At 51.5% G+C, this 72089-nt stretch overlaps 1 protein-coding gene across 2 annotated transcripts; it reads left to right on the top strand.

Annotated features, from left to right (window-relative positions):
- Positions 1-15354: 15354 nt before the first annotated feature.
- Positions 15355-67618, top strand: LOC106582590 (SWI/SNF related, matrix associated, actin dependent regulator of chromatin, subfamily a-like 1). 2 transcript variants are annotated; one of them, XM_045704940.2, is made up of 16 exons: positions 15355-15979; positions 16098-16695; positions 16900-16950; positions 17141-17395; positions 22632-22682; positions 23458-23641; positions 26027-26177; positions 57631-57858; positions 58102-58242; positions 62687-62914; positions 63088-63149; positions 63245-63347; positions 63812-63994; positions 65075-65175; positions 65324-65420; positions 67220-67618. In XM_045704940.2, exons 1-16 carry the CDS (start codon positions 15641-15643, stop codon positions 67403-67405), a joined length of 2958 nt encoding a protein of 985 aa, XP_045560896.2. In that variant the 5' UTR covers positions 15355-15640; the 3' UTR covers positions 67406-67618. The 2 variants fall into 2 exon arrangements, with proteins under 2 accessions (XP_045560896.2, XP_082823396.1); XM_082967270.1 differs by having other exon boundaries at positions 63085-63149.
- The last annotated feature ends 4471 nt before the right edge of the window (positions 67619-72089 follow it).

Genomic DNA, 72089 nt, shown 5'->3' with positions numbered 1-72089 from the left:
GTCACTACCTTTACTATAACCAGTCACTACCACTAATACTGTAGACACTACCACTACTATAACCAGTCACTACCACTACTATAACCAGTCACTACCACTACTATAAGCAGTCACTACCACTACTATAACCAGTCACTACCACTACTATAACCAGTCACTACAACTACTATAACCAGTCACTACCACTACTATAACCAGTCACTACCACTACTATAACCATTCACTACCACTACTATAACCAGTCACTACCACTACTATAACCAGTCACTACCACTTCTATAACCAGTCACTACCACTACTATAACCAGACACTACCACTACTATAACTATAACCAGTCACTACCACTACTATAACCAGTCACTACCATTACTATAACCAGTCACTACCACTACTATAAGCAGTCACTACCACTACTATAACCAGTCACTACCACTATTATAACCAGTCACTACCACTACTATAACCAGACACTACCACTACTATAACCAGACACTACCACTACTATAACCAGTCACTACCACTACTATAACCAGTCACTACCATTACTATAACCAGTCACTACCACTACTATAACCAGTCACCACCACTACTATAACCAGTCACTACCACTACTATAACTATAACCAGTCACTACCACTACTATAACCAGTCACTACCATTACTATAACCAGTCACTACCATTACTATAACCAGTCACTACCATTACTATAACCAGTCACTACCACTACTATAACCAGTCACTACCACTACTATAACCAGTCACTACCACTACTATAACCAGACACTACCACTACTATAACTATAACCAGTCACTACCACTACTATAACCAGTCACTACCACTACTATAACCAGTCACTACCACTACTATAACCAGTCACTACCACTACTATAACTATAACCAGTCACTACCACTACTATAACCAGTCACTACCACTACTATAACCAGTCACTACCACTACTATAACCAGTCACTACCACTACTATAACCAGTCACTACCACTACTATAACCAGACACTACCATTACTATAACCAGTCACTACCACTACTATAACCAGTCACTACCACTACTATAACCAGTCACTACCACTACTATAACCAGACACAACCACTACTATAACCAGTCACTACCACTACTATAACCAGTCACTACCACTACTATAACCAGACACTACCACTACTATAACCAGTCACTACCACTACTATAACTATAACCAGTCACTACCACTACTATAACCAGACACCACCATTACTACTGTAGACACTACCTCTACTATAACCAGTCACTACCACTACCACTACTATAACCAGTCACTACCATTACTATAACCAGTCACTACCACTACTATAACCAGTCACTACCATTACTATAACCAGTCACTACCACTACTATAACCAGTCACTACCACTACTATAACCAGTCACTACCTTTACTATAACCAGTCACTACCACTACTACTGTAGACACTACCACTACTATAACCAGTCACTACCACTACTATAACCAGTCACTACCACTACTATAACCAGTCACTAATACTACTATTGTAGACACTACCACTACTATAACCAGTCACTACCACTACTATAACCAGTCACTACCTTTACTATAACCAGTCACTACCACTAATACTGTAGACACTACCACTACTATAACCAGTCACTACCACTACTATAACCAGTCACTACCAATACTATAAGCAGTCACTACCACTACTATAACCAGTCACTACCACTACTATAACCAGTCACTACAACTACTATAACCAGTCACTACCACTACTATAACCAGTCACTACCACTACTATAACCAGTCACTACCACTTCTATAACCAGTCACTACCACTACTATAACCAGACACTACCACTACTATAACTATAACCAGTCACTACCACTACTATAACCAGTCACTACCATTACTATAACCAGTCACTACCACTACTATAAGCAGTCACTACCACTACTATAACCAGACACTACCACTACTATAACCAGTCACTACCACTACTATAACAGTCACTACCACTACTATAACCAGTCACTACCACTACCATAACCAGACACTACCACTACTATAACCAGACACTACCACTACTATAACCAGACACTACCACTACAATAACCAGACACTACCACTACTATAACCAGTCACTACCACTACTATAACCAGTCACTACCACTACTATAACCAGACACTACCACTACTATAACCAGTCACTACCACTACTATAACCAGTCACTACCACTACTATAACCAGACACTACCACTTCTATAACCAGTCACTACCACTACTATAACCAGTCACTACCACTACTATAACCAGACACTACCACTACTATAACCAGTCACTACCACTACTATAACCAGTCACTACCACTACTATAACCAGTCACTACCACTACTATAACCAGTCACTACCACTACTATGACCAGTCACTACCACTACTATAACTATAACCAGTCACTACCACTACTATAACCAGACACTACCATTACTACTGTAGACACTACCACTACCACTACTATAACCAGTCACTACCATTACTATAACCAGTCACTACCACTACTATAACCAGTCACTACCATTACTATAACCAGTCACTACCACTACTATAACCAGTCACTACCACTACTATAACCAGTCACTACCTTTACTATAACCAGTCACTACCACTACTACTGTAGACACTACCACTACTATAACCAGTCACTACCACTACCATTACTATAACCAGTCACTACCACTACTATAACTATAACCAGTCACTACCACTACTATAACCAGTCACTACCACTACCATTACTATAACCAGTCACTACCACTACTATAACTATAACCAGTCACTACCACTACTATAACCAGTCACTACCATTACTATAACCAGACACTACCACTACTATAACCAGTCACTACCACTACTATAACCAGTCACTACCACTACTATGACCAGTCACTACCACTACTATAACTATAACCAGTCACTACCACTACTATAACAAGACACTACCATTACTACTGTAGACACTACCTCTACCACTACTATAACCAGTCACTACCATTACTATAACCAGTCACTACCACTACTATAACCAGTCACTACCATTACTATAACCAGTCACTACCACTACTATAACCAGACACTACCACTACTATAACCAGTCACTACCACTACTATAACCAGTCACTACCATTACTATAACCAGACACTACCATTACTATAACCAGTCACTACCACTACTATAACCAGTCACTACCACTACTATAACCAGTCACTACCACTACTATAACCAGTCACTACCACTACTATAACCAGTCACTACCACTACTATAACCAGTCACTACCACTACTATAACCAGTCACTACCACTACTATAACTATAACCAGTCACTACCACTACTATAACCAGTCACTACCACTACTATAACCAGTCACTACCACTACTATAACCAGTCACTACCATTACTATAACCAGTCACTACCATTACTATAACCAGTCACTACCACTACTATAACCAGTCACTACCACTACTATAACCAGTCACTACCACTACTATAACCAGACACTACCATTACTATAACCAGTCACTACCACTACTATAACCAGTCACTACCACTACTATAACCAGTCACTACCACTACTATAACCAGTCACTACCACTACTATAACCAGTCACTACCACTACTATAACTATAACCAGTCACTACCACTACTATAACCAGACACTACCATTACTACTGTAGACACTACCACTACCACTACTATAACCAGTCACTACCATTACTATAACCAGTCACTACCACTACTATAACCAGTCACTACCACTACTATAACCAGTCACTACCACTACTATAACCAGTCACTACCATTACTATAACCAGACACTACCACTTCTATAAGCAGTCACTACCACTACTATAACTATTACCAGTCACTACCACTACTATAACCAGTCACTACCACTACCATTACTATAACCAGTCACTACCACTACTATAACTATAACCAGTCACTACCACTACTATAACCAGTCACTACCACTACCATTACTATAACCAGTCACTACCACTACTATAACTATAACCAGTCACTACCACTACTATAACCAGTCACTACCATTACTATAACCAGACACTACCACTACTATAACCAGTCACTACCACTACTATAACCAGTCACTACCACTACTATGACCAGTCACTACCACTACTATAACTATAACCAGTCACTACCACTACTATAACAAGACACTACCATTACTACTGTAGACACTACCTCTACCACTACTATAACCAGTCACTACCATTACTATAACCAGTCACTACCACTACTATAACCAGTCACTACCATTACTATAACCAGTCACTACCACTACTATAACCAGACACTACCACTACTATAACCAGTCACTACCACTACTATAACCAGTCACTACCATTACTATAACCAGACACTACCATTACTATAACCAGTCACTACCACTACTATAACCAGTCACTACCACTACTATAACCAGTCACTACCACTACTATAACCAGTCACTACCACTACTATAACCAGTCACTACCACTACTATAACCAGTCACTACCACTACTATAACCAGTCACTACCACTACTATAACTATAACCAGTCACTACCACTACTATAACCAGTCACTACCACTACTATAACCAGTCACTACCACTACTATAACCAGTCACTACCATTACTATAACCAGTCACTACCATTACTATAACCAGTCACTACCACTACTATAACCAGTCACTACCACTACTATAACCAGTCACTACCACTACTATAACCAGACACTACCATTACTATAACCAGTCACTACCACTACTATAACCAGTCACTACCACTACTATAACCAGTCACTACCACTACTATAACCAGTCACTACCACTACTATAACCAGACACTACCACTACTATAACCAGTCACTACCACTACTATAACCAGTCACTACCACTACTATAACCAGACACTACCACTACTATAACCAGTCACTACCACTACTATAACTATAACCAGTCACTACCACTACTATAACCAGACACTACCATTACTACTGTAGACACTACCTCTACTATAACCAGTCACTACCACTACCACTACTATAACCAGTCACTACCATTACTATAACCAGTCACTACCACTACTATACCCAGTCACTACCATTACTATAACGAGTCACTACCACTACTATAACCAGTCACTACCTTTACTATAACCAGTCACTACCACTACTACTGTAGACACTACCACTACTATAACCAGTCACTACCACTACCACTACTATAACCAGTCACTAATACTACTACTGTAGACACTACCACTACTATAACCAGTCACTACCACTACTATAACCAGTCACTACCTTTACTATAACCAGTCACTACCACTAATACTGTAGACACTACCACTACTATAACCAGTCACTACCACTACTATAACCAGTCACTACCACTACTATAACCAGTCACTACAACTACTATAACCAGTCACTACCACTACTATAACCAGTCACTACCACTACTATAACCAGTCACTACCACTACTATAACCAGTCACTACCACTACTATAACCAGTCACTACCACTTCTATAACCAGTCACTACCACTACTATAACCAGACACTACCACTACTATAACTATAACCAGTCACTACCACTACTATAACCAGTCACTACCATTACTATAACCAGTCACTACCACTACTATAAGCAGTCACTACCACTACTATAACCAGTCACTACCACTATTATAACCAGTCACTACCACTACTATAACCAGACACTACCACTACTATAACCAGACACTACCACTACTATAACCAGTCACTACCACTACTATAACCAGTCACTACCATTACTATAACCAGTCACTACCACTACTATAACCAGTCACCACCACTACTATAACCAGTCACTACCACTACTATAACTATAACCAGTCACTACCACTACTATAACCAGTCACTACCATTACTATAACCAGTCACTACCATTACTATAACCAGTCACTACCACTACTATAACCAGTCACTACCACTACTATAACCAGTCACTACCACTACTATAACCAGACACTACCACTACTATAACCAGACACTACCACTACTATAACTATAACCAGTCACTACCACTACTATAACCAGTCACTACCACTACTATAACCAGACACTACCACTACTATAACCAGTCACTACCACTACTATAACCAGTCACTACCACTACTATAACCAGTCACTACCACTACTATAACCAGACACTACCACTACTATAACCAGACACTACCACTACTATAACTATAACCAGTCACTACCACTACTATAACCAGTCACTACCACTACTATAACCAGACACTACCACTACTATAACCAGTCACTACCACTACTATAACTAGACACTACCACTACTATAACCAGTCACTACCACTACTATAACCAGTCACTACCACTACTATAACCAGTCACTACCACTACTATGACCAGTCACTACCACTACTATAACCAGACACTACCACTACTATAACCAGTCACTACCACTACTATAACCAGACACTACCACTACTATAACCAGTCACTACCACTACTATAACCAGTCACTACCACTACTATAACCAGACACTACCACTACTATAACCAGTCACTACCACTACTATACCCAGTCACTACCATTACTATAACCAGTCACTACCACTACTATAACCAGTCACTACCTTTACTATAACCAGTCACTACCACTACTACTGTAGACACTACCACTACTATAACCAGTCACTACCACTACCACTACTATAACCAGTCACTAATACTACTACTGTAGACACTACCACTACTATAACCAGTCACTACCACTACTATAACCAGTCACTACCTTTACTATAACCAGTCACTACCACTAATACTGTAGACACTACCACTACTATAACCAGTCACTACCACTACTATAACCAGTCACTACCACTACTATAACCAGTCACTACAACTACTATAACCAGTCACTACCACTACTATAACCAGTCACTACCACTACTATAACCAGTCACTACCACTACTATAACCAGTCACTACCACTTCTATAACCAGTCACTACCACTACTATAACCAGACACTACCACTACTATAACTATAACCAGTCACTACCACTACTATAACCAGTCACTACCATTACTATAACCAGTCACTACCACTACTATAAGCAGTCACTACCACTACTATAACCAGTCACTACCACTATTATAACCAGTCACTACCACTACTATAACCAGACACTACCACTACTATAACCAGACACTACCACTACTATAACCAGTCACTACCACTACTATAACCAGTCACTACCATTACTATAACCAGTCACTACCACTACTATAACCAGTCACCACCACTACTATAACCAGTCACTACCACTACTATAACTATAACCAGTCACTACCACTACTATAACCAGTCACTACCATTACTATAACCAGTCACTACCATTACTATAACCAGTCACTACCACTACTATAACCAGTCACTACCACTACTATAACCAGTCACTACCACTACTATAACCAGACACTACCACTACTATAACCAGACACTACCACTACTATAACTATAACCAGTCACTACCACTACTATAACCAGTCACTACCACTACTATAACCAGACACTACCACTACTATAACCAGTCACTACCACTACTATAACCAGTCACTACCACTACTATAACCAGTCACTACCACTACTATAACCAGACACTACCACTACTATAACCAGACACTACCACTACTATAACTATAACCAGTCACTACCACTACTATAACCAGTCACTACCACTACTATAACCAGACACTACCACTACTATAACCAGTCACTACCACTACTATAACTAGACACTACCACTACTATAACCAGTCACTACCACTACTATAACCAGTCACTACCACTACTATAACCAGTCACTACCACTACTATAACCAGTCACTACCACTACTATAACCAGTCACTACCACTACTATAACCAGACACTACCATTACTATAACCAGTCACTACCACTACTATAACCAGTCACTACCACTACTATAACCAGTCACTACCACTACTATAACCAGTCACTACCACTACTATAACCAGTCACTACCACTACTATAACTATAACCAGTCACTACCACTACTATAACCAGACACTACCATTACTACTGTAGACACTACCACTACCACTACTATAACCAGTCACTACCATTACTATAACCAGTCACTACCACTACTATAACCAGTCACTACCACTACTATAACCAGTCACTACCACTACTATAACCAGTCACTACCATTACTATAACCAGACACTACCACTTCTATAAGCAGTCACTACCACTACTATAACTATTACCAGTCACTACCACTACTATAACCAGTCACTACCACTACCATTACTATAACCAGTCACTACCACTACTATAACTATAACCAGTCACTACCACTACTATAACCAGTCACTACCACTACCATTACTATAACCAGTCACTACCACTACTATAACTATAACCAGTCACTACCACTACTATAACCAGTCACTACCATTACTATAACCAGACACTACCACTACTATAACCAGTCACTACCACTACTATAACCAGTCACTACCACTACTATGACCAGTCACTACCACTACTATAACTATAACCAGTCACTACCACTACTATAACAAGACACTACCATTACTACTGTAGACACTACCTCTACCACTACTATAACCAGTCACTACCATTACTATAACCAGTCACTACCACTACTATAACCAGTCACTACCATTACTATAACCAGTCACTACCACTACTATAACCAGACACTACCACTACTATAACCAGTCACTACCACTACTATAACCAGTCACTACCATTACTATAACCAGACACTACCATTACTATAACCAGTCACTACCACTACTATAACCAGTCACTACCACTACTATAACCAGTCACTACCACTACTATAACCAGTCACTACCACTACTATAACCAGTCACTACCACTACTATAACCAGTCACTACCACTACTATAACCAGTCACTACCACTACTATAACTATAACCAGTCACTACCACTACTATAACCAGTCACTACCACTACTATAACCAGTCACTACCACTACTATAACCAGTCACTACCATTACTATAACCAGTCACTACCATTACTATAACCAGTCACTACCACTACTATAACCAGTCACTACCACTACTATAACCAGTCACTACCACTACTATAACCAGACACTACCATTACTATAACCAGTCACTACCACTACTATAACCAGTCACTACCACTACTATAACCAGTCACTACCACTACTATAACCAGTCACTACCACTACTATAACCAGACACTACCACTACTATAACCAGTCACTACCACTACTATAACCAGTCACTACCACTACTATAACCAGACACTACCACTACTATAACCAGTCACTACCACTACTATAACTATAACCAGTCACTACCACTACTATAACCAGACACTACCATTACTACTGTAGACACTACCTCTACTATAACCAGTCACTACCACTACCACTACTATAACCAGTCACTACCATTACTATAACCAGTCACTACCACTACTATACCCAGTCACTACCATTACTATAACGAGTCACTACCACTACTATAACCAGTCACTACCTTTACTATAACCAGTCACTACCACTACTACTGTAGACACTACCACTACTATAACCAGTCACTACCACTACCACTACTATAACCAGTCACTAATACTACTACTGTAGACACTACCACTACTATAACCAGTCACTACCACTACTATAACCAGTCACTACCTTTACTATAACCAGTCACTACCACTAATACTGTAGACACTACCACTACTATAACCAGTCACTACCACTACTATAACCAGTCACTACCACTACTATAACCAGTCACTACAACTACTATAACCAGTCACTACCACTACTATAACCAGTCACTACCACTACTATAACCAGTCACTACCACTACTATAACCAGTCACTACCACTACTATAACCAGTCACTACCACTTCTATAACCAGTCACTACCACTACTATAACCAGACACTACCACTACTATAACTATAACCAGTCACTACCACTACTATAACCAGTCACTACCATTACTATAACCAGTCACTACCACTACTATAAGCAGTCACTACCACTACTATAACCAGTCACTACCACTATTATAACCAGTCACTACCACTACTATAACCAGACACTACCACTACTATAACCAGACACTACCACTACTATAACCAGTCACTACCACTACTATAACCAGTCACTACCATTACTATAACCAGTCACTACCACTACTATAACCAGTCACCACCACTACTATAACCAGTCACTACCACTACTATAACTATAACCAGTCACTACCACTACTATAACCAGTCACTACCATTACTATAACCAGTCACTACCATTACTATAACCAGTCACTACCACTACTATAACCAGTCACTACCACTACTATAACCAGTCACTACCACTACTATAACCAGACACTACCACTACTATAACCAGACACTACCACTACTATAACTATAACCAGTCACTACCACTACTATAACCAGTCACTACCACTACTATAACCAGACACTACCACTACTATAACCAGTCACTACCACTACTATAACCAGTCACTACCACTACTATAACCAGTCACTACCACTACTATAACCAGACACTACCACTACTATAACCAGACACTACCACTACTATAACTATAACCAGTCACTACCACTACTATAACCAGTCACTACCACTACTATAACCAGACACTACCACTACTATAACCAGTCACTACCACTACTATAACTAGACACTACCACTACTATAACCAGTCACTACCACTACTATAACCAGTCACTACCACTACTATAACCAGTCACTACCACTACTATGACCAGTCACTACCACTACTATAACCAGACACTACCACTACTATAACCAGTCACTACCACTACTATAACCAGACACTACCACTACTATAACCAGTCACTACCACTACTATAACCAGTCACTACCACTACTATAACCAGACACTACCACTACTATAACCAGTCACTACCACTACTATACCCAGTCACTACCATTACTATAACCAGTCACTACCACTACTATAACCAGTCACTACCTTTACTATAACCAGTCACTACCACTACTACTGTAGACACTACCACTACTATAACCAGTCACTACCACTACCACTACTATAACCAGTCACTAATACTACTACTGTAGACACTACCACTACTATAACCAGTCACTACCACTACTATAACCAGTCACTACCTTTACTATAACCAGTCACTACCACTAATACTGTAGACACTACCACTACTATAACCAGTCACTACCACTACTATAACCAGTCACTACCACTACTATAACCAGTCACTACAACTACTATAACCAGTCACTACCACTACTATAACCAGTCACTACCACTACTATAACCAGTCACTACCACTACTATAACCAGTCACTACCACTTCTATAACCAGTCACTACCACTACTATAACCAGACACTACCACTACTATAACTATAACCAGTCACTACCACTACTATAACCAGTCACTACCATTACTATAACCAGTCACTACCACTACTATAAGCAGTCACTACCACTACTATAACCAGTCACTACCACTATTATAACCAGTCACTACCACTACTATAACCAGACACTACCACTACTATAACCAGACACTACCACTACTATAACCAGTCACTACCACTACTATAACCAGTCACTACCATTACTATAACCAGTCACTACCACTACTATAACCAGTCACCACCACTACTATAACCAGTCACTACCACTACTATAACTATAACCAGTCACTACCACTACTATAACCAGTCACTACCATTACTATAACCAGTCACTACCATTACTATAACCAGTCACTACCACTACTATAACCAGTCACTACCACTACTATAACCAGTCACTACCACTACTATAACCAGACACTACCACTACTATAACCAGACACTACCACTACTATAACTATAACCAGTCACTACCACTACTATAACCAGTCACTACCACTACTATAACCAGACACTACCACTACTATAACCAGTCACTACCACTACTATAACCAGTCACTACCACTACTATAACCAGTCACTACCACTACTATAACCAGACACTACCACTACTATAACCAGACACTACCACTACTATAACTATAACCAGTCACTACCACTACTATAACCAGTCACTACCACTACTATAACCAGACACTACCACTACTATAACCAGTCACTACCACTACTATAACTAGACACTACCACTACTATAACCAGTCACTACCACTACTATAACCAGTCACTACCACTACTATAACCAGTCACTACCACTACTATGACCAGTCACTACCACTACTATAACCAGACACTACCACTACTATAACCAGTCACTACCACTACTATAACCAGACACTACCACTACTATAACCAGTCACTACCACTACTATAACCAGTCACTACCACTACTATAACCAGACACTACCACTACTATAACCAGTCACTACCACTACTATACCCAGTCACTACCATTACTATAACCAGTCACTACCACTACTATAACCAGTCACTACCTTTACTATAACCAGTCACTACCACTACTACTGTAGACACTACCACTACTATAACCAGTCACTACCACTACCACTACTATAACCAGTCACTAATACTACTACTGTAGACACTACCACTACTATAACCAGTCACTACCACTACTATAACCAGTCACTACCTTTACTATAACCAGTCACTACCACTAATACTGTAGACACTACCACTACTATAACCAGTCACTACCACTACTATAACCAGTCACTACCACTACTATAACCAGTCACTACAACTACTATAACCAGTCACTACCACTACTATAACCAGTCACTACCACTACTATAACCAGTCACTACCACTACTATAACCAGTCACTACCACTTCTATAACCAGTCACTAGCACTACTATAACCAGACACTACCACTACTATAACTATAACCAGTCACTACCACTACTATAACCAGTCACTACCATTACTATAACCAGTCACTACCACTACTATAAGCAGTCACTACCACTACTATAACCAGTCACTACCACTATTATAACCAGTCACTACCACTACTATAACCAGACACTACCACTACTATAACCAGACACTACCACTACTATAACCAGTCACTACCACTACTATAACCAGTCACTACCATTACTATAACCAGTCACTACCACTACTATAACCAGTCACCACCACTACTATAACCAGTCACTACCACTACTATAACTATAACCAGTCACTACCACTACTATAACCAGTCACTACCATTACTATAACCAGTCACTACCATTACTATAACCAGTCACTACCACTACTATAACCAGTCACTACCACTACTATAACCAGTCACTACCACTACTATAACCAGACACTACCACTACTATAACCAGACACTACCACTACTATAACTATAACCAGTCACTACCACTACTATAACCAGTCACTACCACTACTATAACCAGACACTACCACTACTATAACCAGTCACTACCACTACTATAACCAGTCACTACCACTACTATAACCAGTCACTACCACTACTATAACCAGACACTACCACTACTATAACCAGACACTACCACTACTATAACTATAACCAGTCACTACCACTACTATAACCAGTCACTACCACTACTATAACCAGACACTACCACTACTATAACCAGTCACTACCACTACTATAACTAGACACTACCACTACTATAACCAGTCACTACCACTACTATAACCAGTCACTACCACTACTATAACCAGTCACTACCACTACTATGACCAGTCACTACCACTACTATAACCAGACACTACCACTACTATAACCAGTCACTACCACTACTATAACCAGACACTACCACTACTATAACCAGTCACTACCACTACTATAACCAGTCACTACCACTACTATAACCAGACACTACCACTACTATAACCAGTCACTACCACTACTATAACCAGTCACTACCACTACTACTGTAGACACTACCACTACTATAACCAGTCACTACCACTACTATAACCAGTCACTACCACTACTATAACTATAACCAGTCACTACCACTACTATAACCAGTCACTACCATTACTATAACCAGACACTACCACTACTATAACCAGTCACTACCACTACTATAACCAGTCACTACCGCTACTATAACCAGACACTACCACTACTATAACCAGTCACTACCACTACTATAACCAGTCACTACCACTACTATAACCAGTCACTACCATTACTATAACCTTGACACTACCATTACTATAACCAGTCACTACCACTACTATAACTATAACCAGTCACTACCACTACTATAACCAGTCACTACCACTACTATAACCAGTCACTACCACTACTACTGTAGACACTACCACTACTACAACCAGTCACTACCATTACTATAACCAGTCACTACCACTACTATAACCAGTCACTACCCTTACTATAACTATAACCAGTCACTACCACTACTATAACCAGTCACCACCATTACTACTGTAGACACTACCACTACTATAACTATAACCAGTCACTACCACTACTACTGTAGACACTACCACTACTATAACCAGCCACTACCACCACTATAACCAGTCACTACCACTACTATAACCAGTCACTACCACTACTATAACCAGTCACTACCACTACTATAACTATAACCAGTCACTACCACTACTATAACCAGTCACTACCATTACTATAACCAGTCACTACCACTACTATAACCAGTCACTACCCTTACTATAACTATAACCAGTCACTACCACTACTATAACCAGTCACCACCATTACTACTGTAGACACTACCACTACTATAACTATAACCAGTCACTACCACTACTACTGTAGACACTACCACTACTATAACTATAACCAGTCACTACCACTACTACTGTAGACACTACCACTACTATAACCAGCCACTACCACCACTATAACCAGTCACTACCACTACTATAACTTATTTCACATCAATAAATCCATTTAAAACAAGCCAGCAAGCACATCACATCACATTTTCTTTAGGAAATATACATCACTTTTCTAGTCAGATCTCGCTTTGTGAGAATGACTCCCTATATTGCAAAAAGGGACAGATATTTATATATAGTATCACTGCACACAACGTTTTACTGTATTGAAAGAATTAACAAAAAAATAAAATAAATAAATAAATAATAAAAAAAGCTCAGAACATTTACACCACGTGACTTGCTATTGTTAAACGTCACTTCCTTCGCCGGAAGTCACAAACAAGAAACCAGAAAGTTAATGTACTTACGAATAACTTCTGTTTTTGTTGATTTAGCGTAGGTCGTTAGCTAAAATATGTCCTATTTAGACATAGCTAGTTAACTCTGCTACTTGTTTATTCATATTTCTCTTACCGATATGGGCTGTGAACTTTTCCGACTTGTTAGCAAGCTAACGATAGCTAACTAGCTAGCTACAACCTAACTTGCCAGCAAATAAGCAGGCTATATAGCTAGAGCTAATAATTAACCATGTCTAGCTCTTTGACGGCAGAGCAGCAGCAGAAGATAGAGGAGAATAGACGGAAAGCTTTAGCGATTAGAGCACAGAGACAGGCTGCTCAGTCAAACAACCAGACGCCCCTATCATTACTTAACAACCCAGCCAGTGCTCCTCAGCAACGCGTTAGCACTCAGTCTGATCCACTTTCTAACTCAACTCCCCGACCAGGACTAACTCATCATCCACCTAATACTGTGCATCAGAATGATGTTCCACGGGTTCAAGACAGGAGACCTAACCAGTTGTTTTCTAGCCCAAGGGACAAGTCTGGACAGAATTCACTATTCTCCAATACTGCCACTAAACAGGTGAGGAGTGATACCTTGACGTTTTGTACAGTTATATTTGTTTTTGGTTTGTCTGTTGGCAATGACTTTTGTTTCTAATGTACTCTGTTTTTAGTTTTTCTTGTCTTTGTCTCCTCAGATTAAAGTAATTGACCCACTACCTCTCCCAAAGGGACAACATTCCTTGAAAGGGTTAGATGTGTCTACAGGAGGAAGCCCCACTGGGTTCAAACCTCTTCAGCCAAAGACAACGGGTGGCCCGTCATTTTCCATTTCTGGAAGTTCCACTGGTACTGGTAGTTCATATGGAGCGAAGTCATCATCATCATCATCATCAGGCCAGAATGTCTCCTCTGTGTTCAAACCTCCACAGCCGAATAAAGCAGTGTTACCTGGTCTGTATCCTACTTCTACAACGGACAGTTTCTCTGTTTCTAAACCTCATCCAAATACCTCTTCTTCTGGCCCGTCTTCCGGTTCTGGAAGTGCCGTTGGTAGTTTCTATAAACAAGGAACCAAACATGGAGCCACGTCACCATCTGTCCAGAGTGCTGTGAGAAAGCAGCAGCTACCTTCCTCCAGCAGTACTGACGTTAGTAACTCTCTACCTGTGAAGAACCCTGCCGTCACAGTCAGAGGGAAATGTGTGTCTCACTCAGAGGAGCGTTTCAGAGTGGAAGTCGGCTACCATGCTGAGCTGATTGCTTTGTTCAAAAACATCCCTTCACGCAATTATGGTGAGTTTTTATTTTTATTTTTAGTATTATTTTTATTTTTTTAATGGATGTATTTAAATTCATCCTGGAGATTTGTCCGATTTGAAAAGTGAATTACAGCCCTATATAGTGCAATAACTAATATTTTATTTTCTATTTTATACCCTTAGATTACGTACACTTGTTTTCTATGTCTTGTTATTGTTTATCTTGTATCTCCAACAGACCCTGCTACCAAGATGTGGAACTTCAGCCTTGAGGACTATCGTCAGCTAAGTATGAGATAGGCCTACACACATCATATACTTTAAGAAGATAATCACATGTATTGGTCAAGTAAAGATATTGTCTTTGTCCCAATAGACACACTCTTCCCTATAGAGCTCTGGTCCAAAGTAGTGCACTGTATACGGAATAGAGTGCCATTTGGAACTATCTAAGAAGGCCCATGTATTTCCTGTTGTAGTGGAGGAGTCCGGCTCCATCTCCTGTATATGTCTGAAACCTCTGGTGGGGGGTATTGACGTGGCGCCGGGGTCTAGCCGGTCCCGTGACACTGCTTCGCTTGGGGCCCTGCTGAAGCTGTGTAGTGGCTGGAAGAGACCAGGGGCCACCGTACAGGGCCACGCCACCCTGGTGTCACGATCGCGCTTCGAGGTCGACGTTGGGTACCATGTTGACGTCATCGCTGCTTTCAAACAGATGCCTTCCAAGAACTATGGTAAGTGGAAACCTGTTTTAGGGCCGTTACGGTGACAGTATTACCGGCACACCGGCAGGCATGGCCGCAGTCAAATTCCACGTGACCATTCAGTCATGGTAATATTCTCTTATGCACTCTGGACATGCGTTGGTAGTAGGTTTACCCAAGTCGCTAATGACCATCAGGTCCTAATGGCCTGGTACTCAGGGCTCTACTGTCCCTCCATCAGGTCCTAATGGCCTGGTACTCAGGGCTCTATTGTCCCTCCATCAGGTCCTAATGGCCTGGTACTCAGGGCTCTATTGTCCCTCCATCAGGTCCCAATGGCCTGGTACTCAGGGCTCTATTGTCCCTCCATCAGGTCCTAATGGCCTGGTACTCAGGGCTCTATTGTCCCTCCATCAGGTCCTAATGGCCTGGTACTCAGGGCTCTATTGTCCCTCCATCAGGTCCTAATGGCCTGGTACTCAGGGCTCCATTGTCCCTCCATCAGGTCCTAATGGCCTGGTACTCAGGGCTCTACTGTCCCTCCATCAGGTCCTAATGGCCTGGTACTCAGGGCTCTATTGTCCCTCCATCAGGTCCTAATGGCCTGGTACTCAGGGCTCTATTGTCCCTCCATCAGGTCCTAATGGCCTGGTACTCAGGGCTCCATTGTCCCTCCATCAGGTCCTAATGGCCTGGTACTCAGGGCTCTATTGTCCCTCCATCAGGTCCTAATGGCCTGGTACTCAGGGCTCTATTGTCCCTACATCAGGTCCTAATGTCCTGGTACTCAGGGCTCTATTGTCCCTCCATCAGGTCCTAATGTCCTGGTACTCAGGGCTCGATTGTCCCTCCATCAGGTCCTAATGGCCTGGTACTCAGGGCTCTATTGTCCCTCCATCGGGTCCTAATGGCCTGGTACTCAGGGCTCTATTGTCCCTCCATCAGGTCCTAATGGCCTGGTACTCAGGGCTCTATTGTCCCTCCATCGGGTCCTAATGGCCTGGTACTCAGGGCTCTATTGTCCCTCCATCGGGTCCTAATGACCTGGTACTCAGGGCTCTATTGTCCCTCCATCAGGTCCTAATGGCCTGGTACTCAGGGCTCTATTGTCCCTCCATCAGGTCCTAATGGCCTGGTACTCAGGGCTCTATTGTCCCTCCATCGGGTCCTAATGGCCTGGTACTCAGGGCTCTATTGTCCCTCCATCGGGTCCTAATGACCTGGTACTCAGGGCTCTATTGTCCCTCCATCAGGTCCTAATGGCCTGGTACTCAGGGCTCTATTGTCCCTCCATCGGGTCCTAATGGCCTGGTACTCAGGGCTCTATTGTCCCTCTAACCACTCTGACATCAATGCAATCATAAATCACATCAAACACTTATCATCAAAACGGTTCATGCTTTTAAAACTCACCTTTAGGCTGCATTGTTTAACCTCACTGTGATGATCAGTTTGAAGAAAGAAGTTCAACAACAGGTTGAAACTGGAAAACCTGGTAGTTGTGGATGTTGTTTCAAAGCCAAACACAACGAAAGGGACAGTGCTTTGTAAGGTGATGATTAATTCAAAGTATTTCTGAACTTGCATGTAGGACACCATAGTTTATGCATAGGCCTATATGTGAGCCTAAACCTGAAAAAAAACCCCACCTGAATTCAAATAATGATTGTACCATTATCCAAAGCCTAATAGCCTACCACATATTACACACGGCAGAAAAACACATTTTTTGAAGATGGCTTTGGTACATACAGTGCATTCGGAAAGTATTCAGACCCCTTGACTTTTCCCACATTTTGTTAGGTTACAGCTAGAGGTCGACCATTTACCCAAAAAAGCCGATACCTATTAATCGACCGATTTTATAAAAAAAGATATATCATTTTTTATATATATTTGTAATAATCACAATTACAGCAATACTGAATGAACACTTTTATTTTAACTTAATATAATACATAATTTATTTGAGACTAAATTGATTTTATGAAACATGCTCAATTTTGTTTAAATAATGCAAAAACTGTTTTTGAGAAGAAAGTGAAAAAAAATACGTTTTAAGTTCCTTGCTCAGAACATATGAAAGCTGGTGGTTCAATATTCCCAGCTAAGAAGTTTTAGGTTGTAGTTATTATAGGAATTATGACCCGTCGACTATTTCTCTCTACCATTTGTATGTCATATACCTTTGACTATTGGATATTCTAATAGGCACTTTAGTATTGCCAGCCTAATCTCAGGAGTTGATAGGCTTGAAGTCATAAACAGCGCTGTGACTCAAGCATTGCTAAGAGCTGCTGGCAAACACAGTAAAGTTTGAATGAATGTTTACCAGCCTGCTGCTGCCTACCATCGCTCAGTCAGACTGATCTATCAAATCATAGACTTAATTATAATATAATAAACACAGAAACACGAGCCTTTGGTCATTAATATGGTCGAATCCGGAAACTATCATCTCGAAAACAAAACGTTTATTATTTCAGTGAAATACGGAACCGTTCCGTATTTTATCTAACGGGTGGCATCCATAAGTCTAAATATTGCTGCTACATTGCACAACCTTCAATGTTATGTCATAATTTCGTAAAATTCTGGCATATTAGTTCGCAACTAGCCAGGCGGCCCAAACTGTTGCATATACCCGGACTCTGCGTGCACAGAACACAAGAGAAGTGACACAATTTCCCTAGTTTAATATTGCCTGCTAACCTGGATTTCTTTTAGTTAAATATGCAGGTTTAAAAATATATACTCCTGTGTATTGATTTTAAGAAAGGCATTGATGTTTATTGTTAGGTACAGTCGTGCAACGATTGTGCTTTTTTCCGCAAATGCGTTTTTGTTAAATCATCCCCCGTTTGGCGAAGTTGAAGTAGGCTGTGATTCGATGATAAATTAACAGGCATCACATTGATTATATGCAACGCAGGACAAGCTAGTTAACCTAGTAATATCATCAACCATGTGTAGTTGACTAGTGATTATGTGAAGATTGTTTTGTTTTTTATGAGAAGTGTAATGCTAGCTAGCATCTTACCTTGGCTCCTTGCTGCACTCGCGTAACAGGTGGTCAGCCTGCCATGCAGTTTCCTCGTGGAATGCAATGTAATCGGCGTCCAAAAATGCCGATTACCGATTATGAAAACTTGAAATCGGCCATGCCGATTAATCGGTTGACCTCTAGTTACAGCCTTATTCTAATATGGATTAAATTTGTTTTTTTTCCCTCATCAATCTACACACAATACCCCATAATGACAAAGCAAAAACTGTTTTTTAAGCCATTTTGGCTACTAGAAATGAAATACAAAACTTTTACATTTTCCACGTTTTGTTATGTTACAGCCTTATTCTGAAATTGTTTTATTTTTTTATAATCCCTCATAAATCTACACACAATACCCCCATAATAACAAAGAAAAAACAGTTAAAAAACCCCTGAAATATCAAATTTCCATAAGTATTCAGACCCTTTACTCAGTACTTTGTTGAAGCACCTTTGGCAGCGATTACAGCCTTGAGTCTTTTTTGGGTATGACGCTACAAGCTTGGCACACCTGTATTTGGGGAGTTTCTCCCATTCTTCTCTGCAGATCCTCTCAAGCTCTGTCAGGTTGGATGGGGAGCGTCGCTGCACAGCTATTTTCAGGTCTCTCCAGAGATGTTCGATCGGGTTCAAGTCCGGGCTCTGACATAGACACTCAAAGACATTCAGAGACTTGTCCTGAAGCCACTCCTGCGTTGTTCTTGGCTGTGTGCTTAGGGTCGTTGTCCTGTTAGAAGGTGAACCTTCACCCCGGTCTGAGGTCCTGAGCGCTCTAGAAGGTTTTCATCAAGGATTTCTCTGTACTTTTCTCCGTTCATCTTTGCCTCGATCCTGACTAGTCTCCCAGTCCCTGCCGCAGAAAAACGGACTGTCGTGCTTTTTACTGAGGAGTGGCTTCCGTCTGGCCACTCTACCATAAAGGCCTGATTGGTGGAGTGCTGCAGAGATGGTTGTCCTTCTGGAAGGTTCTCCCATCTCCTCAGAGGATCTCTGGAGCTCTGTCAGTGACCATCGGGTTCTTGGTCACCTCCCCTGACCAAGGCCCTTCTCCCCCGATTGCTCAGTTTGGCCGGGCGACCAGCTCTAAGAAGAGTCTTGGTGGTTCCAAACTTCTTCCGTTTAAGACTGATGGAGGCCACTGTGTTTTTAGGGACCTTCAATGCTGCAGAAATGTTTTTGGTACCCTTCCCCAGATCTGTGCCTCGACACAATCCCGTCTCGGATGGCATACAGAGTTTGGGTGGCCTATCACCTGTCATGCAGAGAGAGGCTGCATGCTCCTCAACTAGTGGTTGATGTGTGGCGTGAAATAAGTGTTCTTATAAGCCCAGGCATTATGCAATCCTGTGTGAAAGCAGACTTCTGATGGTTGCTGCTAAAAAAAGGATCCCAGCTGCTGCTCTATTTCTTTGTCAGCTGTTCCTCTATAAAACCAGAGTAGCCTAGCCAACATGACGTGAACTGCATGAAAGCAGCATACAGATTGACATGCCTTTCCACCATGACCATGTTCCTTCCCGTTTTGATAACGGGCCAGTTCTAAATCCAAACACATTTTATTTTTTTTACATATTAGCAAAGACAAGATTTTAAATTGAGAATATGATCACTTGATGAGCGAACAGGGTAGGTGGAACACCACTCGTCCTCATCCTCGTGGGTCAGCAGCCTGAGGAAAGGAACTGAGAGCAAATGGTCAATAGCCTGTAGCCGCATCATGGGGCCCTGTATGTTTTGATTTCTAACACATTCTAAGGTTTGTGTCACATCTAAATCTACCTACTTTTACGCTCATCATAGCCACTTCATATGTGCACTCGCTCCGGAATGGGAAAAATATCCTTTCTATTTTATTCAGCTAAGTTCAATTATATTATTCTTTACAATAATTTTAAAATAATGGCACGAGACTTTATAAGCATATCTTGCCTGCTAAATGAACTAGCCAATGGCGCATAAGAACTGTTAAACATATTTATGTTATTAACGATCAATTACTGTGAGACTGGCATTCGCATGACAATAACAGGCTGACAATTCCATGACCGCCACAGCCCTGGACCTGTTAGTTCATTTTCCTACTATTTTTTTTTTCAAGAGTATTATTTCATTTTCATATATTCATCAGTATCAAGTTTTGGATAGTGCTTTGTAATATTATATATATATATATATATATATATATATATATATATATATATTCTCTCTTTTGTTAAGATATGAAGACAAGAAAGTGGAGTTTCTTGCTTGAGGATTATAAAAGACTTAGTAAGTATTATCCTGTTGTGGTCATTGTTTTGACACTTCATGGTCATGTATCCGCTTGCCTTTTCTGCTGAATTGTCTGCGACCTCTGCATTCTATAATCAGTGAGTGTTCTGTGTTCTATATTCAGTGAGTGTTCTGTGTTCTATATTCAGTGAGTGTTCTGTGTTCTATAATCAGTGAGTGGTGTCTGTGGTGTCTGGATATTCAGTGAGTGTTCTGTGTTCTATATTCAGTGAGTGTTCTGCGTTCTATATTCAGTGAGTGTTCTGTGTTCTATATTCAGTGAGTGTTCTGCGTTCTATATTCAGTGAGTGTTCTGTGTTCTATATTCAGTGAGTGTTCTGTGTTCTATATTCAGTGAGTGTTCTATATTCTGTGAGTGTTCTGTGTTCTATATTCAGTGAGTGTTCTATATTCAGTGAGTGTTCTGTGTCTATATTCAGTGAGTGTTGTGTTCTATATTCAGTGAGTGTTCTGTGTTCTATATTCAGTGAGTGTTCTGTTCTATATTCAGTGAGTGTTCTGTGTTCTATATTCAGTGAGTGTTCTGTGTTCTATATTCAGTGAGTGTTCTGTGTTCTATAATCAGTGAGTGTTCTGTGTTCTATAATCAGTGAGTGTTCTGTGTTCTATATTCAGTGAGTGTTCTGTGTTCTGGCATATTCAGTGAGTGTTCTGTGTTCTATATTCTGTGAGTGTTCTGTGTTCTATATTGTTCTGTATTCAGTGAAAGTTCTATGCTCAGTGTGACTGTGTTCCGTGTTCTACTTCCCAGTGGAGGCTCTCGGTGCCATTCCATCAGTAGAGATTGAGCCTCTCCCTAGGGGTGTGATCCAGGTGTTCTCTGCCCTGTTTGAAGGCAGCCAGACATGGACATCAGAGGTTCCTGAAGCGGACCTGTCCTCCATCGACCCCTCATTGACACGTCGTCTCATGCCCTTCCAGAGAGACGGTGTCAAGTAGGTGTTAGTCTCACTGTTATCATGACCATACAACTCAAGTCACAAATAATTATAGAGCAGCAGTAAATAACAATAGTGGGGCTATATACAGGGTATTACAGTACAGAGTCAATGTGGAGGCTATATACAGGGGAGTACCGGTACAGAGTCAATGTGGAGGCTATATACAGGGTATTACAGTACAGAGTCAATGTGGAGGCTATATACAGGGGGTACCGCTACAGAGTCAATGTGGAGGCTATATACAGGGGGTACCGGTACAGAGTCAATGTGGAGGCTATATACAGGGTATTACGGTACAGAGTCAATGTGGAGGCTATATACAGGGGAGTACGGCTACAGAGTCAATGTGGAGGCTATATACAGGGGGTACCGCTACAGAGTCAATGTGCGGGGGCGACAGTGTCGAGGTAATTGTAGTAATATGTACATGTAGGTAGAGTTATTAAAATGCATAGATAATAACAGAGTAGCAGCAGCGTGTACTGGGTTGTATTCATTAGGGCACACCACAGCTAAAATGTTTAGCAGCTGAAAGCGGAAATTAGTGTTTAATATTGGACATTTCCAATATTTCCCCCGTTTTCAGGTTTTCTCCTTCGTTTTGTGCCTAATGTATACAAATCTTGTGTATCTGGTTGTTTTATATAGTTTCATATTGTGATAATCAGTCTGTTTGTATTACACCTTGAGTGTCTTCTATTTCCCCTGATGGTTCTTGATTAATAGTCTGTTTGTGTGAACAGTTGAAGTACAAACACTTTAGGTTGGAGTCATTAAAACTCGTTTTTTTCAACAACTCCACACATTTCTTGTTAACAAACTATAGTTTTGGCAAGTCGGTTAGGACATCTACTTTGTGCATGACGCAAGTCATTTTTCCAACAATTGTTTACAGACAGATTATTTCACTTATAATTCACTAGATCACAATTCCAGTGGGTCAGAAGTTTACATACACAAAGTTGACTGGGCCTTTAAACAGCTTGGAAAATTCCAGAAAATGATGTCATGGCTTTAGAAGCTTCTGATAGGCTAATTGACGTCATTTGAGTCAATTGGAGGTGTACCTGTGGATGTATTTCAAGGCCTACCTTCAAACTCAGTGCCTCTTTGCTTGACATCATGGGGAAATCAAAAGAAATCAGCCAAGACCTCAGAAAAACCGGTGTAGACCTCCACAAGTCTGGTTCATCCTTGTGAGCAATTTCCAAACGCCTGAAGGTACCACGTTCATCTGTACGAACAATAGTACGCAAGTATAAACACCATGGGACCACGCAGCCATCATACCGCTCAGGAAGGAGACGCGTTCTGTCTCCTAGAGATGAACGTACTTTGGTGCGAAAAGTGCAAATCAATCCCAGAACAACAGCAAAGGACCTTGTGAAGATGCTGGAGGAAACGGGTACAAAAGTATCTATATCCACAGTAAAACGAGTCCTATATCGACATAACCTGAAAGGCCGTTCAGCAAGGAAGAAGCCACTGCTCCAAAACCGGCATAAAAATGCCAGACTAAGGTTTGCAACTGCACATGGGGACAAAGATCGTACTTTTTGGAGAAATGTCCTATGGTCTGATGAAACAAAAATAGAACTGTTTGGAGGAAAAAGGGGGAGGCTTGCAAGCCGGAGAACACCATCCCAACCGTGAAGCATGGGGGTGGCAGCATCATGTTGTGGGGGTGCTTTGCCGCAGGAGGGACTGGTGCACTTCACAAAATAGATGGCATCATGAGGTAGGAAAATTATGAGGATATATTGAAGCAACATCTCAAGACATCAGTCAGGAAGTTAAAGCTTGGTCGCAAATGGGTCTTCCAAATGGACAATGACCCCAAGCATACTTCCAAAGTTGTGGCAAAATGGCTTAAGGACAACAAAGTCAAGGTACTGGAGTGGCCATCGCAAAGCCCTGACCTCAATCCTATAGAAAATGTGTGGTCAGAACTGAAGTGTGTGCGAGCAAGGAGGCCTACAAACCTGACTCAGTTACACCAGATCTGTCAGAAGGAATGGGCCAAAATTCACACAACCTATTGTGGGAAGCTTGTGGAAGGCTACCTGAAACATTTGACCCAAGTTAAACAATTTAAAGGCAATGCTACCAAATACTAATTGAGTGTATGTAAACTTCTGACCCACTGGGAATGTGATGAAAGAAATAAAAGCTGAAATAAACCATTCTCTCTACTATTATTCTGACATTTCACATTCTTAAAATAAAGTGGTGATCATAACTGACCTAAGAACAGGGAATTTTTACTAGGATTAAATGTCAGGAATTGTGAAAAACTGAGTTTAAATGTATTTGGCTAAGGTGTATGTAAACTTCCCGACTTCGACTGTAGTTGTATTAAACCCTGGTTGTCTCCTCCAGCTTTGCGGTGTCCAAAGATGGCCGCCTCCTCCTGGCTGACGACATGGGACTGGGGAAGACAGTTCAGGCTATTTGCATAGCTGCCTACTACAGGAAAGAGTGGCCTTTATTAGTGGTGGCCCCTTCTTCTGTCAGATTCACCTGGGCTGAGGTACTACCACATTTCTTATTAGCTATAGGCCTAGACTATGACAATTATTAAAATTAGAAATTGCGTATTTTTCTCAGTGTTCAATAATAGTCATGGAGTGGTACATTTATCGAGGAATACAAGGTTAGTTTTGTATTTCCCCTGATGGTTCTTCATTAATCGGCTCTGTTCTTTCTGTTTTTGGGGGCAAACTGCCAGTCTTGTTGTCCATTAATTCAATAGACACTGTGTCAGTCATGTCCAGGGGTATATATTGCTGTTCTTTACACATTAGTGTTCTATCTCACTGGTCATCCCCAAAGCCAACACCTCCTTTGGCCGCCTTTCCTTCCAGTTCTCTGCTGCCAGTGACTGGAACGAATTGCAAAAATCGCTGAAGCTGGAGACTTACATTCCCCTCACCAACTTTAAACATCTGAGCAGCTAACCGATCGCTGCAGATGCGCATAGTCCATCTGTAAATAGCCCACCCAATCTACCTACCTCATCCCCATATTGTTTTTATTTACTTTGCTGCTCTTTTGCACACCAGCATCTCTACTTACACACCATCATCTGCTCATCTATCACTCCAGTGTTAATCTGCTAAATTGTAATTACTTCGCTACTATGGCCTATTTATTGCGTTACCTCCTCACGCCATTTGTACACACTGTATATAGACTTTCTTTTTTTCCTATTGTGTTATTGACTGTGTGTTTGTTTACTCCATGTGTAACTCTGTGTTGTTGTTTGTGTCGCACTGCTTTGCTTTATCTTGGCCAGGTCGCAATTGTAAATGAGAACTTCTTCTCAACTGGCCTACCTGGTTAAATAAAGGGTTAGGGTTATATATAAATACCTGGTTAAATTTAGGGTTATTTATATTTATTTATTAATTATCTGGTTAAATAAAGGTGAAATTAACAAAAAGAAAGTGTAATCTGGAGGTGTTTCAAGTAAAGAGGATTGGTAGTGTTTTGTTTCTAAGCACTCTAATCCCCGTGTAGTCCTGTCGCTCCATTCGGTCATTTATCTTAAAGAAGAAACCAAGATCCGTTTTCACTGTCTCGCGAGCACCCAGTAAATTAAACAGTACATCATTACATCATGTGGACGTGGAACACCCAGAGGCTGTAGAGGATCTGTTTATTACTGTATGGAATAGAGTTTTGTCTGTGAATTATTTGCTTGCAATGAACGTTGGCCTCCATCATTCCTTTGTCCTATTCTTCCACTCTGACTGCATGTCCTATGGGTCTCCGCGTCCTATGGGTCTCCGCGTCCTATGGGTCTCCGCGTCCTATGGGTCGCCGCGTCCTATGGTTCACTGTGTCCGCGTCCTATGGGTCTCCGCGTCCTATGGGTCTCCGCGTCCTATGGGTCTCCGCGTCCTATGGGTCGCCGCTTCCTATGGGTCGCCGCGTCCTATGAGACACCGTGTCCTATGGGTCCTATGGGTCTCCGCGTCCTATGGGTCTCCGCGTCCTATGGGTCGCCGCGTCCTATGGTTCACTGTGTCCGTGTCCTATGGGTCTCCGTGTCCTATGGGTCTCCGTGTCCTATGGGTCTCCGTGTCCTATGGGTCTCTGTCTCCGTGTCCTATGGGTCTCTGTCTCCGTGTCCTATGGGTCTCCGTGTCCTATGGGTCTCCGTCTCCGTGTCCTATGGGTCTCCGCCTCCTATGGGTCTCCGCGTCCTATGGGTCTCCGCGTCCTATGGGTCTCCGCGTCCTATGGGTCGCCGCGTCCTATGGGTCCTATGGGTCACCGCGTCCTATGGGTCTCCGCGTCCTATGGGTCGCCGCGTCCTATGGGTCGCCGCGTCCTATGGGTCTCCGCGTCCTATGGGTCTCCGCGTCCTATGGGTCACCGCGTCCTATGGGTCACCGCGTCCTGTGGGTCTCCGTCTCCGTGTCCTATGGGTCTCCGTCTCCGTGTCCTATGGGTCTCCGTCTCCGTGTCCTATGGGTCTCCGTGTCCTATGGGTCTCCGTCTCCGTGTCCTATGGGTCTCCGTCTCCGTGTCCTATGGGTCGCTGTGTCCGCGTCCTATGGGTCGCTGTGTCCGCGTCCTATGGGTCTCCGCGTCCTATGGGTCTCCGCGTCCTATGGGTCTCCGCGTCCTATGGGTCTCCGCGTCCTATGGGTCTCCGCGTCCTATGGGTCGCCGGGTCCTATGGGTCTCCGTGTCCTATGGGTCTCCGTCTCCGCGTCCTATGGGTCGCCGCATCCTATGGGTCCTATGGGTCACCGCGTCCTATGGGTCCTATGGGTCTCCGCGTCCTATGGGTCTCCGCGTCCTATGGGTCTCCGCGTCCTATGGGTCTCCGCGTCCTATGGGTCTCCGCGTCCTATGGGTCTCCGCGTCCTATGGGTCGCCGCGTCCTATGGGTCGCCGCGTCCTATGGTTCACTGTGTCCGCGTCCTATGAGTCTCCGCGTCCTATGGGTCACCGCGTCCTATGGGTCTCCGTGTCCTATGGGTCTCCGTGTCCTATGGCTCTCCGTGTCCTATGGGTCTCCGCGTCCTATGGGTCGCCGCGTCCTATGGGTCGCCGCGTCCTATGGGTCGCTGTGTCCGTGTCCTATGGGTCACCGCGTCCTATGGGTCTCCGCGTCCTATGGGTCACCGCGTCCTATGGGTCACCGCGTCCTATGGTTCTCCGTCTCCGTGTCCTATGGGTCTCCGTCTCCGTGTCCTATGGGTCTCCGCGTCCTATGGGTCGCTGTGTCCGCGTCCTATGGGTCGCTGTGTCCTCGTCCTATGGGTCTCCGCGTCCTATGGGTCGCCGCGTCCTATGGGTCCTATGGGTCACCGCGTCCTATGGGTCCTATGGGTCTCTGTGTCCTATGGGTCTCCGTCTCCGTGTCCTATGGGTCTCCGTCTCCGCGTCCTATGGGTCCTATGGGTCTCCGCGTCCTGTGGGTCTCCGCGTCCTATGGGTCTCCGCGTCCTATGGGTCTCCGCGTCCTATGGGTCTCCGTGTCCTATGGGTCTCCGCGTCCTATGGGTCTCCGCGTCCTATGGGTCTCCGCATCCTATGGGTCTCCGCGTCCGTGTCCTATGGGTCTCCGCGTCCTATGGGTCTCCGCGTCCGTGTCCTATGGGTCTCCGCGTCCTATGGGTCTCCGCGTCCTATGGCTCTCCGTGTCCTATGGGTCTCCGTGTCCTATGGGTCTCCGTGTCCTATGGGTCTCCGTGTCCTATGGGTCTCCGTGTCCTATGGGTCTCCGCGTCCTATGGGTCTCCGCGTCCTATGGGTCTCCGCGTCCTATGGGTCGCCGCGTCCTATGGTTCACTGTGTCCGCGTCCTATGGGTCTCCGCGTCCTATGGGTCTCCGCGTCCTATGGGTCTCCGCGTCCTATGGGTCTCCGCGTCCTATGGGTCTCCGCGTCCTATGGGTCTCCGCGTCCTATGGGTCACTGCGTCCTATGGGTCTCCGTGTCCTATGGCTCTCCGTGTCCTATGGCTCTCCGTGTCCTATGGCTCTCCGTGTCCTATGGCTCTCCGTGTCCTATGGCTCTCCGTGTCCTATGGGTCTCCGCGTCCTATGGGTCTCCGCGTCCTATGGGTCTCCGCGTCCTATGGGTCTCCGCGTCCTATGGGTCTCCGCGTCCTATGGGTCTCCGCGTCCTATGGGTCTCCGCGTCCTATGGGTCACTGCGTCCTATGGGTCACTGCGTCCTATGGGTCACTGCGTCCTATGGGTCACTGCGTCCTATGGGTCACTGCGTCCTATGGGTCACTGCGTCCTATGGGTCTCCGTGTCCTATGGGTCTCCGTGTCCTATGGGTCACCGTGTCCTATGGGTCACCGTGTCCTATGGGTCGCCGCTTCCTATGGGTCGCCGCGTCCTATGAGACACCGTGTCCTATGGGTCCTATGGGTCTCCGCGTCCTATGGGTCTCCGCGTCCTATGGGTCGCCGCGTCCTATGGTTCACTGTGTCCGTGTCCTATGGGTCTCCGTGTCCTATGGGTCTCCGTGTCCTATGGGTCTCCGTGTCCTATGGGTCTCTGTCTCCGTGTCCTATGGGTCTCTGTCTCCGTGTCCTATGGGTCTCCGTGTCCTATGGGTCTCCGTCTCCGTGTCCTATGGGTCTCCGCCTCCTATGGGTCTCCGCGTCCTATGGGTCTCCGCGTCCTATGGGTCGCCGCGTCCTATGGGTCCTATGGGTCACCGCGTCCTATGGGTCTCCGCGTCCTATGGGTCGCCGCGTCCTATGGGTCGCCGCGTCCTATGGGTCTCCGCGTCCTATGGGTCTCCGCGTCCTATGGGTCACCGCGTCCTATGGGTCACCGCGTCCTGTGGGTCTCCGTCTCCGTGTCCTATGGGTCTCCGTCTCCGTGTCCTATGGGTCTCCGTCTCCGTGTCCTATGGGTCTCCGTGTCCTATGGGTCTCCGTCTCCGTGTCCTATGGGTCTCCGTCTCCGTGTCCTATGGGTCGCTGTGTCCGCGTCCTATGGGTCGCTGTGTCCGCGTCCTATGGGTCTCCGCGTCCTATGGGTCTCCGCGTCCTATGGGTCTCCGCGTCCTATGGGTCTCCGCGTCCTATGGGTCTCCGCGTCCTATGGGTCGCCGGGTCCTATGGGTCTCCGTGTCCTATGGGTCTCCGTCTCCGTGTGCTATGGGTCTCCGTCTCCGCGTCCTATGGGTCGCCGCATCCTATGGGTCCTATGGGTCACCGCGTCCTATGGGTCCTATGGGTCTCCGCGTCCTATGGGTCTCCGCGTCCTATGGGTCTCCGCGTCCTATGGGTCTCCGCGTCCTATGGGTCTCCGCGTCCTATGGGTCTCCGCGTCCTATGGGTCGCCGCGTCCTATGGGTCGCCGCGTCCTATGGTTCACTGTGTCCGCGTCCTATGAGTCTCCGCGTCCTATGGGTCACCGCGTCCTATGGGTCTCCGTGTCCTATGGGTCTCCGTGTCCTATGGCTCTCCGTGTCCTATGGGTCTCCGCGTCCTATGGGTCGCCGCGTCCTATGGGTCGCCGCGTCCTATGGGTCGCTGTGTCCGTGTCCTATGGGTCACCGCGTCCTATGGGTCTCCGCGTCCTATGGGTCACCGCGTCCTATGGGTCACCGCGTCCTATGGTTCTCCGTCTCCGTGTCCTATGGGTCTCCGTCTCCGTGTCCTATGGGTCTCCGCGTCCTATGGGTCGCTGTGTCCGCGTCCTATGGGTCGCTGTGTCCTCGTCCTATGGGTCTCCGCGTCCTATGGGTCGCCGCGTCCTATGGGTCCTATGGGTCACCGCGTCCTATGGGTCCTATGGGTCTCTGTGTCCTATGGGTCTCCGTCTCCGTGTCCTATGGGTCTCCGTCTCCGCGTCCTATGGGTCCTATGGGTCTCCGCGTCCTGTGGGTCTCCGCGTCCTATGGGTCTCCGCGTCCTATGGGTCTCCGCGTCCTATGGGTCTCCGTGTCCTATGGGTCTCCGCGTCCTATGGGTCTCCGCGTCCTATGGGTCTCCGCATCCTATGGGTCTCCGCGTCCGTGTCCTATGGGTCTCCGCGTCCTATGGGTCTCCGCGTCCGTGTCCTATGGGTCTCCGCGTCCTATGGGTCTCCGCGTCCTATGGCTCTCCGTGTCCTATGGGTCTCCGTGTCCTATGGGTCTCCGTGTCCTATGGGTCTCCGTGTCCTATGGGTCTCCGTGTCCTATGGGTCTCCGCGTCCTATGGGTCTCCGCGTCCTATGGGTCTCCGCGTCCTATGGGTCGCCGCGTCCTATGGTTCACTGTGTCCGCGTCCTATGGGTCTCCGCGTCCTATGGGTCTCCGCGTCCTATGGGTCTCCGCGTCCTATGGGTCTCCGCGTCCTATGGGTCTCCGCGTCCTATGGGTCTCCGCGTCCTATGGGTCACTGCGTCCTATGGGTCTCCGTGTCCTATGGCTCTCCGTGTCCTATGGCTCTCCGTGTCCTATGGCTCTCCGTGTCCTATGGCTCTCCGTGTCCTATGGCTCTCCGTGTCCTATGGGTCTCCGCGTCCTATGGGTCTCCGCGTCCTATGGGTCTCCGCGTCCTATGGGTCTCCGCGTCCTATGGGTCTCCGCGTCCTATGGGTCTCCGCGTCCTATGGGTCTCCGCGTCCTATGGGTCACTGCGTCCTATGGGTCACTGCGTCCTATGGGTCACTGCGTCCTATGGGTCACTGCGTCCTATGGGTCACTGCGTCCTATGGGTCTCCGTGTCCTATGGGTCTCCGTGTCCTATGGGTCACCGTGTCCTATGGGTCACCGTGTCCTATGGGTCACCGTGTCCTATGGGTCACCGTGTCCTATGGGTCTCCGTGTCCTATGGGTCTCCGTGTCCTATGGGTCTCCGTGTCCTATGGGTCTCCGTGTCCTATCGGTCTCCGTGTCCTATCGGTCTCCGTGTCCTATCGGTCTCCGTGTCCTATCCGTCTCCGTGTCCTATCCGTCTCCGTGTCCTATCCGTCTCCGTGTCCTATCCGTCTCCGTGTCCTATCCGTCTCCGTGTCCTATCCGTCTCGGTCTCCGTGTCCTATCCGTCTCGGTCTCCGTGTCCTATCCGTCTCGGTCTCCGTGTCCTATCCGTCTCGGTCTCCGTGTCCTATCCGTCTCCGTGTCCTATCGGTCTCCGTGTCCTATGGGTCTCCGTCTCCGTGTCCTATGGGTCTCCGTCTCCGTGTGCTATGGGTCTCCGTCTCCGCGTCCTATGGGTCGCCGCATCCTATGGGTCCTATGGGTCACCGCGTCCTATGGGTCCTATGGGTCTCCGCTTCCTATGGGTCGCCGCGTCCTATGGGTCGCCGCGTCCTATGGGTCGCTGTGTCCGTGTCCTATGGGTCACCGCGTCCTATGGGTCTCCGCGTCCTATGGGTCACCGCGTCCTATGGGTCACCGCGTCCTATGGTTCTCCGTCTCCGTGTCCTATGGGTCTCCGTCTCCGTGTCCTATGGGTCTCCGCGTCCTATGGGTCGCTGTGTCCGCGTCCTATGGGTCGCTGTGTCCTCGTCCTATGGGTCTCCGCGTCCTATGGGTCGCCGCGTCCTATGGGTCCTATGGGTCACCGCGTCCTATGGGTCCTATGGGTCTCTGTGTCCTATGGGTCTCCGTCTCCGTGTCCTATGGGTCTCCGTCTCCGCGTCCTATGGGTCCTATGGGTCTCCGCGTCCTGTGGGTCTCCGCGTCCTATGGGTCTCCGCGTCCTATGGGTCTCCGCGTCCTATGGGTCTCCGTGTCCTATGGGTCTCCGCGTCCTATGGGTCTCCGCGTCCTATGGGTCGCCGCGTCCTATGGGTCGCCGCGTCCTATGGGTCGCCGCGTGCTATGGGTCGCCGCGTGCTATGGGTCGCCGCGTGCTATGGGTCGCCGCGTGCTGTGGGTCGCCGCGTCCTGTGGGTCTCCGCGTCCTATGGTTCTCCGTGTCCTATGGGTCTCCGTCTCCGTGTCCTATGGGTCTCCGTGTCCTATGGGTCTCCGTCTCCGTGTCCTATGGGTCTCCGCGTCCTATGGGTCTCCGCGTCCTATGGGTCGCCGCGTCCTATGGGTCCTATGGGTCTCCGCGTCCTGTGGGTCCTATGGGTCACCGCGTCCTATGGGTCCTATGGGTCTCCGCGTCCTATGGGTCGCTGTGTCCGCGTCCTATGGGTCGCTGTGTCCTCGTCCTATGGGTCGCCGCGTCCTATGGGTCCTATGGGTCTCCGCGTCCTATGGGTCGCCGCGTCCTATAGGTCCTATGGGTCTCCGTGTCCTATGGGTCTCCGTCTCCGTGTCCTATGGGTCTCCGTCTCCGCGTCCTATGGGTCGCCGCGTCCTATGGGTCTCCGCGTCCTGTGGGTCCTATGGGTCACCGCGTCCTATGGGTCCGATGGGTCTCCGTGTCCTATGGGTCTCCGTCTCCGTGTCCTATGGGTCTCCGTCTCCGCGTCCTATGGGTCGCCGCGTCCTATGGGTCCTATGGGTCTCCGCGTCCTGTGGGTCTCCGCGTCCTATGGGTCGCCGCGTCCTATTGGTCCTATGGGTCACCGCGTCCTATGGGTCCTATGGGTCTCTGTGTCCTATGGGTCTCCGTCTCCGTGTCCTATGGGTCTCCGTCTCCGCGTCCTATGGGTCGCCGCGTCCTATGGGTCCTATGGGTCTCCGCGTCCTGTGGGTCTCCGCGTCCTATGGGTCTCCGCGTCCTATGGGTCTCCGCGTCCTATGGGTCTCCGCGTCCTATGGGTCGCCGCGTCCGTGTCCTATGGGTCTCCGCGTCCTATGGGTCTCCGCGTCCTATGGGCCGCCGCGTCCTATGAGTCACCGCGTCCTATGAGTCACCGTGTCCTATGGGTCCTATGGGTCTCCGCGTCCTATGGGTCTCCGCGTCCTATGGGTCGCCGCGTCCTATGGGTCTCCGCATCCTATGGGTCTCCGCGTCCTATGGGTCTCCGCGTCCTATGGGTCTCCGCGTCCTATGGGTCTCCGCGTCCTATGGGTCGCCGCGTGCTGTGGGTCGCCGCGTGCTGTGGGTCGCCGCGTCCTATGGGTCTCCGCGTCCTATGGGTCTCCGCGTCCTATGGGTCTCCGCGTCCTATGGGTCGCCGCGTCCGTGTCCTATGGGTCTCCGCGTCCTATGGGCCGCCGCGTCCTATGAGTCACCGCGTCCTATGAGTCACCGTGTCCTATGGGTCCTATGGGTCTCCGCGTCCTATGGGTCGCCGCGTCCGCCTCCTATGGGTCACCGCGTCCTATGGGTCTCCGCGTCCTATGGGTCTCCGCGTCCTATGGGTCTCCGCGTCCTATGGGTCACCGCGTCCTATGGGTCTCCGTGTCCTATGGGTCTCCGTGTCCTATGGGTCTCCGTCTGTGTCCTATGGGTCTCCGTCTGTGTCCTATGGGTCTCCGTCTGTGTCCTATGGGTCTCCGCGTCCTATGGGTCTCCGCGTCCTATGGGTCTCCGCGTCCTATGGGTCTCCGTGTCCTATGGGTCTCCGTCTCCGTGTCCTATGGGTCTCCGTGTCCTATGGGTCTCCGTGTCCTATGGTTCTCCGTCTCCGTGTCCTATGGGTCTCCGTGTCCTATGGGTCTCCGCGTGCTATGGGTCGCCGCGTCCTGTGGGTCGCCGCGTCCTGTGGGTCTCCGCGTCCTATGGGTCTCCGCGTCCTATGGGTCTCCGTGTCCTATGGGTCTCCGTCTCCGTGTCCTATGGGTCTCCGCGTCCTATGGGTCTCCGCGTCCTATGGGTCGCCGCGTGCTATGGGTCGCCGTGTCCTATGGGTCTCCGTCTCCGTGTCCTATGGGTCGCCGCGTCCTATGGGTCACCACGTCCTATGGGTCTCCGTGTCCTATGGGTCTCCGTGTCCTATGGGTCTCCGTGTCCTATGGGTCTCCGTGTCCTATGGGTCTCCGTGTCCTATGGGTCTCCGCGTCCTATGGGTCTCCGCGTCCTATGGGTCTCCGCGTCCTATGGGTCGCCGCGTCCTATGGTTCACTGTGTCCGCGTCCTATGGGTCTCCGCGTCCTATGGGTCTCCGCGTCCTATGGGTCTCCGCGTCCTATGGGTCTCCGCGTCCTATGGGTCTCCGCGTCCTATGGGTCTCCGCGTCCTATGGGTCTCCGCGTCCTATGGGTCTCCGTGTCCTATGGCTCTCCGTGTCCTATGGCTCTCCGTGTCCTATGGCTCTCCGTGTCCTATGGCTCTCCGTGTCCTATGGCTCTCCGTGTCCTATGGGTCTCCGCGTCCTATGGGTCTCCGCGTCCTATGGGTCTCCGCGTCCTATGGGTCTCCGCGTCCTATGGGTCTCCGCGTCCTATGGGTCTCCGCGTCCTATGGGTCTCCGCGTCCTATGGGTCACTGCGTCCTATGGGTCACTGCGTCCTATGGGTCACTGCGTCCTATGGGTCTCCGTGTCCTATGGGTCTCCGTGTCCTATGGGTCACCGTGTCCTATGGGTCACCGTGTCCTATGGGTCTCCGTGTCCTATGGGTCTCCGTGTCCTATGGGTCTCCGTGTCCTATCGGTCTCCGTGTCCTATCGGTCTCCGTGTCCTATCGGTCTCCGTGTCCTATCGGTCTCCGTGTCCTATCGGTCTCCGTGTCCTATCGGTCTCCGTGTCCTATCGGTCTCCGTGTCCTATCCGTCTCCGTGTCCTATCCGTCTCCGTGTCCTATCCGTCTCCGTGTCCTATCCGTCTCGGTCTCCGTGTCCTATCCGTCTCCGTGTCCTATCGGTCTCCGTGTCCTATGGGTCTCCGTCTCCGTGTCCTATGGGTCTCCGTCTCCGTGTCCTATGGGTCGCCGCGTCCAATGGGTCGCCGCGTCCTATGGGTCTCCGCGTCCTATGGGTCTCCGCGTCCTATGGGTCTCCGCGTCCTATGGGTCTCCGCGTCCTATGGGTCGCCGCGTCCTATGGGTCGCCGCGTCCTATGGGTCGCTGTGTCTGTGTCCTATGGGTCACCGCGTCCTATGGGTCACCGCGTCCTATGGGTCTCCGCGTCCTATGGGTCTCCGCGTCCTATGGGTCTCCGCGTCCTATGGGTCACCGCGTCCTATGGTTCTCCGTCTCCGTGTCCTATGGATCTCCGTCTCCGTGTCCTATGGGTCTCCGCGTCCTATGGGTCGCTGTGTCCGCGTCCTATGGGTCGCTGTGTCCTCGTCCTATGGGTCTCCGCGTCCTATGGGTCTCTTCGTCCTATGGGTCGCCGCGTCCTATTGGTCCTATGGGTCACCGCGTCCTATGGGTCCTATGGGTCTCTGTGTCCTATGGGTCTCCGTCTCCGTGTCCTATGGGTCTCCGTCTCCGCGTCCTATGGGTCGCCGCGTCCTATGGGTCCTATGGGTCTCCGCGTCCTGTGGGTCTCCGCGTCCTATGGGTCGCCGCGTCCTATTGGTCCTATGGGTCACCGCGTCCTATGGGTCCTATGGGTCTCTGTGTCCTATGGGTCTCCGTCTCCGTGTCCTATGGGTCTCCGTCTCCGCGTCCTATGGGTCGCCGCGTCCTATGGGTCCTATGGGTCTCCGCGTCCTGTGGGTCTCCGCGTCCTATGGGTCTCCGCGTCCTATGGGTCTCCGCGTCCTATGGGTCTCCGCGTCCTATGGGTCGCCGCGTCCGTGTCCTATGGGTCTCCGCGTCCTATGGGTCTCCGCGTCCTATGGGCCGCCGCGTCCTATGAGTCACCGCGTCCTATGAGTCACCGTGTCCTATGGGTCCTATGGGTCTCCGCGTCCTATGGGTCTCCGCGTCCTATGGGTCGCCGCGTCCTATGGGTCTCCGCATCCTATGGGTCTCCGCGTCCTATGGGTCTCCGCGTCCTATGGGTCTCCGCGTCCTATGGGTCGCCGCGTGCTGTGGGTCGCCGCGTGCTGTGGGTCGCCGCGTCCTATGGGTCTCCGCGTCCTATGGGTCTCCGCGTCCTATGGGTCTCCGCGTCCTATGGGTCGCCGCGTCCGTGTCCTATGGGTCTCCGCGTCCTATGGGCCGCCGCGTCCTATGAGTCACCGCGTCCTATGAGTCACCGTGTCCTATGGGTCCTATGGGTCTCCGCGTCCTATGGGTCGCCGCGTCCGCCTCCTATGGGTCACCGCGTCCTATGGGTCTCCGCGTCCTATGGGTCTCCGCGTCCTATGGGTCTCCGCGTCCTATGGGTCACCGCGTCCTATGGGTCTCCGTGTCCTATGGGTCTCCGTGTCCTATGGGTCTCCGTCTGTGTCCTATGGGTCTCCGTCTGTGTCCTATGGGTCTCCGTCTGTGTCCTATGGGTCTCCGCGTCCTATGGGTCTCCGCGTCCTATGGGTCTCCGCGTCCTATGGGTCTCCGTGTCCTATGGGTCTCCGTCTCCGTGTCCTATGGGTCTCCGTGTCCTATGGGTCTCCGTGTCCTATGGTTCTCCGTCTCCGTGTCCTATGGGTCTCCGTGTCCTATGGGTCTCCGCGTGCTATGGGTCGCCGCGTCCTGTGGGTCGCCGCGTCCTGTGGGTCTCCGCGTCCTATGGGTCTCCGCGTCCTATGGGTCTCCGTGTCCTATGGGTCTCCGTCTCCGTGTCCTATGGGTCTCCGCGTCCTATGGGTCTCCGCGTCCTATGGGTCGCCGCGTGCTATGGGTCGCCGTGTCCTATGGGTCTCCGTCTCCGTGTCCTATGGGTCGCCGCGTCCTATGGGTCACCACGTCCTATGGGTCTCCGCGTCCTATGGGTCTCCGCGTCCTATGGGTCTCCGTGTCCTATTGGTCACCGTTTCCTATTGGTCTCCGTGTCCTATGGGTCTCCGTGTCCTATGGGTCTCCGTGTCCTATGGGTCTCCGTGTCCTATGGGTCTCCGTGTCCTATGGGTCTCCGTGTCCTATGGGTCTCCGTCTCTGTGTCCTATGGGTCTCCGTCTCTGTGTCCTGTGGGTCTCTGTGTCCTGTGGGTCTCTGTGTCCTGTGGGTCGCCGCTTCCTATGGGTCTCCGCGTCCTATGGGTCTCCGCGTCCTATGGGTCGCCGCGTCCTATGGGTCGCCGCGTCCTATGGGTCGCTGTGTCCGTGTCCTATGGGTCTCCGCGTCCTATGGGTCGCTCTGTTTGCGTCCTATGGGTCACCGTGTCCTATGGGTCACCGCGTCCTATGGGTCTCCGCGTCCTATGGTTCCCCGCGTCTTATGGACGCTATGGGTCTCCGCGTCCTATGGGTCTCAACGTCCTATGGGTCGCTGTGTCCGCGTCCTATGTGTCTCCGGCGTCCTATGGGTCTCCGCCGTCCTATGGGTCTCCGGCGTCCTATGGGTCTCCGGCGTCCTATGGGTCTCCGGCGTCCTATGGGTCTCCGCGTCCTATGGGTCGCCGCTTCCTATGGGTCGCCGCGTCCTATGGGTCGCCGCGTCCTATTGGTCTCCGTCTCCGTGTACTATGGGTCTCCGTCTCCGTGTCCTATGGGTCTCCGTCTCCGTGTCCTATGGATCTCTCTCTCCGTGTCCAATGGGTCTCCGTGTCCTATGGGTCGCTGTGTCCGTGTCCTATGGGTCTCCGCGTCCTATGGGTCGCCGCGTCCTATGGGTCGCCGCGTCCTATGGGTCTCCGCGTCCTATGGGTCTCCGCGTCCTATGGGTCACCGCGTCCTATGGGTCACCGCGTCCTGTTGGTCTCCGTCTCCGTGTCCTATGGGTCTCCGTCTCCGTGTCCTATGGGTCTCCGTCTCCGTGTCCTATGGGTCTCCGTCTCCGTGTCCTATGGGTCTCCGTCTCCGTGTCCTATGGGTCTCCGTGTCCTATGGGTCTCCGTCTCCGTGTCCTATGGGTCGCTGTGTCCACGTCCTATGGGTCGCTGTGTCCGCGTCCTATGGGTCTCCGCGTCCTATGGGTCTCCGCGTCCTATGGGTCTCCGCGTCCTATGGGTCTCCGCGTCCTATGGGTCTCCGCGTCCTATGGGTCGCCGGGTCCTATGGGTCTCCGTGTCCTATGGGTCTCCGTCTCCGTGTGCTATGGGTCTCCGTCTCCGCGTCCTATGGGTCGCCGCGTCCTATGGGTCCTATGGGTCACCGCGTCCTATGGGTCCTATGGGTCTCCGCGTCCTATGGGTCTCCGCGTCCTATGGGTCTCCGCGTCCTATGGGTCTCCGCGTCCTATGGGTCTCCGCGTCCTATGGGTCTCCGCGTCCTATGGGTCGCCGCGTCCTATGGGTCGCCGCGTCCTATGGGTCTCCGCGTCCTATGGGTCACCGCGTCCTATGGGTCTCCGTGTCCTATGGGTCTCCGTGTCCTATGGCTCTCCGTGTCCTATGGGTCTCCGCGTCCTATGGGTCTCCGCTTCCTATGGGTCTCCGCGTCCTATGGGTCGCCGCGTCCTATGGGTCGCCGCGTCCTATGGGTCGCTGTGTCCGTGTCCTATGGGTCACCGCGTCCTATGGGTCTCCGCGTCCTATGGGTCACTTCGTCCTATGGGTCTCCGTGTCCTATGGGTCTCCGTGTCCTATGGCTCTCCGTGTCCTATGGGTCTCCGCGTCCTATGGGTCTCCGCTTCCTATGGGTCTCCGCGTCCTATGGGTCGCCGCGTCCTATGGGTCGCCGCGTCCTATGGGTCGCTGTGTCCGTGTCCTATGGGTCACCGCGTCCTATGGGTCTCCGCGTCCTATGGGTCACCGCGTCCTATGGGTCACCGCGTCCTATGGTTCTCCGTCTCCGTGTCCTATGGGTCTCCGTCTCCGTTTCCTATGGGTCTCCGCGTCCTATGGGTCGCTGTGTCCGCGTCCTATGGGTCGCTGTGTCCTCGTCCTATGGGTCTCCGCGTCCTATGGGTCGCCGCGTCCTATGGGTCCTATGGGTCACCGCGTCCTATGGGTCCTATGGGTCTCTGTGTCCTATGGGTCTCCGTCTCCGTGTCCTATGGGTCTCCGTCTCCGCGTCCTATGGGTCCTATGGGTCTCCGCGTCCTGTGGGTCTCCGCGTCCTATGGGTCTCCGCGTCCTATGGGTCTCCGCGTCCTATGGGTCTCCGCGTCCTATGGGTCTCCGCGTCCTATGGGTCTCCGCGTCCTATGGGTCTCCGCGTCCTATGGGTCTCCGCGTCCGTGTCCTATGGGTCTCCGCGTCCTATGGGTCTCCGCGTCCTATGGCTCTCCGCGTCCTATGGGTCTCCGTGTCCTATGGGTCTCCGTGTCCTATGGGTCTCCGCGTCCTATGGGTCTCCGCGTCCTATGGGTCTCCGCGTCCTATGGGTCTCCGCGTCCTATGGGTCGCCGCGTCCTATGGGTCGCCGCGTCCTATGGTTCACTGTGTCCGCGTCCTATGGGTCTCCGCGTCCTATGGGTCTCCGCGTCCTATGGGTCTCCGCGTCCTATGGGTCTCCGCGTCCTATGGGTCACTGCGTCCTATGGCTCTCCGTGTCCTATGGCTCTCCGTGTCCTATGGCTCTCCGTGTCCTATGGCTCTCCGTGTCCTATGGGTCTCCGTGTCCTATGGGTCTCCGCGTCCTATGGGTCTCCGCGTCCTATGGGTCTCCGCGTCCTATGGGTCTCCGCGTCCTATGGGTCTCCGCGTCCTATGGGTCTCCGCGTCCTATGGGTCACCGCGTCCTATGGGTCACCGCGTCCTATGGGTCACCGCGTCCTATGGGTCACCGCGTCCTATGGGTCTCCGTGTCCTATGGGTCTCCGTGTCCTATGGGTCTCCGTGTCCTATGGGTCACCGTGTCCTATGGGTCACCGTGTCCTATGGGTCACCGTGTCCTATGGGTCTCCGTGTCCTATGGGTCTCCGTGTCCTATGGGTCTCCGTGTCCTATGGGTCTCCGTGTCCTATGGGTCGCTGTGTCCGTGTCCTATGGGTCACCGCGTCCTATGGGTCTCCGCGTCCTATGGGTCACCGCGTCCTATGGGTCACCGCGTCCTATGGTTCTCCGTCTCCGTGTCCTATGGGTCTCCGTCTCCGTGTCCTATGGGTCTCCGCGTCCTATGGGTCGCTGTGTCCGCGTCCTATGGGTCGCTGTGTCCTCGTCCTATGGGTCTCCGCGTCCTATGGGTCGCCGCGTCCTATGGGTCCTATGGGTCACCGCGTCCTATGGGTCCTATGGGTCTCTGTGTCCTATGGGTCTCCGTCTCCGTGTCCTATGGGTCTCCGTCTCCGCGTCCTATGGGTCCTATGGGTCTCCGCGTCCTGTGGGTCTCCGCGTCCTATGGGTCTCCGCGTCCTATGGGTCTCCGCGTCCTATGGGTCTCCGTGTCCTATGGGTCTCCGCGTCCTATGGGTCTCCGCGTCCTATGGGTCTCCGCGTCCTATGGGTCTCCGCGTCCGTGTCCTATGGGTCTCCGCGTCCTATGGGTCTCCGCGTCCGTGTCCTATGGGTCTCCGCGTCCTATGGGTCTCCGCGTCCTATGGCTCTCCGTGTCCTATGGGTCTCCGCGTCCTATGGGTCTCCGCGTCCTATGGGTCTCCGCGTCCTATGGGTCTCCGCGTCCGTGTCCTATGGGTCTCCGCGTCCTATGGGTCTCCGCGTCCGTGTCCTATGGGTCTCCGCGTCCTATGGGTCTCCGCGTCCTATGGCTCTCCGTGTCCTATGGGTCTCCGTGTCCTATGGGTCTCCGTGTCCTATGGGTCTCCGCGTCCTATGGGTCTCCGCGTCCTATGGGTCTCCGCGTCCTATGGGTCGCCGCGTCCTATGGTTCACTGTGTCCGCGTCCTATGGGTCTCCGCGTCCTATGGGTCTCCGCGTCCTATGGGTCTCCGCGTCCTATGGGTCTCCGCGTCCTATGGCTCTCCGTGTCCTATGGCTCTCCGTGTCCTATGGCTCTCCGTGTCCTATGGGTCTCCGCGTCCTATGGGTCTCCGCGTCCTATGGGTCTCCGCGTCCTATGGGTCTCCGCGTCCTATGGGTCTCCGCGTCCTATGGGTCTCCGCGTCCTATGGGTCACCGCGTCCTATGGGTCACCGCGTCCTATGGGTCACCGCGTCCTATGGGTCTCCGTGTCCTATGGGTCTCCGTGTTCTATGGGTCTCCGTGTCCTATGGGTCACCGTGTCCTATGGGTCACCGTGTCCTATGGGTCACCGTGTCCTATGGGTCTCCGTGTCCTATGGATCTCCGTGTCCTATGGGTCTCCGTGTCCTATGGGTCTCCGTGTCCTATGGGTCTCCGTGTCCTATCGGTCTCCGTGTCCTATCGGTCTCCGTGTCCTATCGGTCTCCGTGTCCTATCGGTCTCCTGGGTCTCCGTGTCCTATGGGTCTCCGTGTCCTATGGGTCTCCGTGTCCTATCGGTCTCCGTGTCCTATCGGTCTCCGTGTCCTATCGGTCTCCGTGTCCTATCGGTCTCCGTGTCCTATCGGTCTCCGTGTCCTATCGGTCTCCGTGTCCTATCGGTCTCCGTGTCCTATCGGTCTCCGTGTCCTATCGGTCTCCGTTTCCTATCGGTCTCCGTGTCCTATCGGTCTCGGTCTCCGTGTCCTATCGGTCTCGGTCTCCGTGTCCTATCGGTCTCGGTCTCCGTGTCCTATCGGTCTCGGTCTCCGTGTCCTATCCGTCTCGGTCTCCGTGTCCTATCCGTCTCCGTGTCCTATCGGTCTCCGTGTCCTATGGGTCTCCGTCTCCGTGTCCTATGGGTCTCCGTCTCCGTGTCCTATGGGTCGCCGCGTCCTATGGGTCGCCGCGTCCAATGGGTCGCCGCGTCCAATGGGTCGCCGCGTCCAATGGGTCGCAGCGTCCTATGGGTCGCCGCGTCCTATGGGTCTCCGCGTCCTATGGGTCTCCGCGTCCTATGGGTCTCCGCGTCCTATGGGTCGCCGCGTCCTATGGGTCGCCGCGTCCTATGGGTCGCTGTGTCTGTGTCCTATGGGTCACCGCGTCCTATGGGTCACCGCGTCCTATGGGTCACCGCGTCCTATGGGTCTCCGCGTCCTATGGGTCTCCGCGTCCTATGGGTCACCGCGTCCTATGGTTCTCCGTCTCCGTGTCCTATGGATCTCCGTCTCCGTGTCCTATGGGTCTCCGCGTCCTATGGGTCGCTGTGTATGCGTCCTATGGGTCGCTGTGTCCTCGTCCTATGGGTCTCCGCGTCCTATGGGTCTCCGCGTCCTATGGGTCGCCGCGTCCTATTGGTCCTATGGGTCACCGCGTCCTATGGGTCCTATGGGTCTCTGTGTCCTATGGGTCTCCGTCTCCGTGTCCTATGGGTCTCCGTCTCCGCGTCCTATGGGTCGCCGCGTCCTATGGGTCCTATGGGTCTCCGCGTCCTGTGGGTCTCCGCGTCCTATGGGTCGCCGCGTCCTATTGGTCCTATGGGTCACCGCGTCCTATGGGTCCTATGGGTCTCTGTGTCCTATGGGTCTCCGTCTCCGTGTCCTATGGGTCTCCGTCTCCGCGTCCTATGGGTCGCCGCGTCCTATGGGTCCTATGGGTCTCCGCGTCCTGTGGGTCTCCGCGTCCTATGGGTCTCCGCGTCCTATGGGTCTCCGCGTCCTATGGGTCTCCGCGTCCTATGGGTCGCCGCGTCCGTGTCCTATGGGTCTCCGCGTCCTATGGGTCTCCGCGTCCTATGGGCCGCCGCGTCCTATGAGTCACCGCGTCCTATGAGTCACCGTGTCCTATGGGTCCTATGGGTCTCCGCGTCCTATGGGTCTCCGCGTCCTATGGGTCGCCGCGTCCTATGGGTCTCCGCATCCTATGGGTCTCCGCGTCCTATGGGTCTCCGCGTCCTATGGGTCTCCGCGTCCTATGGCTCTCCGCGTCCTATGGGTCTCCGTGTCCTATGGGTCTCCGTGTCCTATGGGTCTCCGCGTCCTATGGGTCTCCGCGTCCTATGGGTCTCCGCGTCCTATGGGTCGCCGCGTCCTATGGTTCACTGTGTCCGCGTCCTATGGGTCTCCGCGTCCTATGGGTCTCCGCGTCCTATGGGTCTCCGCGTCCTATGGGTCTCCGCGTCCTATGGGTCTCCGCGTCCTATGGGTCACTGCGTCCTATGGCTCTCCGTGTCCTATGGCTCTCCGTGTCCTATGGCTCTCCGTGTCCTATGGCTCTCCGTGTCCTATGGGTCTCCGTGTCCTATGGGTCTCCGCGTCCTATGGGTCTCCGCGTCCTATGGGTCTCCGCGTCCTATGGGTCTCCGCGTCCTATGGGTCTCCGCGTCCTATGGGTCTCCGCGTCCTATGGGTCACCGCGTCCTATGGGTCACTGCGTCCTATGGGTCACTGCGTCCTATGGGTCACCGCGTCCTATGGGTCTCCGTGTCCTATGGGTCTCCGTGTCCTATGGGTCTCCGTGTCCTATGGGTCACCGTGTCCTATGGGTCACCGTGTCCTATGGGTCACCGTGTCCTATGGGTCACCGTGTCCTATGGGTCTCCGTGTCCTATGGGTCTCCGTGTCCTATGGGTCTCCGTGTCCTATGGGTCTCCGTGTCCTATGGGTCGCTGTGTCCGTGTCCTATGGGTCACCGCGTCCTATGGGTCTCCGCGTCCTATGGGTCACCGCGTCCTATGGGTCACCGCGTCCTATGGTTCTCCGTCTCCGTGTCCTATGGGTCTCCGTCTCCGTGTCCTATGGGTCTCCGCGTCCTATGGGTCGCTGTGTCCGCGTCCTATGGGTCGCTGTGTCCTCGTCCTATGGGTCTCCGCGTCCTATGGGTCCTATGGGTCACCGCGTCCTATGGGTCCTATGGGTCTCTGTGTCCTATGGGTCTCCGTCTCCGTGTCCTATGGGTCTCCGTCTCCGCGTCCTATGGGTCCTATGGGTCTCCGCGTCCTGTGGGTCTCCGCGTCCTATGGGTCTCCGCGTCCTATGGGTCTCCGCGTCCTATGGGTCTCCGTGTCCTATGGGTCTCCGCGTCCTATGGGTCTCCGCGTCCTATGGGTCTCCGCGTCCTATGGGTCTCCGCGTCCGTGTCCTATGGGTCTCCGCGTCCTATGGGTCTCCGCGTCCGTGTCCTATGGGTCTCCGCGTCCTATGGGTCTCCGCGTCCTATGGCTCTCCGTGTCCTATGGGTCTCCGTGTCCTATGGGTCTCCGTGTCCTATGGGTCTCCGCGTCCTATGGGTCTCCGCGTCCTATGGGTCTCCGCGTCCTATGGGTCGCCGCGTCCTATGGTTCACTGTGTCCGCGTCCTATGGGTCTCCGCGTCCTATGGGTCTCCGCGTCCTATGGGTCTCCGCGTCCTATGGGTCTCCGCGTCCTATGGCTCTCCGCGTCCTATGGCTCTCCGTGTCCTATGGCTCTCCGTGTCCTATGGGTCTCCGCGTCCTATGGGTCTCCGCGTCCTATGGGTCTCCGCGTCCTATGGGTCTCCGCGTCCTATGGGTCTCCGCGTCCTATGGGTCACCGCGTCCTATGGGTCACCGCGTCCTATGGGTCACCGCGTCCTATGGGTCACCGCGTCCTATGGGTCTCCGCGTCCTATGGGTCTCCGTGTCCTATGGGTCACCGTGTCCTATGGGTCACCGTGTCCTATGGGTCACCGTGTCCTATGGGTCACCGTGTCCTATGGGTCTCCGTGTCCTATGGATCTCCGTGTCCTATGGGTCTCCGTGTCCTATGGGTCTCCGTGTCCTATGGGTCTCCGTGTCCTATCGGTCTCCGTGTCCTATCGGTCTCCGTGTCCTATCGGTCTCCTGGGTCTCCGTGTCCTATGGGTCTCCGTGTCCTATGGGTCTCCGTGTCCTATCGGTCTCCGTGTCCTATCGGTCTCCGTGTCCTATCGGTCTCCGTGTCCTATCGGTCTCCGTGTCCTATCGGTCTCCGTGTCCTATCGGTCTCCGTGTCCTATCGGTCTCCGTGTCCTATCGGTCTCCGTGTCCTATCGGTCTCCGTGTCCTATCGGTCTCCGTGTCCTATCGGTCTCCGTGTCCTATCGGTCTCGGTCTCCGTGTCCTATCGGTCTCGGTCTCCGTGTCCTATCGGTCTCGGTCTCCGTGTCCTATCGGTCTCGGTCTCCGTGTCCTATCCGTCTCGGTCTCCGTGTCCTATCCGTCTCCGTGTCCTATCGGTCTCCGTGTCCTATGGGTCTCCGTCTCCGTGTCCTATGGGTCTCCGTCTCCGTGTCCTATGGGTCGCCGCGTCCTATGGGTCGCCGCGTCCAATGGGTCGCCGCGTCCAATGGGTCGCCGCGTCCAATGGGTCGCCGCGTCCAATGGGTCGCCGCGTCCAATGGGTCGCAGCGTCCTATGGGTCGCCGCGTCCTATGGGTCTCCGCGTCCTATGGGTCTCCGCGTCCTATGGGTCTCCGCGTCCTATGGGTCGCCGCGTCCTATGGGTCGCCGCGTCCTATGGGTCGCCGCGTCCTATGGGTCGCTGTGTCTGTGTCCTATGGGTCACCGCGTCCTATGGGTCACCGCGTCCTATGGGTCTCCGCGTCCTATGGGTCTTTGCGTCCTATGGGTCTCCGCGTCCTATGGGTCACCGCGTCCTATGGTTCTCCGTCTCCGTGTCCTATGGATCTCCGTCTCCGTGTCCTATGGGTCTCCGCGTCCTATGGGTCGCTGTGTATGCGTCCTATGGGTCGCTGTGTCCTCGTCCTATGGGTCTCCGCGTCCTATGGGTCTCCGCGTCCTATGGGTCGCCGCGTCCTATTGGTCCTATGGGTCACCGCGTCCTATGGGTCCTATGGGTCTCTGTGTCCTATGGGTCTCCGTGTCCTATGGGTCTCCGTCTCCGCGTCCTATGGGTCGCCGCGTCCTATGGGTCCTATGGGTCTCCGCGTCCTGTGGGTCTCCGCGTCCTATGGGTCGCCGCGTCCTATTGGTCCTATGGGTCACCGCGTCCTATGGGTCCTATGGGTCTCTGTGTCCTATGGGTCTCCGTCTCCGTGTCCTATGGGTCTCCGTCTCCGCGTCCTATGGGTCGCCGCGTCCTATGGGTCCTATGGGTCTCCGCGTCCTGTGGGTCTCCGCGTCCTATGGGTCTCCGCGTCCTATTGGTCTCCGCGTCCTATGGGTCTCCGCGTCCTATGGGTCTCCGCGTCCTATGGGTCGCCGCGTCCGTGTCCTATGGGTCTCCGCGTCCTATGGGTCTCCGCGTCCTATGGGCCGCCGCGTCCTATGAGTCACCGCGTCCTATGAGTCACCGTGTCCTATGGGTCCTATGGGTCTCCGCGTCCTATGGGTCTCCGCGTCCTATGGGTCGCCGCGTCCTATGGGTCTCCGCATCCTATGGGTCTCCGCGTGCTGTGGGTCGCCGCGTGCTGTGGGTCGCCGCGTGCTGTGGGTCGCCGCGTGCTGTGGGTCGCCGCGTCCTATGGGTCTCCGCGTCCTATGGGTCTCCGCGTCCTATGGGTCTCCGCGTCCTATGGGTCGCCGCGTCCGTGTCCTATGGGTCTCCGCGTCCTATGGGCCGCCGCGTCCTATGAGTCACCGCGTCCTATGAGTCACCGTGTCCTATGGGTCCTATGGGTCTCCGCGTCCTATGGGTCTCCGCGTCCTATGGGTCGCCGCGTCCTATGGGTCTCCGCGTCCTATGGGTCTCCGCGTCCTATGGGTCTCCGCGTCCTATGGGTCTCCGCGTCCTATGGGTCTCCGCGTCCTATGGGTCTCCGTCTCTGTGTCCTATGGGTCTCCGCGTCCTATGGGTCTCCGCGTCCTATGAGTCTCCGCGTCCTATGGGTCGCCGCGTCCTATGGGTCGCCGCGTGCTGTGGGTCGCCGCGTGCTATGGGTCGCCGCGTCCTGTGGGTCTCCGCGTCCTGTGGGTCTCCGCGTCCTGTGGGTCTCCGCGTCCTGTGGGTCTCCGCGTCCTGTGGGTCGCCGCGTCCTATGGGTCGCCGCGTCCTATGGGTCACCGCGTCCTATGGGTCTCCGCGTCCTATGGGTCTCCGCGTCCTATGGGTCTCCGCGTCCTATGGGTCGCTGTGTCCTCGTCCTATGGGTCTCCGCGTCCTATGGGTCTCCGCGTCCTATGGGTCGCCGCGTCCTATGGGTCGCCGCGTCCTATGGTTCACTGTGTCCGCGTCCTATGGGTCTCCGCGTCCTATGGGTCACCGCGTCCTATGGGTCTCCGTGTCCTATGGGTCTCCGTGTCCTATGGCTCTCCGTGTCCTATGGGTCTCCGCGTCCTATGGGTCTCCGCTTCCTATGGGTCTCCGCGTCCTATGGGTCGCCGCGTCCTATGGGTCGCCGCGTCCTATGGGTCGCTGTGTCCGTGTCCTATGGGTCACCGCGTCCTATGGGTCTCCGCGTCCTTTGGGTCACCGCGTCCTATGGGTCACCGCGTCCTATGGTTCTCCGTCTCCGTGTCCTATGGGTCTCCGTCTCCGTGTCCTATGGGTCTCCGCGTCCTATGGGTCGCTGTGTCCGCGTCCTATGGGTCGCTGTGTCCTCGTCCTATGGGTCTCCGCGTCCTATGGGTCGCCGCGTCCTATGGGTCCTATGGGTCACCGCGTCCTATGGGTCCTATGGGTCTCTGTGTCCTATGGGTCTCCGTCTCCGTGTCCTATGGGTCTCCGTCTCCGCGTCCTATGGGTCCTATGGGTCTCCGCGTCCTGTGGGTCTCCGCATCCTATGGGTCTCCGCGTCCTATGGGTCTCCGCGTCCTATGGGTCTCCGCGTCCTATGGGTCTCCGCGTCCGTGTCCTATGGGTCTCCGCGTCCTATGGGTCTCCGCGTCCTATGGCTCTCCGCGTCCTATGGGTCTCCGTGTCCTATGGGTCTCCGTGTCCTATGGGTCTCCGCGTCCTATGGGTCTCCGCGTCCTATGGGTCTCCGCGTCCTATGGGTCGCCGCGTCCTATGGTTCACTGTGTCCACGTCCTATGGGTCTCCGCGTCCTATGGGTCTCCGCGTCCTATGGGTCTCCGCGTCCTATGGGTCTCCGCGTCCTATGGGTCTCCGCGTCCTATGGGTCACTGCGTCCTATGGCTCTCCGTGTCCTATGGCTCTCCGTGTCCTATGGCTCTCCGTGTCCTATGGCTCTCCGTGTCCTATGGGTCTCCGTGTCCTATGGGTCTCCGCGTCCTATGGGTCTCCGCGTCCTATGGGTCTCCGCGTCCTATGGGTCTCCGCGTCCTATGGGTCTCCGCGTCCTATGGTTCACTGTGTCCGCGTCCTATGGGTCGCCGCGTCCTATGGTTCACTGTGTCCGCGTCCTATGGTTCTCCGCGTCCTATGGGTCTCCGCGTCCTATGGGTCTCCGCGTCCTATGGGTCTCCGCGTCCTATGGGTCTCCGCGTCCTATGGGTCACTGCGTCCTATGGCTCTCCGTGTCCTATGGCTCTCCGTGTCCTATGGCTCTCCGTGTCCTATGGCTCTCCGTGTCCTATGGGTCTCCGCGTCCTATGGGTCTCCGCGTCCTATGGGTCTCCACGTCCTATGGGTCTCCGCGTCCTATGGGTCTCCGCGTCCTATGGGTCTCCGCGTCCTATGGGTCTCCGCGTCCTATGGGTCTCCGCGTCCTATGGGTCACCGCGTCCTATGGGTCACTGCGTCCTATGGGTCACTGCGTCCTATGGGTCACTGCGTCCTATGGGTCACCGCGTCCTATGGGTCTCCGCGTCCTATGGGTCTCCGTGTCCTATGGGTCTCCGTGTCCTATGGGTCACCGTGTCCTATGGGTCACCGTGTCCTATGGGTCACCGTGTCCTATGGGTCTCCGTGTCCTATGGGTCTCCGTGTCCTATGGGTCTCCGTGTCCTATGGGTCTCCGTGTCCTATGGGTCTCCGTGTCCTATGGGTCGCTGTGTCCGTGTCCTATGGGTCACCGCGTCCTATGGGTCTCCGCGTCCTATGGGTCACCGCGTCCTATGGGTCACCGCGTCCTATGGTTCTCCGTCTCCGTGTCCTATGGGTCTCCGTCTCCGTGTCCTATGGGTCTCCGCGTCCTATGGGTCGCTGTGTCCGCGTCCTATGGGTCGCTGTGTCCTCGTCCTATGGGTCTCCGCGTCCTATGGGTCGCCGCGTCCTATGGGTCCTATGGGTCACCGCGTCCTATGGGTCCTATGGGTCTCTGTGTCCTATGGGTCTCCGTCTCCGTGTCCTATGGGTCTCCGTCTCCGCGTCCTATGGGTCCTATGGGTCTCCGCGTCCTGTGGGTCTCCGCGTCCTATGGGTCTCCGCGTCCTATGGGTCTCCGCGTCCTATGGGTCTCCGTGTCCTATGGGTCTCCGCGTCCTATGGGTCTCCGCGTCCTATGGGTCTCCGCGTCCTATGGGTCTCCGCGTCCGTGTCCTATGGGTCTCCGCGTCCTATGGGTCTCCGCGTCCTATGGGTCTCCGCGTCCGTGTCCTATGGGTCTCCGCGTCCTATGGCTCTCCGTGTCCTATGGGTCTCCGTGTCCTATGGGTCTCCGTGTCCTATGGGTCTCCGTGTCCTATGGGTCTCCGCGTCCTATGGGTCTCCGCGTCCTATGGGTCTCCGCGTCCTATGGGTCGCCGCGTCCTATGGTTCACTGTGTCCGCGTCCTATGGGTCTCCGCGTCCTATGGGTCTCCGCGTCCTATGGGTCTCCGCGTCCTATGGGTCTCCGCGTCCTATGGGTCTCCGCGTCCTATGGCTCTCCGCGTCCTATGGCTCTCCGTGTCCTATGGCTCTCCGTGTCCTATGGGTCTCCGTGTCCTATGGGTCTCCGCGTCCTATGGGTCTCCGCGTCCTATGGGTCTCCGCGTCCTATGGGTCTCCGCGTCCTATGGGTCTCCGCGTCCTATGGGTCTCCGCGTCCTATGGGTCACCGCGTCCTATGGGTCACCGCGTCCTATGGGTCACCGCGTCCTATGGGTCACCGCGTCCTATGGGTCTCCGTGTCCTATGGGTCTCCGTGTTCTATTTGTCTCCGTGTCCTATGGGTCACCGTGTCCTATGGGTCACCGTGTCCTATGGGTCACCGTGTCCTATGGGTCTCCGTGTCCTATGGATCTCCGTGTCCTATGGGTCTCCGTGTCCTATGGGTCTCCGTGTCCTATGGGTCTCCGTGTCCTATCGGTCTCCGTGTCCTATCGGTCTCCGTGTCCTATCGGTCTCCGTGTCCTATCGGTCTCCGTGTCCTATCGGTCTCCTGGGTCTCCGTGTCCTATGGGTCTCCGTGTCCTATCGGTCTCCGTGTCCTATCGGTCTCCGTGTCCTATCGGTCTCCGTGTCCTATCGGTCTCCGTGTCCTATCGGTCTCCGTGTCCTATCGGTCTCCGTGTCCTATCGGTCTCCGTGTCCTATCGGTCTCCGTGTCCTATCGGTCTCGGTCTCCGTGTCCTATCGGTCTCGGTCTCCGTGTCCTATCGGTCTCGGTCTCCGTGTCCTATCCGTCTCGGTCTCCGTGTCCTATCCGTCTCCGTGTCCTATCGGTCTCCGTGTCCTATGGGTCTCCGTCTCCGTGTCCTATGGGTCTCCGTCTCCGTGTCCTATGGGTCGCCGCGTCCTATGGGTCGCCGCGTCCAATGGGTCGCCGCGTCCAATGGGTCGCCGCGTCCAATGGGTCGCAGCGTCCTATGGGTCGCCGCGTCCTATGGGTCTCCGCGTCCTATGGGTCTCCGCGTCCTATGGGTCTCCGCGTCCTATGGGTCGCCGCGTCCTATGGGTCGCCGCGTCCTATGGGTCGCTGTGTCTGTGTCCTATGGGTCACCGCGTCCTATGGGTCACCGCGTCCTATGGGTCTCCGCGTCCTATGGGTCTTTGCGTCCTATGGGTCTCCGCGTCCTATGGGTCACCGCGTCCTATGGTTCTCCGTCTCCGTGTCCTATGGATCTCCGTCTCCGTGTCCTATGGGTCTCCGCGTCCTATGGGTCGCTGTGTCCGCGTCCTATGGGTCGCTGTGTCCTCGTCCTATGGGTCTCCGCGTCCTATGGGTCTCCGCGTCCTATGGGTCGCCGCGTCCTATTGGTCCTATGGGTCACCGCGTCCTATGGGTCCTATGGGTCTCTGTGTCCTATGGGTCTCCGTCTCCGTGTCCTATGGGTCTCCGTCTCCGCGTCCTATGGGTCGCCGCGTCCTATGGGTCCTATGGGTCTCCGCGTCCTGTGGGTCTCCGCGTCCTATGGGTCGCCGCGTCCTATTGGTCCTATGGGTCACCGCGTCCTATGGGTCCTATGGGTCTCTGTGTCCTATGGGTCTCCGTCTCCGTGTCCTATGGGTCTCCGTCTCCGCGTCCTATGGGTCGCCGCGTCCTATGGGTCCTATGGGTCTCCGCGTCCTGTGGGTCTCCGCGTCCTATGGGTCTCCGCGTCCTATTGGTCTCCGCGTCCTATGGGTCTCCGCGTCCTATGGGTCTCCGCGTCCTATGGGTCGCCGCGTCCGTGTCCTATGGGTCTCCGCGTCCTATGGGTCTCCGCGTCCTATGGGCCGCCGCGTCCTATGAGTCACCGCGTCCTATGAGTCACCGTGTCCTATGGGTCCTATGGGTCTCCGCGTCCTATGGGTCTCCGCGTCCTATGGGTCGCCGCGTCCTATGGGTCTCCGCATCCTATGGGTCTCCGCGTCCTATGGGTCTCCGCGTCCTATGGGTCGCCGCGTGCTGTGGGTCGCCGCGTGCTGTGGGTCGCCGCGTCCTATGGGTCTCCGCGTCCTATGGGTCTCCGCGTCCTATGGGTCTCCGCGTCCTATGGGTCGCCGCGTCCGTGTCCTATGGGTCTCCGCGTCCTATGGGCCGCCGCGTCCTATGAGTCACCGCGTCCTATGAGTCACCGTGTCCTATGGGTCCTATGGGTCTCCGCGTCCTATGGGTCTCCGCGTCCTATGGGTCGCCGCGTCCTATGGGTCTCCGCGTCCTATGGGTCTCCGCGTCCTATGGGTCTCCGCGTCCTATGGGTCTCCGCGTCCTATGGGTCTCCGCGTCCTATGGGTCTCCGTCTCTGTGTCCTATGGGTCTCCGCGTCCTATGGGTCTCCGCGTCCTATGGGTCTCCGCGTCCTATGGGTCGCCGCGTCCTATGGGTCGCCGCGTGCTGTGGGTCGCCGCGTGCTATGGGTCGCCGCGTCCTGTGGGTCTCCGCGTCCTGTGGGTCTCCGCGTCCTGTGGGTCTCCGCGTCCTGTGGGTCGCCGCGTCCTATGGGTCGCCGCGTCCTATGGGTCACCGCGTCCTATGGGTCTCCGCGTCCTATGGGTCGCCGCGTCCTATGGGTCGCCGCGTCCTATGGGTCGCCGCGTCCTATGGGTCGCCGCGGCGACCTATGGGTCGCCGCGTCCTATGGGTCGCCGCGTCCGCGTTCTATGGGTCGCCGCGTCCGCCTCCTATGGGTCACCGCGTCCTATGGGTCTCCGCGTCCTATGGGTCTCCGCGTCCTATGGGTCTCCGCGTCCTATGGGTCACCGCGTCCTATGGGTCTCCGCGTCCTATGGGTCTCCGCGTCCTATGGGTCTCCGCGTCCTATGGGTCTCCGCGTCCTATGGGTCTCCGTCTGTGTCCTATGGGTCTCCGTCTGTGTCCTATGGGTCTCCGCGTCCTATGGGTCTCCGCGTCCTATGGGTCTCCGCGTCCTATGGGTCTCCGCGTCCTATGGGTCTCCGCGTCCTATGGGTCTCCGTGTCCTATGGGTCTCCGTGTCCTATGGTTCTCCGTCTCCGTGTCCTATGGGTCTCCGCGTGCTATGGGTCGCCGCGTCCTGTGGGTCGCCGCGTCCTGTGGGTCTCCGCGTCCTATGGGTCTCCGCGTCCAATGGGTCTCCGTGTCCTATGGGTCTCCGTCTCCGTGTCCTATGGGTCTCCGCGTCCTATGGGTCTCCGCGTCCTATGGGTCGCCGCGTGCTATGGGTCGCCGTGTCCTATGGGTCTCCGTCTCCGTGTCCTATGGGTCTCCGCGTCCTATGGGTCTCCGCGTCCTATGGGTCTCCGTGTCCTATTGGTCACCGTTTCCTATTGGTCTCCGTGTCCTATGGGTCACCGTGTCCTATGGGTCTCCGTGTCCTATGGGTCTCCGTGTCCTATGGGTCTCCGTGTCCTATGGGTCTCCGTGTCCTATGGGTCTCCGTGTCCTATGGGTCTCCGTCTCTGTGTCCTATGGGTCTCCGTCTCTGTCCTATGGGTCTCTGTGTCCTGTGGGTCTCTGTGTCCTGTGGGTCGCCGCTTCCTATGGGTCTCCGCGTCCTATGGGTCTCCGCGTCCTATGGGTCTCCGCGTCCTATGGGTCGCCGCGTCCTATGGGTCTCCGCGTCCTATGGGTCTCCGCGTCCTATGGGTCGCCGCGTCCTATGGGTCGCCGCGTCCTATGGGTCGCTGTGTCCGTGTCCTATGGGTCTCCGCGTCCTATGGGTCGCTCTGTTTGCGTCCTATGGGTCACCGTGTCCTATGGGTCACCGCGTCCTATGGGTCTCCGCGTCCTATGGTTCCCCGCGTCTTATGGACGCTATGGGTCTCCGCCGTCCTATGGGTCTCCGGCGTCCTATGGGTCTCCGGCATCCTATGGGTCTCCGGCGTCCTATGGGTCTCCGCGTCCTATGGGTCGCCGCGTCCTATGGGTCGCCGCGTCCTATGGGTCGCCGCGTCCTATGGGTCGCCGCGTCCTATGGGTCGCCGCGTCCTATGGGTCTCCGTCTCCGTGTACTATGGGTCTCCGTCTCCGTGTCCTATGGGTCTCCGTGTCCTATGGGTCGCTGTGTCCGTGTCCTATGGGTCTCCGCGTCCTATGGGTCGCTGTGTCCGTGTCCTATGGGTCTCCGCGTCCTATGGGTCTCCGCGTCCTATGGGTCTCCGCGTCCTATGGGTCGCCGCGTCCTATGGGTCGCCGCGTCCTATGGGTCGCCGCGTCCTATGGGTCGCCGCGTCCTATGGACCCTATGGGTCTCCGCGTCCTATGGGTCTCCGCGTCCTATGGGTCTCCGTCTCCTTGTCCTATGGGTCTCCGTGTCCTATTGGTCTCCGCGTCCTATGGGTCGCCGCGTCCTATGGGTCGCCGCGTGCTATGGGTCGCCGCATGCTATGGGTCGCCGTATGCTATGGGTCGCCGCGTCCTGTGGGTCTCCGCGTCCTATGGTTCTCCGTCTCCGTGTCCTATGGGTCTCCGTGTCCTATGGGTCTCCGTGTCCTATGGGTCTCCGTGTCCTATGGGTCTCCGTCTCCGTGTCCTATGGGTCTCCGCGTCCTATGGGTCTCCGCGTCCTATGGGTCGCCGCGTGCTATGGGTCGCCGCGTGCTATGGGTCACCGCATCCTGTGGGTCTCCACGTCCTGTGGGTCTCCACGTCCTGTGGGTCTCCACGTCCTGTGGGTCGCCGCGTCCTATGGGTCGCCGCGTCCTATGGGTCTCCGCGTCCTATGGGTCTCCGCGTCCTATGGGTCACCGCGTCCTATGGGTCGCTGTGTCCGTGTCCTATGGGTCACCGCATCCTATGGGTCTCCGCGTCCTATGGGTCTCCGTCTCCGTGTCCTATGGGTCTCCGCGTCCTATGGGTCTCCGCGTCCTATGGGTCGCTGTGTCCGCGTCCTATGGGTCTCCGCGTCCTATGGGTCTCCGCGTCCTATGGGTCGCTGCGTCCTATGGGTCCTATGGGTCACCGCGTCCTATGGGTCCTATGGGTCTCCGTGTCCTATGGGTCTCCGTCTCCGCGTCCTATGCGTCCTATGGGTCACCGCGTCCTATGGGTCTCCGCGTCCTATGGGTCGCCGCGTCCTATGGGTCTCCACGTCCTATGGATCTCCGCGTCCTATGAGTCTCCGCGTCCTATGGGTCTCCGCGTCCTATGGGTCGCCGCGTCCTATGAGTCCTATGGGTCACCGTGTCCTATGAGTCTCCGCGTCCTATGGGTCTCCGCGTCCTATGGGTCGCTGTGTCCGTGTCCTATGGGTCTCCGCGTCCTATGGGTCGCTGTGTCCGTGTCCTATGGGTCTCCGCGTCCTATGGGTCGCCGCGTCCTATGGGTCGCCGCGTCCTATGGGTCTCCGTCTCCGTGGTCCTATGGGTCTCTCTCTCCGTTTCCTATGGGTCTCCGTGTCCTATGGGTCCCGCGTCCGTGGGTCCCGTGTCCTATGGGTCTCCGAGTCCTATGGGTCGCTGTGTCCGTGTCCTATGGGTCTCCGAGTCCTATGGGTCGCCGTGTCCTATGGGTCGCCGCGTCCTATGGGTCGCCGCGTCCTATGGGTCTCCGCGTCCTATGGGTCTCCGCGTCCTATGGGTCTCCGCGTCCTATGGGTCGCCGCGTCCTATGGCACGGCAGTGCCATGGGTCTCCGCGTCCTATGGGTCTCCGCGTCCTATGGGTCTCCGCGTCCTATGGGTCCTCCGTGTCCTATGGGTCTCCGTCTCCGCGTCCTATGGGTCGCCGCGTCCTATGGGTCGCCGCGTCCTATGGGTCGCCGCGTGCTATGGGTCGCCGGCGTGCTATGGGTCGCCGCGTGCTATGGGTCGCCGCGTGCTGTGGGTCGCCGCGTCCTGTGGGTCTCCGCGTCCTATGGTTCTCCGTGTCCTATGGGTCTCCGTCTCCGTGTCCTATGGGTCTCCGTGTCCTATGGGTCTCCGTCTCCGTGTCCTATGGGTCTCCGCGTCCTATGGGTCTCCGCGTCCTATGGGTCGCCGCGTGCTATGGGTCGCCGAGTGCTATTGGTCACCGCGTCCTGTGGGTCTCCGCGTCCTGTGGGTCTCCACGTCTTGTGGGTCGCCGCGTCCTATGGGTCGCCGCGTCCTATGGGTCTCCGCGTCCTATGGGTCACCGCGTCCTATGGGTCTCCGCGTCCTATGGGTCGCTGTGTCCGTGTCCTATGGGTCACCGCGTCCTATGGGTCACCGCGTCCTATGGGTCACCGCGTCCTATGGGTCTCCGCGTCCTATGGGTCGCCGCGTCCTATGGGTCTCCGTGTCCTATGGGTCTCCGTCTCCGTGTCCTATGGATCTCCGTGTCCTATGGGTCGCTGTGTCCGCGTCCTATGGGTCTCCGCGTCCTATGGGTCGCCGCGTCCTATGGGTCTCCGCGTCCTATGGGTCTCCGCGTCCTATGGGTCGCCGCGTCCTATGGGTCTCCGCGTCCTATGGGTCGCCGCGTCCTATGGGTCGCCGTGTCCTATGGTTCACCGCGTCTTATGGACGCTATGGGTCTCCGCGTCCTATGGGTCTCCGCGTCCTCTGGGTCGCCACGTCCTATGGGTTATGGGTTAACTGGACTGTGTTTTGTTTTGACAGTTTGCCCAGCGTCCAGTGACAGTTTGCTCAGTATGCCGTTGTTCACAGCGCTCTCATCTCCCCTCCTCTCCAGGCCTTCAGGCAGTGGCTGCCCTCTGTGCAGCCAGACAGTATCAATGTGATTGTCAAGGGGAAAGACAACCTTAGAGGTGGTCTGGTTAACATCACCAGCTATGATCTACTGAGCAGGATGGACAAGCAGCAGGCCGCTAAACCCTTTAATGTCCTCATAATGGACGAGTCCCACTTTCTGAAGAACATGAAGACTGCCCGCTTTAAGGCTGCTTTGCCGCTGCTCAAGGTACGGATGATTCTCTTTACTCTTAGGATCCTTGGGATTTAGGCTACAATTTATATATTCTATATAACAATTTAACAAAGGTAATTAGTGAAGTTTTCATTTGATCTCTTGTCCTCAGGTAGCTAAGACTGATTAGTTAGATGGTGTTGTCAACAGTTTCTACCATGTTCTCAACCTCAGGTAGCTAAGCGTGTGTGATTTAGTTAGTAGAAACTGATGACAACACTATGCTCTCAACCTCAGGTAGCTAAGCGTGTGATCCTGCTATCGGGGACTCCTGCCATGTCCAGACCCTCAGAGCTCTACAGTCAGATCTTGGCTGTCAAGCCCTCCCTGTTCCCCCGCTTCCATGACTTTGGGACCAGATACTGCAATGCCCGACAGGTAAGTTTAGCCTACAGTACAGTATCCTAGACCCGCCTGCTGCTCTACAGTATCCTAGACCCGCCTGCTGCTCTACAGTATCCTAGACCCGCCTGCTGCTCTAACAGTATCCTAGACCCGCCTGCTGCTCTAACAGTATCCTAGACCCGCCTGCTGCTCTACAGTATCCTAGACCCGCCTGCTGCTCTACAGTATCCTAGACCCGCCTGCTGCTCTACAGTATCCTAGACCCGCCTGCTGCTCTAACAGTATCCTAGACCCGCCTGCTGCTCTAACAGTATCCTAGACCCGCCTGCTGCTCTAACAGTATCCTAGACCCGCCTGCTGCTCTAACAGTATCCTAGACCCGCCTGCTGCTCTAACAGTATCCTAGACCCGCCTGCTGCTCTACAGTATCCTAGACCCGCCTGCTGCTCTAACAGTATCCTAGACCCGCCTGCTGCTCTAACAGTATCCTAGACCCGCCTGCTGCTCTAACAGTATCCTAGACCCGCCTGCTGCTCTAACAGTATCCTAGACCCGCCTGCTGCTCTAACAGTATCCTAGACCCGCCTGTTGCTCTACAGTATCCTAGACCCGCCTGTTGCTCTACAGTATCCTAGACCCGCCTGTTGCTCTACAGTATCCTAGACCCGCCTGCTGCTCTACAGTATCCTAGACCCGCCTGAGTGCTCTAACAGTATCCTAGACCCGCCTGCTGCTCTACAGTATCCTAGACCCGCCTGTTGCTCTACAGTATCCTAGACCCGCCTGTTGCTCTACAGTATCCTAGACCCGCCTGTTGCTCTACAGTATCCTAGACCCGCCTGCTGCTCTACAGTATCCTAGACCCGCCTGCTGCTCTAACAGTATCCTAGACCCGCCTGCTGCTCTACAGTATCCTAGACCCGCCTGCTGCTCTACAGTATCCTAGACCCGCCTGCTGCTCTACAGTATCCTAGACCCGCCTGTTGCTCTGCAGTATCCTAGACCCGCCTGTTACTCTGCAGTATCCTAGACCCGCCTGCTACTCTACAGTATCCTAGACCCGCCTGCTGCTCTACCTAGATTTCTTTAGTTGAGCAGTAGCAAAAAAGAATCATAATTTCATGGTGTACAAGACAGCTGTCTGATTGGCTCCTGTCTGAGTGGACTGATTCATTGTGGAAGCAGGGGACAGTCCATCACTCTAAGACAGCTGTCTGATTGGCTCCTGTCTGAGTGGACTGATCCATTGTGGAAGCAGGGGACAGTCCATCACTCTAAGACAGCTGTCTGATTGGCTCCTGTCTGAGTGGACTGATCCATTGTGGAAGCAGGGGACAGTCCATCACTAAGCCGTGTGCTACCGAAGTGATTTATGGTTATATTTCATAAGAACAACGGTGCAACACTAATACAAATATTATTTTATAACAAATACGCTTTCTCCTGTGTTGATAGAGGTCGCTGTCCACGGTTCTGAAACATCAGGGGGCCTTTTCCTAGACCATATTTGGAACAAAACATTCACAAAACCTCAACTAAATCTTGTAATGAATAATGTGGAAATTGAGCAAGTTGAGGAGACTAAACTGCTTGGAGTAACCCTGGATTGTAAACTGTCATGGTCAAAACATATTGATACAACAGTAGCTAAGATGGGGAGAAGTCTGTCCATAATAAAGCACTGCTCTACCTTCTTAACAACACTATCAACAAGGCAGGTCCTACAGGCCCTAGTTTCTACCTTCTTAACAGCACTATCAACAAGGCAGGTCCTACAGGCCCTAGTTTCTACCTTCTTAACAACACTATCAACAAGGCAGGTCCTACAGGCCCTAGTTTCTACCTTCTTAACAACACTATCAACAAGGCAGGTCCTACAGGCCCTAGTTTCTACCTTCTTAACAACACTATCAACAAGGCAGGTCCTACAGGCCCTAGTTTCTACCTTCTTAACAACACTATCAACAAGGCAGGTCCTACAGGCCCTAGTTTCTACCTTCTTAACAACACTATCAACAAGGCAGGTCCTACAGGCCCTAGTTTCTACCTTCTTAACAACACTATCAACAAGGCAGGTCCTACAGGCCCTAGTTTCTACCTTCTTAACAACACTATCAACAAGGCAGGTCCTACAGGCCCTAGTTTCTACCTTCTTAACAACACTATCAACAAGGCAGGTCCTACAGGCCCTACTTTCTACCTTCTTAATAGCACTATCAACAAGGCAGGTCCTACAGGCCCTAGTTTCTACCTTCTTAACAACACTATCAACAAGGCAGGTCCTACAGGCCCTAGTTTCTACCTTCTTAACAACACTATCAACAAGGCAGGTCCTACAGGCCCTAGTTTCTACCTTCTTAACAACACTATCAACAAGGCAGGTCCTACAGGCCCTAGTTTCTACCTTCTTAACAACACTATCAACAAGGCAGGTCCTACAGGCCCTAGTTTCTACCTTCTTAACAACACTATCAACAAGGCAGGTCCTACAGGCCCTAGTTTCTACCTTCTTAACAACACTATCAACAAGGCAGGTCCTACAGGCCCTAGTTTCTACCTTCTTAACAACACTATCAACAAGGCAGGTCCTACAGGCCCTAGTTTCTACCTTCTTAACAACACTATCAACAAGGCAGGTCCTACAGGCCCTAGTTTCTACCTTCTTAACAGCACTATCAACAAGGCAGGTCCTACAGGCCCTAGTTTCTACCTTCTTAACAACACTATCAACAAGGCAGGTCCTACAGGCCCTAGTTTTGTCACACCTGGACTACTGTTCAGTCGTGTGGTCAGGTGCCACAAAAAAGGACTTAAGAAAATTGCAATTGTCTCAGAACAGGGCAGCACGGCTGGCCCTTGGATGTATTCAGAGAGCTAATATTAATAATATGCATGTCAATCTCTCCTGGCTAAAAGTGGAGGAGAGACATCCCTAAATTAATTGGAAACTGCTGAACATAATAACCATAGGACTTGTTGTTCTCCTGCTAGCTGCCCTGGGGTTGGGACTACTCTGGCTCTGGTAACCATAGGACTTGTTGTTCTCCTGCTAGCTGCCTTGGGGTTGGGACTACTCTGGCTCTGGTAACCATAGGACTTGTTGTTCTGCTAGCTACCGTGGGGTTGGGACTACTCTGGCTCTAGTAACCATAGGACTTGTTGTTCTCCTGCTAGCTGCCTTGGGGTTGGGACTACTCTGGCTCCAGTAACCATAGGACTTGTTGTTCTCCTGCTAGCTGCCTTGGGGTTGGGACTACTCTGGCTCTGGTAACCATAGGACTTGTTGTTCTCCTGCTAGCTGCCTTGGGGTTGGGACTACTCTGGCTCTGGTAACCATAGGACTTGTTGTTCTGCTAGCTACCGTGGGGTTGGGACTACTCTGGCTCCAGTAACCATAGGACTTGTTGTTCTCCTGCTAGCTGCCGTGGGGTTGGGACTACTCTGGCTCCAGTAACCATAGGACTTGTTGTTCTCCTGCTAGCTGCCTTGGGGTTGGGACTACTCTGGCTCCAGTAACCATAGGACTTGTTGTTCTCCTGCTAGCTGCCTTGGGGTTGGGACTACTCTGGCTCCAGTAACCATAGGACTTGTTGTTCTCCTGCTACCTGCCCTGGGGTTGGGACTACTCTGGCTCCAGTAACCATAGGACTTGTTGTTCTCCTGCTAGCTGCCTTGGGGTTGGGACTACTCTGGCTCCAGTAACCATAGGACTTGTTGTTCTCCTGCTAGCTGCCTTGGGGTTGGGTGGGACTACTCTGGCTCCAGTAACCATAGGACTTGTTGTTCTCCTGCTAGCTGCCTTGGGGTTGGGACTACTCTGGCTCCAGTAACCATAGGACTTGTTGTTCTCCTGCTAGCTGCCTTGGGGTTGGGACTACTCTGGCTCCAGTAACCATAGGACTTGTTGTTCTCCTGCTAGCTGCCTTGGGGTTGGGACTACTCTGGCTCCAGTAACCATAGGACTTGTTGTTCTCCTGCTAGCTGCCTTGGAGTTGGGACTACTCTGGCTCCAGTAACCATAGGACTTGTTGTTCTCCTGCTAGCTGCCTTGGGGTTGGGACTACTCTGGCTCCAGTAACCATAGGACTTGTTGTTCTCCTGCTAGCTGCCTTGGGGTTGGGACTACTCTGGCTCCAGTAACCATAGGACTTGTTGTTCTCCTGCTACCTGCCCTGGGGTTGGGACTACTCTGGCTCCAGTAACCATAGGACTTGTTGTTCTCCTGCTAGCTGCCCTGGGGTTGGGACTACTCTGGCTCCAGTAACCATAGGACTTGTTGTTCTCCTGCTAGCTGCCTTGGGGTTGGGACTACTCTGGCTCCGGTAACCATAGGACTTGTTGTTCTCCTGCTAGCTGCCCTGGGGTTGGGACTACTCTGGCTCCGGTAACCATAGGACTTGTTGTTCTCCTGCTAGCTGCCTTGGGGTTGGGACTACTCTGGCTCCAGTAACCATAGGACTTGTTGTTCTCCTGCTAGCTGCCTTGGGGTTGGGACTACTCTGGCTCCGGTAACCTAGGAGAACTGAAGCTGATGTTAGAGGAGAGTCTAATGCTACGCCGTCTCAAGTCAGAGGTCCTCTCTCAGCTTCCTGCCAAGCAACGCAAGGTTGTCACGGTGACCACAGACGGTATCAACACCCGCACCAAGGCAGCTCTGTCTGCCGCAGCCAAGGAACTGGCCAAGGGACAACACAACAACAACGACGTGAGTACATGGGGAAGAGAGATTATTACAAAAAAAAAAACAATACTCTTACAGCTCATTTTGACGTTAGGTGAAAAAAAAGGGGGTTTCTAGAGAACATTATGTTCCTCTAGTTTTACCTTGACATGTCTTGTTAAACACATTTTTTTTTTTTTTTAAATTCTGTTCAGAAGATGAAGCAGGCTCTTCTGGTTTTCTTTAACCACACTGCTGAGGCCAAGATTAAAGCCATCATGTGAGTTGAAAGTGTTTACCCCACATTGAGAGTAGACTACTGAGAGCATGTTGTTTTTTTTTTTAAACCAGTTCTGTTTTGTTTCTGTTACTCAGAGAGTACATTATGGACATGCTGGAGTGCGGAAGAGAGAAATTCCTGGTGTTTGCTCATCACAAGCTGGTCCTGGACTCTATCACCAAGGAGTTGGGAGAGAATGTGAGGAGAACGGGATGCCTGCTAAACAGACTATAAAAGTTTATCCACACAAGAGAAAGACTTTGGTTTAGATGACTCACTTTTCTAGTAAATATTGATATCAGTACATATTTATGCCTTTATATGCCATGACTCTCCTGGAAAGTGGGTGCCTAATGCCACGAGTGGTTTTAGTTCATCTTTAGGTAGATGACTTGCTTTTCTAAATATTTAAAACATGGAGGGCTGGTGGCCTGGCAGTAGGGTTGCTTGGGCCGGTGGCAGATTTTTTTTTTAAGGACCCCGTTTTTGACCTTGTCGGAGATCTGTCGAAATTGCCCTTGAGCAGCGAGGTTGGTCCTGTGGGTCGCTCTGGATGGGAGTCTGTTAGATGACTGAATGTAATGTGAATGTTGAGCGGCTTCACTGGTTGGATGAAACATGACTGTCTTAACGTGTTTCTATTGTCGTTCGTGTTATTTCAGGGTATCGACTACATCCGTATAGACGGCTCCACACCGTCGTCAGAGCGGCAGCAACTGTGTGACCGATTCCAGTTCACCGATAAGAGCTGTGTAGCGGTGCTCTCAATCACTGCAGCGAACATGGGCATCACCCTGCACTCTGCTGCTCTGGTGGTGTTCGCTGAGCTATTCTGGAATCCTGGGGTAAGGTCCTGACTAACCTTTAACCCCCTGGACTGACCTTTAACCCCCTGGACTGACCTTTAACCCCCTGGACTGACCTTTAATCCCCAAGAGTCCATGTCTGAGGCCCCCGCGGACATGGACTCTAGGGGGTTAAAATCCCCATCAAAATCCGTCAGTTTAAGATGGATGGCTGCGTCTCAATCGACTGCATCCGCTATGTAACACTTCCTGTGGTGAAACAACAGACATGTATGTGTTGGTGAGAGTCTCACTTTTCCACAGAAGGGTCATATTAGTGTGTAGCCCAAACTGTTGGGACGCTGCAGACAGAAGTTGGCAGATCGGCTGTTCTTAGTAGTCTTGGGGTAAGGACCTGTCTAACCCCGGGGGGTAAGGACTTGGCTAACCTCTAACCTTTGCTCTGGTGGTGTTATCTGAACCCTTCCGGGGTAAGGTTCCTGACCTCTGAACCCTTCCGGGGTAAGGTTCCTGACCTCTGAACCCTTCCGGGGTAAGGTTCCTGACCTCTGAACCCTTCCGGGGTAAGGTTCCTGACCTCTGAACCCTTCCGGGGTAAGGTTCCTGACCTCTGAACCCTTCCGGGGTAAGGTTCCTGACCTCTGAACCCTTCCGGGGTAAGGTTCCTGACCTCTGAACCCTTCCGGGGTAAGGTTCCTGACCTCTGAACCCTTCCGGGGTAAGGTTCCTGACCTCTGAACTCCTTACCCAGTGGTGTCACCAAACAGTGTCAGGGTCTCGGTTGACTGAAAAGTTGTGAATGCTAGTGAAACCTATAGCATGCTACCGCTGCTCTGTGTGTGAATGCTAGTGAAACCTATAGCATGCTACCGCTGCTCTGTGTGAATGCTAGTGAAACCTATAGCATGCTACAGCTAGTGAAACCTGTAGCATGCTACCGCTAGTGAAACCTGTAGCATGCTACCGCTAGTGAAACCTGTAGCATGCTACCGCTAGTGAAACCTGTAGCATGCTACCGCTAGTGAAACCTGTAGCATGCTACCGCTGCTCTGTGTGTCGCTATATCCTCCTATACTGTCTACCATACTCATTATCTCGATGTCCTCTGGAATCTATCAGATAATGATCCAGGCTGAGGACAGAGTGCATCGCATCGGTCAGACCAGCAACGTGGACATTCATTACCTGGTCGCCAAGGGAACCGCAGATGACTACCTGTGGTAAGTCCGCTCCTCCTCTTTAATCAGTCTGAACCAACCTAAGTTCTAATACTCTAACATCTATTAGGTTAATATTTCTGAAGGAACCATTTTACCAAAATGGGACAATAAAGATATTGATTGATTTTTTTTGTTTGTATCTCTGTAGGCCCATGATCCAAGAGAAGATGCATATTTTGGAGCAGGTGGGGCTCTCAGAATCCAACCTGTCAGAGAAGGCAGAGTCTGCCAGCTTCCACTGCAAGGTGAGGGGCACCGTTGGTGTTTGGTACACAGATGGGCTACACACACACGTCAGTCCCACAGATTGGCTACTTTTAGTCAAGGAATAGACAGGTTGGCTGTTGACCTATCATTCTCCTCCTACACTACATCACCTGCCATGGTTTAGGTCCTCTCAATCCCTTAGAGGACAAAGTTAAAACACCAATAAATATACAATCATTTCTAGTGGTTCTCTTCCAGGAAGACAATGCCCCCATCAACAGGGCACAAGGTGATTTTTCGTACATTTGAGTCAAATTTTTTTTGGGGGGGATGAGATGGTTCCCATTATGTCTGAGGAAAACCAAACACAGCATTATGGACCCGTACAGAATGAACCTCATACCAACGGTCCAGCGTGATGGTGTGATGGGTTGGGGATGTTTTGCTGCCTCAGGACCTGGACCTGGACCACTTTCCTTACTAGAAGGAACCGTGAATTCTGTTCTGTATCAGATAATTCTACAGGAGAATGTCAGGCCCATCCGTCTGTATGCTGAAGCCCTGCTGAGTCATGCAGCAAGACAATGATCCGAAATACACAAACAAGTCTACATGAAAATGGCTAAAAAGCAACACATGTGAAGTTTTGGAATGGCCTAGTCCAAATCCAGATCTAATCCCAACTGAGATGTTGTGGCAGGACCTGAAATGACCAGTTCATGGTTGAAAACCCACAAATGTATCTGAGTTAAAGTAGTTCTGTATGGCAGAGTGGACCACAACTCCTCCATAGTGATGTGAGAGACTGATCAACAACGACAGGAAGTGTTTGTTTGGAGTCATTACAGCTAAAGGTGGTACAACCAGTTAATGAGTGAAAGGGGGGCAATTACTTTTTCACACATTTAGTATAAAAAATATGCAAAAATAGAGAAAATCAGAAAGGGGGTAAAATACTTTATCACAGCTCTGTTTTACAGGGACTTTCTAGATATTTGCATCTTTAGTGTCCATTCTATTATTCTCATTCCTAATTCTATGCCAAGTACCCCCAGGAGTACTGGTGCCCTGGTTGAGAACCACTGATACCCCCAGGAGTACTGGTGCCCTGGTTGAGAACCACTGATACCCCCAGGAGTACTGGTGCCCTGGTTGAGAACCACTGATACCCCCAGGAGTACTGGTGCCCTGGTTGAGAACCACTGATACCCCCAGGAGTACTGGTGCCCTGGTTGAGAACCACTGATACCCCCAGGCGTACTGGTGCCCTGGTTGAGAACCCCCAGGAGTACTGGTGCCCTGGTTGAGAACCCCCAGGAGTACTGGTGCCCTGGTTGAGAACCCCCAGGAGTACTGGTGCCCTGGTTGAGAACCCCCAGGAGTACTGGTGCCCTGGTTGAGAACCCCCAGGAGTACTGGTGCCCTGGTTGACTACCCCCAGGCGTACTGGTGCCCTGGTTGAGAACCCCCAGGAGTACTGGTGCCCTGGTTGAGAACCCCCAGGAGTACTGGTGCCCTGGTTGAGAACCCCCAGGAGTACTGGTGCCCTGGTTGACTACCCCCAGGAGTACTGGTGCCCTGGTTGAGAACCACTGATATAGAGAATATGGTGCCATTTGAGAGGCAGATGAAGTGTTTGTGTGTTATGAAGGGTGTTTCTGTGTGTGTGTGTGTGTGTGTGTGTTATGAAGGGTTTCTGTGTGTGTTATGAAGGGTTTCTCTCTGTGTGTGTGTGTGTGTGTGTGTGTGTGTGTGTGTGTGTGTGTGTGTGTTATGAAGTGTTTCTCTCTGTGTGTGTGTGTGTTATGAAGTGTTTGAATGTGTTTATGTATTTCAGGACTCCCAGCAGAGGAGGATCACAGAGATGTTCCAGAGGTCGTTCACCGAGGGGGAGGATGATATGGACGAAGCCCTCCTATTGGAGGCTGTGGAGGCCTGGGATAACCCTAGCAACCAACCAGGAAGTGATGTAGAAGAGAGCCCCAGCAAGAAGAGACGCATAGAGGACTACTTCGGCAGATAATTCCTGGAGGAAAATCAAGTGATGTCCCATTATATACCTGTGATCTACTATCATAATGAAACTAATTATCATGAGTCATGTACTTTGTTGGATCAGCTGTTTCTGGGTATTATTTATTATTATTAGTATTATTTTTCGTCTTTGTAAATATTGCTCTCAACAAACTTTTTTTTTTTCCTTTGCAACCAAAGTAAATAAATGGAATTTTCTGTTTTCAAGTTTTATTAGTAGTATGTACAGTGTCCATCGAAATGCTTGCAGGCTCCTTCTCGACAATGGAACAACAACTGTAAGAAATATTAAATGATAAGAATACACACATAAAGTGGCTCTGTAGAATATATATATAATTTTTGCATAAGTAAAAGAAGGTAGAAGGTACAAATTATAGTCCAATATTTACACGTTTTGGGGAAGGGGGGATTGACGGTAGGTTTAAAATGAAAATGGCAGACAAAAATTACGGGACCCTTAACCTAATATTTTGTTGCACAACCTTTAGAGGCGATCACTGCAATCAACCAATCAAACGTTGTCTGTAGCTCTCAATGAGACTTCTGCACCTGTTAACAGGTAGTTTTGGCCCACTCTTCCTGAGCAAACTGCTCCAGCTGTCTCAGAGTACCTTCTGCACCTGTTAACAGGTAGTTTTGGCCCACTCTTCCTGAACAAACTGCTCCAGCTGTCTCAGAGTACCTTCTGCACCTGTTAACAGGTCGTTTTGGCCCACTCTTCCTGAGCAAACTGCTCCAGCTGTCTCAGAGTACCTTCTGCACCTGTTAACAGGTAGTTTTGGCCCACTCTTCCGGAGCAAACTGCTCCAGCTGTCTCAGAGTACCTTCTGCACCTGTTAACAGGTAGTTTTGGCCCACTCTTCCGGAGCAAACTGCTCCAGCTGTCTCAGAGTACCTTCTGCACCTGTTAACAGGTAGTTTTGGCCCACTCTTCCTGAGCAAACTGCTCCAGCTGTCTCAGAGTACCTTCTGCACCTGTTAACAGGTCGTTTTGGCCCACTCTTCCTGAGCAAACTGCTCCAGCTGTCTCAGAGTACCTTCTGCACCTGTTAACAGGTAGTTTTGGCCCACTCTTCCTGAGCAAACTGCTCCAGCTGTCTCAGAGTACCTTCTGCACCTGTTAACAGGTAGTTTTGGCCCACTCTTCCTGAGCAAACTGCTCCAGCTGTCTCAGAGTACCTTCTGCACCTGTTAACAGGTAGTTTTGGCCCACTCTTCCGGAGCAAACTGCTCCAGCTGTCTCAGGTTTGATGGGTACCTTTTCCAGACTGTAAGTTTCAGCTCTTTCCATAGATGTTCGTTAGAATTCAGATCAGGATTCATAGAATGCCACTTCAGAATAGTCCAATGTTTTATTATCCATTCTTTGGTGCGTTTAGCTGTGTTTTGGGTCATTATCCTTTTGGAGGAAACCATGACCTGAGACAGAGCTTTCTGACACTGGGCAGTACGTTTCGCTCCAGAATGCTTTGATAGTCTTGAGATTTCATTGTGCCCTGCACAGATTCAAGGCACCCTGTACCAGGCGCGGCACAGCAGCCCCAGAACCTAGCCGCCTCCATGTTTCGCTGTAGATATGATGGTCTTTCCTTTGAAAGCTTCATTTTTTTTTAGTCTGTGAACATAGAGCTGATGTGACTTGCCAAAAAGCTCCAGTTTTGATTCATCTGTCCAAAGGACATTCTCCCAGAAGGATGGTGGCTTGTCAGTATGTCTTTTAACAAATTCCAGTCTAGCTTTTTATTAAATTTTTATTTCAAAACCTCCTGGGTCTTCTTCCATGGAGCCCGCTTTCACTCAAAAAAGCGACGGATGGTGCGATCAGAAACGGACGTACCTTCACCTTTGGACTTTGCTTGTATCTCTTTGGCAGTTAGCCATGGTTCTTCTTCTACCTTTCGCACTATCCTTCTGTTCAATCTGGGGTTGATTTTTCCTCTTGCGGCCGCGCCCAAGGAGGTTGGCTACAGTTTCCATGGAGCTTAAACTTCTTAATAATACCTTCACCCCGCTTGTCTGTTATTTTCTTTCTGATCTCCTCAGACAAATCTCTCCTTTGCTTTCTCTGGTCCATGTTCAGTGTGGTGTACACAATGATACCAAACAGCACAGTGACTACTTTGCTCCATTAAAATAGGCTGAATGATGTGATGTACTGGGGTGACTTCACCACCCGCTGGAGGGCCACAGTCCCAGTGATGTACTGGGCCGTCTTCACCACCCGCTGGAGCGCCTTGCGGTCGTGGACGGAGCAACCAGGCCGTGATGCAACCGGTCAGGACGGGCTAGCATGCCAAATTTCTTCAGCCTTAGGAAGTAGAGCCGCTGTTGGTCCATGTCAAGTCCTCGGTGATGTGGACAGTGAGGAACTTTAACTTCTGACTCTCTCTACTGCAGTCCGATTTGATGTGGATCACCAACAACGATGAGTCAGCCTATAGGGAGGTGGTAAGTGAACTGGCATTGTGGTGCCAGGACAACCACCTCGCCCTCAACATCAGCAAAACAAAGGAGCTGATTGTTGACTTCAGGACCTACCAACAGTGGTGTCGTCAGCAACCTTAATGATGGAGTTGGTGTCGTGGGTGAACAGGGAGTACAGCAGAGGGCTGAGGACACAGCCCTGGGGGAGACCCTGTGTTAAGAGTCAGTGTGGAGGAGGTGTTTTTGCCAATCCTCAGCCTCTGGTCTGCCTGTCAGGAAGTTCAGGATCCAGTTGCAGAGGGTGGTGTCCAAACCCAGGGCTCTGAGCTTGGAGGGAACAATCGTGTTGAATACTTAACTCTAGTCAATGAACAGCAGTCTCGCGTAGGTTTTCCTTTTGTCCAGATGTGTTACAGCTGTGTGAATAGTGATGGAAATGGCATTTTCCGTGGATCTGTTGGAGCGGTAGGTAAATTGGAGTGGGTCCAGTGTGCCTGGCATGCTGGCTTTGATGTGGGCCATGACCAGCCTCTCAGTGCACTTCATGATAACAGGGGTGAGTGTAACAGGCGATAGTCTGTAGTCATTGCCACATGCGTTGCAAGTCTGAGTTGTTAAGCAAGAATTCAAGTTTGAGTCTGTATTGTCTTTTTTGCGTCCCTAATGGATTTGTGGAGCTCGTACCTGCTTGCCTTGTATGGGTTGTGCGCCACTAAGTAATCCTGGTTCATTCCACTTACATTGAATGCTGCAGTACGGGTTCTCAGCATGCAACAGATGTCTCCGTTCATCCATTGTTTTTGGTTGGTGACATGTACGGATTGTTATTGTGGGTTCAATATCATCAACACATTTCCTAATGAAGCCTGTGACTGACAATTGTATATTCCTCACTGTCCTGGGTGGATGAATCTGAACATATTCAAATCAGTATTCTCAAAACAATCCTGCAGTATTGAGTCTTCCTCCTCTTTCCAGTATTGAGTCTTCCTCGTCTGTCCAGTGTTGAGTCTTCCTCGTCTGTCCAGTATTGAGTCTGCCTCGTCTGTCCAGAATTGAGTCTGCCTCGTCTGTCCAGAATTGAGTCTGCCTCGTCTGTCCAGTGTTGAGTCTGCCTCGTCTGTCCAGTATTGAGTCTGCCTCGTCTGTCCAGTATTGAGTCTGCCTCGTCTGTCCAGTATTGAGTCTGCCTCGTCTGTCCAGTGTTGAGTCTGCCTCGTCTGTCCAGTATTGAGTCTGCCTCGTCTGTCCAGTATTGAGTCTGCCTCGTCTGTCCAGTATTGAGTCTGCCTCGTCTGTCCGGTGCCTCACTATTCTCTGTGTTGGTGGCTCCGTCTTGTGTTGCTGCTTGTAGGCGGGGAGTAGGGACAGGGAGACGTGATCTGATTGGCCGTAGTGAGGGCGGGGGGATGGCTTTGTACGTGTCATGGATGTTTGTATATTAGGCATGGGCGGTATCAGGGCTGGCGTTGTGGGTGGGCCTAAGGGGGCCTGCCCGCCCTACCGTACCTCCTTGCCAGTCCAAATAAAATACTGATCATTTATTTGAAGACAGTTGACAGTTGAAGTCGGAAGTTTACATACACTTAGGTTGGAGTCATTAAAACTCGGTTTTTCAACCACTCCACAAATGTCTTGTTAACAAACTATAGTTTTGGCAAGTCGGTTAGGACATCTACTTTGTGCATGACACAAGTAATTTTTCCAACAATTGTTTACAGACAAGATTATTTCACTTATAATTCACTGTATCACAATTCCAGTGGGTCAGAAGTTTACATACACTAAGTTGACTGTGCCTTTAAACAGATTGGAAAATTCCAGAAAATTGATGTCATGGCTTTAGAAGCTTCTAATAGGCTAATTGACGTCATTTGAGTCAATTGGAGGTGTACCTGTGGATGTATTTCAAGGCCTACCTTCAAACAGGTCTACTACACCTGTTGTATTCAGCATTTCACTGTGAGGTCTACTACACCTGTTGTATTCAGCATTTCACTGTGAGGTCTACTACACCTGTTGTATTCAGCATTTCACTGTAAGGTCTACTACACCTGTTGTATTCAGCATTTCACTGTGAGGTCTACTACACCTGTTGTATTCAGCATTTCACTGTGAGGTCTACTACACCTGTTGTATTCAGCATTTCACTGTAAGGTCTACTACACCTGTTGTATTCAGCATTTCACTGTAAGGTCTACTACACCTGTTGTATTCAGCATTTCACTGTAAGGTCTACTACACCT

Source organism: Salmo salar, chromosome 21 (assembly GCF_965601325.2).
Source record: "Salmo salar chromosome 21, fSalSal1, whole genome shotgun sequence".
NCBI lineage: Eukaryota > Metazoa > Chordata > Actinopteri > Salmoniformes > Salmonidae > Salmo > Salmo salar.
Note: the sequence above shows the minus strand (reverse complement) of the source record. Positions and strands in the feature narration are given on the sequence as shown.

Coding starts and splice junctions, on each gene's coding strand:
- LOC106582590 (XM_082967270.1), top strand. CDS start 15,641: ATGTCTAGCTCTTTGACGGCAGAGCAGCAGCAGAAGATAGAGGAGAAT. Junction 23,642..26,026: donor TTCCAGAGAGACGGTGTCAA/GTAGGTGTTAGT, acceptor TGTCTCCTCCAG/CTTTGCGGTGTCCAAAGATG. Junction 62,915..63,084: donor GACAACACAACAACAACGAC/GTGAGTACATGG, acceptor AATTCTGTTCAG/AAGATGAAGCAGGCTCTTCT.